The following is a 72,089-nucleotide window of genomic DNA, read 5'->3' as shown; positions in this document are numbered from 1 at the left end:
GGGCTATTTTTACTGTGCCCATGGTCTTTTTTTTTATCAATTATGCTATTGTTTGCACTGTTGTAACTATATGGTTTTGTGCAGGTCTTGTAGCTTTAGTTTTTGGTCTTGTTTTGTCTGGTGGATTCGGAGCTCCTTTCTGGGGAACGTGCTAAGATGGTAGCATGATATAATTACGCAGCAGCCTCTCTGGACTCTGGATTGGGGATTGCCAAACGCTATGTGGATTTTCTGGTGTAGTCTGTTTTGTCATGTACTTTTGTGATATCATTCTGGAGCAATGTTGTCTCATTTTTTAACTGCATTGCCTTTGTAGTTTCTAAATGACAATAAACTGAAACTGAACTTAACTGATTACTTTAGGATATCTAGTTACATTCAAAAAAATGGATAACTTTGCAATGAAGCAAATCTAAAAAAGGATTATATATCCTTATCCCCAACTTGTGATGATGGTGATCTATACAGTGGCTTGCACTACCAGTACAATACTGAAGGAGAGTTGCGCTGTGTGAGAAAACATTTTCAGAGGAAGCCTTCACATTAAAGCTCATTTCACCCTTTGATTTCTGCAAAATGTTCGTTCACACAATTTTGAAGGAGAGCAGGTTTTTTGACCATCATTTACCCCTCGATCAACCCAACTAGTGAACATTAAAAACCTGTCAGATCAACCCAACTAGTGAACATTAAAAACCTGTCAGAAATAAAAACAGGAAATGTTAAGAACACTCAACAAGTTGGTCAACATTTGTAGAAAGGGAAATATTTATTGTTTCAGGTCTGTGACCCTTTGTCAGAACTGGGAAAGAGGAAACAAATGATTTGGTAAATTGGTCTATTATTGTCATAAGTCCTGAGGTACAGAGAAGAACTTTGTATTGCAGGCCATCCATATAGATAGTTCATAACAACAGTTCATTGAATTAGTACAAGGGGAAGACAAAAACAGAGAACAATAGAGTATTACAGTGACAGAGTAAATGAGGGGCAGGTGGACAATATAATGGAAGACCATTTCAAGGTTGTGAGACTGTGAGGTCAAGAGTCTATCTTATTGGACTACTAAAACATCTTATAACAGTGTTTTTGAGCCTGGTGCCAAATGCATCTTCTGCCCAGTAAGAGGTGGGAGAAGAAGGGATGTGGATGGAGTCTTTGATTACGTTGGCTGTTTTACTGAGGAAGCGAGAAGTGTAGACGGAGTTCACAATAGGGAGCACATGTGGATCTGCAGATGCTGGAAATAAATAAAAACACAAAATGTTGGCAGAACTCAGCAGGCCAGACAGCATCTACGGGAGGAGGTAGTGACAACGTTTCGGGCTGAAACCCTTCATCAGGAGTGAAATAACATGGGATGGTCAAGGGGGGGGGATAAGAAGTGGGGGGAGGGATGAAGTAGAGAGCTGGGAAGTGATAGGCTGAAGGGAAATGGGCTAGGGGGAAGGTGGAGAATTATGGGAAATAAAAGAGAAAGAAAGGTAGGGCTGGGGGTGGAGATTATAGTGAGGGGGGAAAAAAGAGAGAAAGAGAACCAGACTGAAATTATAGATAGGGATGGGGTAAGGGGGAGACAGGGGTATCAACGGAGGTCTGTGAGTTGAATGTTCATGCTGGCAGGTAGGAGGCTACCTAGGCAGGAGATAAGGTATTGCTCCATCAATGCAGGACTTTACACCATTGGTACCAGGCAATGAAAGCCCACAACACTCTCAAACCACCCGAGGCACCAACTGTAGGCTGAAGTGAACTGTAGTAAACTCATGTCTAAATCACTCCATTAATTCCAGGTTGGAAGCTTGCAATTGTACATATAAGGTAAGAGCACAACTGCTCATAACTCATGTAACATATAAGCATTGAAGCTTGGTACTGCAAAAGGCTCACCTCACTCTATCTATACACAATACATTTGGTGTAGAGATAGTTGGGAGAAAATGGATAAAGAATGGGTCAAGGATAATGAAAAATGTGGATCAAGGAGCATTTGTTCCAGGAAAGTTTCCCTTTTCCCTTGTAATAAAGGTAGAGCCCAGACTCTATGTGAATTATTTCTGTCTACACCAGATAGTGGAGCTCTCCTACAGTACAGCACCAGGAGAAAGTAACTATTTTACAGATTACCTGGTGAATTGTCTCATACCAAGTTTTGGAACATACAGGCAAAATATAGTGTTTGTTTCACTGAAAATATCTCCTTGGCTGTAAAACTGCTGATCACACTGAGTAACTCATTACTTGAATGCCACATATAATCTAACGACAACAGCGCTTCTCCCTATAGATGCTGCCTGGCCTGCTGTGTTCCACCAGCATTTTGTGTGTGTTGTTATATAATTATGGACACTGTATTGCAGGAAGGATGTGTTTGTAGTGGAGAGGGAGAAGAATACTTTCCAGGACTGGAAAACTATAGCTACAAGGGAGGATTAGACAAGCTATGGATGCTTTCTCCAGAATCTAAGGTGCTTCACAAAAACTTAAAGTATCTAAAATCATGAGATACATAGATAAAATGGGAAAGAAAAGTATTGAAGATGCGGAATAAAATGCTGAAAGCACTCAGAAGGTCTGAAAATAGAAACAATACTGCAAGTTCAAGATGAAAACGCCTTGATCTGAAATACTCCTCTCAAAACTAATGACAGCTGTTGGCTTTTTTTTATTTGAGTAAGTAAGAATGCATCTTGATAGCTAATGTCTAACATGGTATGCACCAAACGTGGGCAAATGGGGCTCAGTGGGAATCTTGGTCAACACGGACATTCTCTGATGAATGTCTGTATCATTCCATGATTCTAACTTGTTTCACTTGAACGAAGGAGGATGTGAGGCAACTTGATAGAGATGTATAACATCAGAAGAGACAAAGATAAATTGGACCTTTCTCCTAGGGTAGCAATGGCTAATACCAGTGGACACCTATTCAAAGATTAGCCATGAAAAACTTAGGGGCAATGTTAGAGGTAGTTTTTTTTTACTTAAGGTGTGGTATACTTGCTTTACACCTATGACTGTGTGGCTAAGTACAGGTTCTAATACCAAGTTTGATGATGACACCACTGTTGTGGGCTGAATCAAAAGTGGTGATGAATCAGCATACAGGAGGGAGACTGAAAATTAGGCAGAGTGGTGCCATAACAACCACCTCTCACTCAGTGTCAGCAAGACCAAGGAACTGAGTGCAGACTCCAGGAGAGGGAAACCAGACGTCCATGAGCCAGTCCTCTTTGGAGGATTGGAAAGGAGAGAATTAGCAACTTTAAATTCCTGGGTGTTACTATTTCAGAGGACTTGTCCTGGACGCAGCACATAAGTGCAATTCCTTAAGAGTCTGAAGAAATTTGGCATGATACTTACAACTCTGACAAAATCGCAGCAAGAGGTGGAGAGGGAAGAGGTAAAAGTAGCTCGTAGAGAAGCTGGTTTTTTTTTTAACTGATCAGGGCAAAGAGGCTAGACTGTGCAGCAAAGGTTTAAAAAGAAGAGGAAGTTTTCAACGGTTATTTAAATCGCAGCAAGAGGCAGAGAGGGAAGAGGTAAAAGAAGCTTGGAGAGAAGCTGTTCTTTTTAACTGATCAGGGCAAAGAGGCTAGACTGTGCAGGCGCATGACGTAGCGCGCCAAAGGTTTAAAAAGAAAGACCACCATATATAGCGGCCATCGTCGTAGCGGCCATTGTTGGAGTGGACTGAGGCAGAGTGGGTCAGCTTTGGCTCAATCAGGCTTTAGCGAGAACAGGCAGAGTCGAGGTTGAATGGGGCACGACTGTGTAAGCGCGTGAAAGTCGGCCTCTGAGATCAGCGGGGGAATTTAAAAAGCGAGCAGAGGCTGAGTAAGAACTTCACTCCAGGTGAGGTAAGGCCAGGTAAGCTCCTTTAATTAATCTAATTAGTTTAGGAGTAGGTAATGGAGGCAGCAGTTAGGGCAGTTGAGTGTTCCGTTTGCAGTATGTGGGAAGTCAGGGCGAGCACTGCTGTCCCTGATGACTACACCTGCAAAAGGTGCATCCATCTGTAGCTCCTGACAAACTGTGTTGGGGAACTGGAGCTGGATGAACTTCGGATCATTCGGGAGGCAGAGGCAGAAATAGACAGGAGTTTCAGGGAGATAGTCACTCCTAGGAGTCAGGAGACATGTAGTTGGGTGACTGTCAGGAGAGAGAAGGGGAATAGACAGGAAGAGCAGAGCACCCCTGTGGCCGTTCCCATCAACATTCCCATCAACAGTATACCGTTTTGGATACTGTTGGTGGGGACGACCTACCAGGGACAAGTTGCAGTGGTTGCATCTCTGGCACCGAGACTGGACCCTCAGCTCAGAAGAGAAGGAGGGAAAAGAGGAGAGCAGTAGTGATAGGGGATTCGATAGTTAGGGGGACAGATAGGAGGTTCTGCGGAAAAGATCGAGAATCCCGGATGGTTTGTTGCCTCCCTGGTGCCAGTGTCCACAATATTTTGGATCGCGTTCTCAGTATTCTCAAGAGGGAGGGTGAGCAGCCGGATGGTGTGGTCCATGTAGGGTAGGAAGAGTAAGGAGGTCCTGAAAGGTGAGTTTAGGGAGCTAGGTGCCAAGTTAAAGGACAGGACCTCCAAGATAGCAATCTCAGGATTGCTACCAGTGCCACATGCAGGTGGGTTTAGAAATAGTAAGATAGTGCAAATCAACATGTGGCTGGAGACATGGTGCAGGATGGAGGGCTTCAGATTTATAGATAATTGGGCAGTTTTCCAGGGAAGGTGGGTCCTGTTCCGGTGGGATGGTTTACATCTGAACTGGAGGGGGACAAATATTCTTGCAGATAGGTTTGCTAGAGAGGCTCCAGTGGGTTTAAACTAGATACGAGGGGGGAGGGGAACCAGAGTGTAGGAACAGATGTATGGGAGAAGGAAGAAAAAGAAGACAGTAAAGTTCTCCTCTCTGTTAGAGATAAACAGAGAGAAAGAGGTGGAGAATTTCTTAAATGCATTTATTTTAATGCTAGGAGCATTGTAAGAAAGATGGATGAGCTTAGAGCATGGATTGATTCCTGGAAATATGATGTAGATATTTGTGAAACATGGTTGCAGGAGGATGTGATTGGCAATTAAATATTCCTGGATTTCGTTGCTTCAGGTGTGATAGAATCGGAGGGACAAGAGGGGGAGGTGTTGTGTTGCTTGTCAGAGAAAATATTACTGCAGTGCTCTGGTAGGATAGATTAGAGGGGTCATCTAGGAAGACTATTTGGGTGGAATTGAGGAATAGGAAAGGTGTAGTAACACTTATAGGGATGTATTATAGACCACCTAATGGGAAGCGAGATTTGGAGGAGCATATTTGCAAGGAGATAGCAGATATTTGTAGTAAACACAGGGTTGTGATTGTGGGAGATTTTAATTTTCCACACATAGACTGGGAAGCCCATACTGTAAAAGAGATGGATGGTTCGGAGTTTGTAAAATGTGTGCAGGATAATTTTTGCAGCAATATATAGAGGTACTGATTAGAGAAGGGGCAATGTTGGATCTTCTGTTAGGGAATGAAGTAGGTCAGGTGACGGAGGTATGTGTTGGGGAGCACTTCAGGTCCAGTGATGAAAATGCCATTAGTTTCAGTATAATAATGGAGAAAGATAGGACTGGACCCAGAGTTGAGATTTTTGATTGGAGAAAGGCTAACTTTGAGGAGTTGTGAAAGGATTTGGAAGGAGTGGATTGGGACAATTTATTTTATGGGAAAGATGTAATAGAGAAATGGAGGTCATTTAAAGGTGAAATTTTGAGGGTACAGAATCTTTATGTTCCTGTTAGGAACATAAGGAAAGGTTAAAATTTTGATGGTTTTCAAGGGATATTGGAAACTTGGTTAGGAAAAAGAGAGATATCTACAATTAATATAGGCAGCATGGAGTAAATGAGGTGCTCAAGGAATATTAAGAATGTAAGAAGAATCTTAAGAAAGAAATTAGAAAAGCTAAAAGAAGACACGAGGTTGCTTTGGCAAGTAAGGTGAAAATAAATCTGAAGGGTTTCTACTGTTATATTAATAGCAAAAGGATAGTGAGGGATAAAATTGGTCCCTTAGAGAATCAGAGTGGACAGCTATTTGTGGAGCCGAAAAAGATGAGGGAGATTTTGAACAATTTCTTTTCTTCAGTATTCACTAAGGAGAAGGATATTGAATTGTGTAAGGTAAGGGAAACAAGTAGGGAAGTTATGAAAACTATGGCGATTAAAGAGGAGGAAGTACTGGTGCTTTTAAGGAATATAAAAGTGGATAAATCTCCAGGTCCTGACAGGATATTCCCTAGGACCTTGAGGGAAGTTAGTGTAGAAATAGCGGGGACTCTGACAGAAATATTTCAAATGTCATTAGAAACGGGGATGGTGCTGGAGGATTGGCGTATTGCTCATGTGGTTCCATTGTTTAAAAAGGGTTCTAAGAGTAAACCTAGCAATTATAGGCCTGTCAGTTTGACGTCAGTGGTGGGTAAATTAATGGAAAGTATTCTTAGAGATAGTATATATAATTATCTGGATAGACAGGGTCTGATTAGGAACAGTCAACATGGATTTGTGCGTGGAAGGTCATGTTTGACAAATCTTATTGAATTTTTTGAAGAGGTTACTAGGAAAGTTGACGAGGGTAAAGCAGTGGACGTTGTCTATATGGACTTCAGTAAGGCCTTTGACAAGGTTCCGCATGGAAGGTTAGTTAGGAAGGTTCAATCATTAGGTATTAATATTGAAGTAGTAAAATGGATTCAACAGTGGCTGGATGGGAGATGCCAGAGAGTAGTGGTGGATAACTGTTTGTCAGGTTGGAGGTCGGTAACTAGTCGTGTGCCTCAGGGATCTGTACTGGGTCCAATGTTGTTTGTCATATACATTAATGATCTGGATGATGGCGTGGTAAATTGGATTAGTAAGTATGCAGCTGATACTAAGGTAGGTGGCGTTGTGGATAATGAAGTAGGTTTTCAAAGCTTGCAGAGAGAGATTTAGGCCAGTTAGAAGAGTGGGCTGAGTGATGGTAGATGGAGTTAAATGCTGGTAAATGTGAGGTGCTACATTTTGGTAGAACTAGTCAAAATAGGACATACATGGTAAATGGTAGGGCATTGAAGAATGCAGTAGAACAGAGTGATCTAGGAATAATGGTGCATAGTTCCCTGAAGGTGGAATCTCATGTGAATAGGGTGGTGAAGAAAGCTTTTGGTATGCTGGCCTTTATAAATCAGAGCATTGAGTATAGGAGTTGGGATGTAATGTTAAAATTTTACAAGGCATTGGAAGGCCGAATTTGGAGTATTGTGTACAGTTCTGGTCACCGAATTATAGGAAAGTTGTCAACAAAATAGAGAGAGTACAGAGAAGATTTACTAGAATGTTACCTGGGTTTCGGCACCTAAGTTACAGGGAAAGGTTGAACAAGTTAGGTCTTTATTCTTTGGAGCGTAGAAGGTTGATGGGGGACTTGATAGAGGTATTAAAATTATGAGGGGGATAGATAGAGTTGATGTGGATAGGCTTTTTCCATTGAGAGTAGGAGAGATTCAAACAAGAGGACCTGAGTTGAGAGTTAGGGGGCAAAAGTTTAAGGGTAACATGAGGGGAATTTCTTTACTCAGAGAGTGGTAGCTGTGTGGAACGAGCTTCTATGGTTTTTATTGCCATGTGCTCCTGTCCCCGCTCCTGCTCTACTCCGGCCCCTGTATTACTGAGTACTCCGTCTCTCATCTGTTTCTCTTTATTACCTGTATTGCTGCGTCCTGTGTCTCATTGTGCTCCACCTATCATCTGCCTCTCTGTTTATTGCTCAGTGTATTTCAGTCCTGAGTTTTCACTTGTTTGTTATCAGATTGTGCCAATGAATTTTCCTGAGCCTTTCCAACATTTGTATCTGTACCCTGTCTGTCTGAATATTGGCTCTGCCTGTTTCCCAAATCTGGTTTTTGGATTTCTCTGGATGTGTTGATCTCTGCCTGAACTTTGATGCCAACTTTGTCTGCACCTCAGGATCTGTTACTCAATTAATATCACTGTGTGCATGGTTCTGGGCCTGTGATTGGATCCCTGCTCCAGTGCCCTGACACCTGCAAAGCTTTAATATGGGTAAAGAAGACTAGGTTGGAGTGGAGAACTGTTCAGAAGGCCTCACAAATGGCCTCCTTCAGGGTTGGAGATTTTCCCTGCTGCGGTGAACTGTGGATGTTTGAAAGAGGATTACATTCTGCCCAGGAATATCAGTGCATCCCAGTGATCGCTCTGTTCTTTCATTGTCACTTTGGTTAGTGGTCAACTGCTGATCCCAGAGAGGTCACAGGAGTTTTAACAGAATGAAAATGTGTCATCTCGGACAGAAGCTGGATCGGGGGAGATGGCTGGGTAATGAATTGGGATGGGATTGGAGGTGAGATGTTGGTCTATGGTGGAAGATTGAATTGGAGATCAGAATCAGAATGAGAATAATGACAGGCCTGCACAGACAGGCTCCTCCTAGTCTCCACCCAGCTAATGGGAATCAACTCTATTCCAACTCATCACCTGTAGCCTATTTGAACCCTGCTCTCATCAGCCCCTATTCGCTTATCTGGACCAGCCAGAGTCAAACAGTTTCTTTCTTGCCTGTTGTTTTTAGTATATGTTTTCAGGCCCCTCGTGGCTTGTTATTTTGCACTTTGTGGTGACCCACTTTCTGCGCAGGCGAACTGGCTCACAAATAGCCAGCGCACGGGGGGAGACTTTGGTAATGCACCTCTGACGTCATTTCCGCCCGGAGAGGGTGGGCGCTAGGGATTAAATGCCAGTGCTGCGAAGTTTGAATAAACTAGTCTCGAAACAACTTACCGACTGCATGTTGTCTCTAGCTCTGTATGTAGTACATCGCTACATTGGTGACCCCGACGGTCCAAACGGGATTTGGACTAAAGATGACCGACTCTTCATCTGTTCACGCAGTTTCGCTAAAACTGCTGACTTTCTGGACGCTGCGACCACACGTGTGGTTTAGCCAAGCAGAAGCCCAGTTCCAGATTCGGCAGATATCTTCTGATTCCACGCGTTACTAACACGTGGTGAGCGCCCTTGACCAGGAGACAGCTGCCCAGGTTGCGGATTTCATACAGTCGCCCCCGGAAGAAGGCAAATATGAAGCATTCAAAGCGCTGCTCATTGGGACCTTTGGCATGAGCGGGGTGCCCACCTGCTTTTCCTGGCTGGTTTGGAAGACAGACTGCCGTCAGCGTTGATGCACGAGATGCTGGCCCTCGCTGACGGACACAAGCCCTGCCTCATGTTCGAGGAAGCGTTCCTAGAGTAACTGCTCGGGGACATACATCTGCTGCTGGCCGACGCAGATTTCAGCGACCCCCGGAAGGTGGAGGCCCGGGCAGACGTGCTGTGGAAAGCCAAGAGGTAGAACGTGGCGTCTGTCGGTCAGATTACCAGGCCTCGCACCCAACAGCAAACCAGACCAGGCCCAGCAGGGGGGCACACACAACACAGAGGCAGGAGTGAGGAGGCCACTGAACAGTGGTGTTTCTACCACCAGCGGTGGGGCACAGAAGCCCGCCATTGTCGCCCGCCCTGCAAGGGCCAGGGCCAGCTGCCGCTAATGACTATGGCGGCTGGCCACCAGGACAGCCTCTTGTACGTCTGGGACAAACAGTCAGGACGCCGCTTCTTGGCAACACCAGAGTGGAAATCAGCGTCTTGCCCCCGACGTGGTATGACATCCGCAACAGGAAGCCAGGACCCACCCTGAGGGCCACAAATGGCAGCATGATACGGACCTACGGCACCCACACAGTGCAGCTGCAGTTCGGTGCCAGCCGGTTCACGTGGGACTTCACACTGGCCACCGTGGCCCAACCACTCCTGGGGGCGGACTTCTGGCGAGCTCACAGCCTGCTGGTCGACTTGCAAGGGAAAAGACTGGTACATGCCGAGACTTTCCAGACGTTCTCCCTGGGTGAAGCCAAGTTGCCGGCCCCACACCTGGCCTCCATCACGCTATCGGACAACAAATTCACCAGAATCCTGACGGACTTTCCATCGATTCTGGCACCGCAGTTCATGGCAGCCATGCCCAGACACAGGGTTCAGCATCACATCCCGACCCAGGGCCCACCCCTCCACGCCCGCGCACGAAGGCTCCCCCCAGAAAAGCTCCGCCTGGTGAAGGAGGAGTTCAAGAGGATGGAGGAATTGGGGATCGTACGGAGGTCTGACAGTCCATGGGCCTCCCCCCTGTACATGGTGCCCAAAGCAGCTGGGGGTTGTAGACCATGCGGCGACTACCGCAGATTGAACGAGGCTACAACTCCAGACCGCTACCCCGTGCCGCACATACAGGACTTTGCAGCAAACCTGCACGGGGCAAGAATATTTTCCAAAGTAGACCTTGTCCGGGGATACCATCAAATCCCGGTGCACCCTGAAGACATCTCCAAAACAGCACTTATCACCCCGTTTGGCCTGTTCGAGTTCCTCCGAATGCCGTTCCGCCTGAAGAATGCCGCACAGACATTCCAGTGGCTAATGGATGCGGTGGGACGCAACCTGGACTTTGCGTTCATCTATTTGGACGTCATCCTTATAGCCAGCAGTAGTCGCAAGGAGCATCTGTCCCACCTCCGCCAGCTCTACGCCCGCCTGAGTGATTTCGGCCTCACGATCAACCCGGCCAAATGCCAGTTCCGTCTCGATACCATCGACTTCCTGGGCCACAGGATTACCAAAGATGGGGCAACACCTCTGCCCGTCAAGGTAGACGCGATCCGCCACTTTGCCCAGCCCAACACGGTCAAAGGCCTGCAGGAGTTTGTTGGTATGGTGAACTTCTACCACCGTTTCCTCCCCTCAGCAGCCCGTATCATGCGCCCTTTGTACACCCTGATGTCGGGTAAAGGCAAGGACATTACTTGGGACGAGAGGGGCCGCGGCTGTTTTCGTTAAAGCCAAGGAAGCCTTGGCAGATGCCGCGATGCTGGTGCACCCCAGAACAGACGTTCCGACCACCCTCATGGTGGAATCATCTGACACAGCAGTCGGTGGGGTGCTGGAGCAGCTCATCAAGGGGCGCTGGCAACCCCTGGCATTCTTCAGCAAGCACCTACGACCACCCGAACTCAAGTACAGTGCTTTCGACCGGGAGCTGTTGGCACTGTATCTGGCAATCCGGCATTTCAGGTACTTCTTAGAAGGCAGGCGTTCATGGACCACAAACCATTGACCTTCACGTTCACAAAGGTGTCTGATCCCTGGTCGGCTCACCAGCAGCGACATCTGACCTACATCTCCGAGTACACGACGGACATCCAGCATGTCTCGGGAAAGGACAACGTCGTGGCGGATGCACTCTCCAGACCAGCTGTCCAGGCCCTGTCCCTGGGGTTGGACTATGCAGCACTGGCGGAGGTGCAGCAGGCAGACGACGAGATGCCCAGCTACAGGACCGCAGTCTCGGGTTTGCAGCTGCAGGACTTTCTCGTAGGCCCAGCTGATAGGATCCTCCTGTGCGACGTGGCCAACCTCGCCCCATCGTCCTGGCAGCCTGGAGGCGGCAAGTTTTCGACTCCATACACGGATTGGTGCACCCATCTATCAGGACAACCGTCCGGCTGGTCTCCAGCAAGTTCGCGTGGCACGGACTTCGCAAACAGGTCAGTGAATGGGCCAGAACATGCGCACAGTGCCAAACAGCCAAGGTGCAGCGGCACACTAAAGCCCTGCCGCAGCAGTTTGAAACCACCCACCGGAGGTTCGACCACATTCATGTGGATATCGTGGGCCCCCTACCAGTGTCCCGAGGAGTGCAGTACCTCCTAACGATGGTAGACCGGTTCACGAGGTGGCCAGAGGCGGTCCCGCTCACCGACACATCTGCCGATTCCTGCACCCGAGCACTGATCTCAACCTGGGTAGCACGCTTCGGGGTACCGGTCCACATTACCTCCGACAGAGGCGCCCAGTTCACCTCCAGCCTGTGGCCGGCTGTGGCCAGCCTGTTGGGAATGCAGCTGCACCACACAACTGCCTACCACCCACAGTCGAAGGGACTAGTGGAACGCTTCCACCGTCACTTGAAGTCGGCTCTCATGGCCCACCTGAGAGGACCTAACTGGGTGGACGAGCTTCCCAGGTCCTGCTTGGAATTTGTACAGCGCCCAAAGAGGATCTGCACACCTTGTCGGCCGAGTTGGTGTACGGCGCACCCCTGGCCGTCCCAGGAGAGTTCATACCAGCCCCAAGGGGGCAAGAGGAAGAACCTGCAGCAGTCCTGGACAGACTACACGAAAGGCTCGGCAACCTGGCCCCCGTACCGACTTCACAGCATGGACAGACCCCGACTTACTTACCCAAAGACCTGCAGAGCTGTAAGTTTGTGTTTGTACGAAGGGGCGCACACCGGACACCGCTACAGCGGCCGTACGAGGGGCTGTTCAAGGTGATCAACAACAACGGGTCCACGTACGTTCTGTACATTGGGGGGAAAGAGAAGGTTTTCATGGTGGACCAACTCAAACCAGCCCATGTGGACTTGGTGCAGCCGGTCGAGGTTCAGGCACCGCAGCGCAGAGGCAGACCTCCCAAACAGAGGCTGATCCAGACTGTGGACATTGGGGGGTGTATCGCCGGTTCTGGGGGGGGGGGGGGGGGGTATGTGGCGACCCACTTTCTGCGCAGGTGAATCGGCTCACAAATAGCCAGCATGCGGGGGGAGACTTTGGTAATGCACCTCTGATGTCATTTCCACCCGGAGAGGGCGGGCACTAGGGATTAAATGCCAGCGCCGTAAAGTTTGAATAAACTAGTCTCGAAACGACTTACCGACTGCGTGTCGTCTCTAGCTCTGTATGTAGTACATTGCTACAACTTTATCATTAAAGTTATCATTCACTGCTGAATAGTCTCTACTGCTGTGGTTTTGGGTCAAGTCTCTTCTTACGTTTCCTGACAAATCAGGGTTTATTATTACTGACATATGTCATGAAATTCATTGCTTTGTGGCTGCAGTACAGTGCAATACAATAACAAATATATACTTTTAAAAAAAGAAAACAAAAAGTAGTGCAAAAATAGAGACCAAAAGTTGATCGATAGATTTTTTTGAAATCTTTAGACAACAGTGCTTAGTGAAATACCTATCAATGTGACTGTATAGCTCAGCTGTAGCAGTCCTGAATGGGAATATCTGATGATTTCCAGTAGAGATGCACACAGAATCACCACTCTCCGAAATCATCTTAGACTCCATTAGAGGGTTTGTGGATTGGAAATGAAGTTGGTTGGCAGTGTCAGGAGGGTTTGTCTCTCTGATATGGTTCAGACATTCAAAGGATGCCCCTCGATTTGCTCTCTATTCGCTAACATAATTATTCATTCTTGCACAGACTGTAGCTCTTAGGCTGGTCTGCTGATGTCTCCCAATCATTGCCACTTTCCAAATCACACATAATTCCGGCTTAGAAATATATCGCAGGTCCTTTCTCATTGCTGGGTGTAAATACTGGAAATCCCTCTTCAACAGTACTATTGGAGCACCTTCACTAGAAACTCTGCAAACTCAAACCCACCTTCATGAGGGTAATATGACCATAAGATACAGGAGCAGAATTAGACCATTTGGCCCATCAAGTCTGCTCCTCCATTTCATCATGGCTGATCCATTTTCGTTCTAATAAGAGAAACCTTTTCCTGGTGACCATTTTGCAAGCTCTAATCACTCACAAAGCTTGTAAAGTGATCTGGACCAGCTGGGAAAATGGGCTGAAAAATAGAAGTTGGAATTTAATGCAGACCATGGTGAGGTGTTACACTTTGGGAGAACAAACCAGGGTAGGACATACACAGTGACCAGTAGGGCAGTAAGAAGTGCAGTAAAAGAGAAGGGGCACAGATCGAAAAAATTCCTTGATAGTGGCATTAAAAGTAGGTAGGGTCATAAAGAGAGCTTTTGATACATTAGTCTTCATAAATCAGAGAATTTAGTACAGGAGTTGGGATGTTATGATTACCGGGTAAGTTGTATAAGATGTTGGTGAGGCCAAATTTGGAGTACTGTGTGACATTCTGGTCAACTACCTACAAGAAAGATATCTATGACTTTGAAAGAATGCAGAGAAAATGTTGTTGGTACTGAATAGATAATAAGGAGAGTGAGGGGAAATCTTATAGAGGTATACAAAATTATGCAAGGCTGAAACCATGCAGGCTTTTCCACTGAAGTTGGGTGGGACTGGGACAAGTGGTCATGCAGTACTGTGCAGAAGTCTTAGACACCCTAGATTTTTAATAAGGTTTTAGATGGTAAAGACTTCCTTAAGGTTGTTATAGCTGGAGTGGTAATAGGGACAAGCTCCAACTACCTATTGAATGCTCCTAATGGCAGGCACCTCAAATAGCCTCTGACAACCAAGTCCAGTTCCTCGCCTTCACGTGTGGCTTAGCTACTAAGCCCAATGGAACTGTTTCTACTGACAGGAAAAGGGGCAAAGCAGATTACTGGCACCTTAAAACCAGTTGCTTCAGTCAGACACGGCTCGTCAGCTATGGTCAGCAGTTCATCTAGGAGAAGGAAAACTCTGATCTCAAACCTCTACTGCCTTGTGGCTGTACCCACTCATGGGGAAGGCTTCAGGAGTAAACTCTTGGGGAAAATTTTGGAGCTGGTGTCCCTAATGCAGTCCTAAACTGGATTCAATGCTGACTGGCCACCCCTGTGACGCTCTTTCTTTGGGTTCATCAGATGTATGGAGAGGGGGAGCCTGTTACATGAGAAACAGCTGCTCTCCATATTGTACTGCTCTGGCTTGTGTATCTAGACAGCTAGGACACAACATCCATGGTTGACCCTGACCGACAGAGGCCTCATTCAGATGGTATAGCCTCTATATTTCCCTGACCTCAATAGCATCAGGGCTGTCTGGGATTATCTGGAAAGACAGAAGCAAAAGAAACAGCCAATGATAAAAAAACTGGTAAGTTCTCCAAGATGCATGAAATAACCTACCAGCCAATTTTCTTATAAAACTGTACGTTAGTGTAGTTTTAAAGGCAAAGGTTGATCACAACAAATGCTGATTTGATTTAGAGTTTTTTTGGTTTACTGTTTTTTGGAGTTTTTGAAACTTGTCATTTCATTACTTCTCTTTACAGAATTTTTTTCCATGTTCCTAAGGTTTTTGCACTGCACTGTAGATCTGGGGTGAATGGCAAAATATTTAAGGGGAATTTGAGGGGATCTTCTTCACTCAGCGAGTGGTGAGAATGTGGAATGAGCTGCCAGCAGAAGTAACAGATGCAAAGACAAGAAAGTCTGCAATTCCGATGAAGGGTCTTTGCCTGAAACGTTGACTGTTTACTCTTTTCCACAGATGCTGCCTGGCCTGCTGAGTTCCTCCAGTATTTTATGTGTGTTATGGAGGATGCAAGTTCAATTGTAACATTTATAGAGAAATTTGGATAGGTTCATGGTTGAGAGAGGTATGGAGGCCTGTGGTCTGGGTGTGGGTAGATAGGACTAGGCAGAAAACCAGGCTGCACAGACTAGATGGGCCAAAGGGCTGATTTCTGTGCTGTAGTGGTCTATGACTATATTCTGAAAAAAACAAATAAATTGGGACATCATATGTAGGATCTGCATTGGAGACCTTGTACCGTGAGTGCTCAGCAAGACATAACTGGCTAATTTCATTGCAAAGGGAATAGTGGCATTTGAAGCCCAGTCTAATGTGCAAATCACATTGACACGCATGTAAGGAAGTGCTTGAATAAGTTCCTGAGTGGCACGCAATACTTCTTATCATGTGAAGTACATCTTTAGTTCTATAGGGCTGCAATAAACAGTGTCTTGTGATTCAATTTCTTGTCTGTACCTTGTTCATTTCAGAGTAAGTGAGCACAAAGTGACAGCCTAGATCCCATCACATCCAAAGAATATTACCTTTGATTTCTTGAGAGTTGAATTGGGCTAAGCCATGTTCCCTATTGGTCATATGGGGCAGCAGGGTCATGTAGTGGTTAACGAAATGCGACTCAGGTTCAATTCTTACCACCCTCTTTATTACAAATTCAGTCTACAATATATCCAAACCATTGACTAACACAATTACTACACAACTACTAGACAAACATTAAAGTAAAATGTTTCCATCTCTATCATTGATGGTACTAATCCTCCGCAGCGCCCAACGGTCCCAGACAGCCTCTACGTACGTTCTCCCTGTGACTGCGTGCATTTTTTCGAAGTGCTCTGGTTTCCTCCCACATTACAAAGTCATATGGGTCAGTTGATTAATTGGTCACATGGGTGTAATGCCTGTCCCTGTGCTCTAGCTCATATAAATAAATAAGTCGCATCGAGACATTCAAAGTTCAAAGTAAATGTGTTATAAAAGTGCATATGTGTCACCATATACAACCCTGAGATTTATTTTCTTGTGGGCATTCACAGTAAATGAAATCAGTGGGAAAATAACCAATCTGGGGAGGATGGGATTTGTATTTTTAAAAAAATGTCTGTTCCATGTGCCTGGTTGAATTATCCTCCTCAGAGTGTTGCCATGTTTTCTGAGGGTGGTGGATGTAAACCGCAAAGGAGAAAAGCATTCAGGATCTCTCAGTGTGTTGAACACAGGGGTAATTCCCCTGCATTCCTAGAGTTCATTCTCCTCATCTTACTGATCACTATACCTGAAACCACTGGAATTATTACAATACATGCATAACTTCACCAACAGCATCTAGTGAGCATCATCTGTGCACTCTTCCAGTCACCCCTCCCCGACCCTGGCTATCACAGATTATCTTGATTTTGAAGAGGTTTATGGCACATAATTTTTAGTCTTGTAGACCCTGAATTCATCCTAATCACCCAGATCAAACACAATAACCTGCTGGAAGGTCATTAGGCCTGCTGATGAAGGGTCTCAGCCCGAAATATTGGCTCTTTATTCCCTTTCAAAAATGCTACCTGACCTGCTGAGTTCCTCCAGCATTTTGAGTGTGTTGTTCCAGATTTCCAGCATCTGCAGAATCTCTTGTGTTTGTGTTGCCCATGTTCACTGTCTGGTGAGTAGGAAACCCAAATAGGTTTTTGAGTCATAAAATTGTACAATACATCAACCAACTATGTCCATGCCACCTACTGCATCTATTTTACTAATCCTATTTACCCAAGTTTTACTATCCACCCTGTCTAAACCCGTCATACCAGATCATCACTCAGCTTCCTCCACTCCCGGATAAGCAAACCCAGTCTATCCAACCTCCTCTTATAACTCTAATCTAGGCAAAAAAAAAACATCAGCTAACTTTGGAGCGAGAAACAAAATTAACTCGTTGTTCACTGAAGATATTATGTCCATTTCTCTCTCTACAGATGCTGGCTGACCTACTGAGTGTTTGCTGTTCTTATGTCTGAATTCCTATATCTACATTGTTGGCTTGTCCTTTCACATCTCTTCCAAGATGGCGCCGTGTACAGCAGGTGTGTTGCAAGCTTCATCTCAACTTTACAGTATACGGCTAATTTCTGCAATTTCCTTCGCACTTCTGTTCAAATAGCTGATAGTCACACCAGATATGACAGATTGACTCTTCTGAACATCAGGAAGATGGCATTTACCCACTAGGTGCCGCCTATCCTACATGAGGAATTCCTACTTGCGCAATCAATGGGAGGTTCATCTACTACACCGCTGCTACCTTGAAAGCGGCACCAGAGGCGAGGGAGAAGGGCTGGCGTCCTGGCGAGATTGAGACAGCATGCTAATCGGCTGCCACTCCCCAGCGTAGTCCTGGCTAATGTTCAGTCCCTGGACAATAAGCTGTGTGAACTGAGAGTCACAATCTCTACCAGAGGAAAACAAAGGAATATAATGTTTTGTGCTTTGTGGAGACCTGGCTGATGGAAGACATACCGGATCATGCTATCGAGCCCTTTGGGTTCTCCCTGTTCCGGGCGGACAGGTCGAAATACCTCTCTGGGTAGAGTAAAGGAAGTCAGGTATGCTTCCTGGTCAATAATGCCTGGTGCGATCCCCAGAATGTGCATGCCTTCAACCCTTTTGTTCCCCGGATCTGGAGTGTCTTGTGCTGCTGTGTAGACCTTTCTGGCTGCCCAGGGAGTTCACGGCTGCTATCACAGCTGTGTATATTCCACCATAGGTTGATAATGACCTGACTCTCAAGGAACTGTACGGGACTGTCAGCAACCTGGAGACTGCACACCCGGAGGCTGCCTTCATCGTCACTGGAGACGTTAATAGGGCATCACTGTCTAACGTCTCTCTGAAGTTTCATCAACACATCCAGGTGAGCACACAGGGAGAAAACATGCTTGACCACTGCTATTCTTTCCACAAGATCCAGACTCAACTCTCTGCCAACAACGCACACAGCTTATGGCAAGCTCTGCATGCCTTCACAGACTTCAAAGCTAAATACACTGGAGTCTCCAACTCACCTCCTCTTTCCCAGATGAGCTAAATCTTTTTTACGCTCGATTTAATGTCGCCAAGACTGAGGCCCCTGAGAAGAGCCATTGATGCGACCTGCAGCTTGGTCATCTCTGAGGCTGAAATATGCAGGTTTCCAATGAGTACACCGTCGCAAGGCTGAGGGACCAAGTGGTGTCCCAAGGCGGGTACTCAGGTACATCCGGTGTGACTTCCTCAGTGTCAGTGAGACCCAACGTCGATTGAGAGACTGCTTTGGTGAGCACCTCCACTCTGCCTGCAACAAACAGGATATCCCAGTGGCAAACCCCATTCCAACATGTTGGTCCATGGCCTCCTCTACTGTTACCCTCAGGTAGCTCCAACCTGATGGCAGGGGCATCAATGTTTCTAACTTTTGTATTTCCTCCCCCTCTCCCTTCTCTCTTTTTTTCTCATTCCCAATTCTTACTTCCCTCACACCCCATCTTCCTGTCATGCTGCTTGATGCTCATTAGATATTCCTAATAAACCTGAACTGTTCTCTAAATTTATTCTGTTTCTCGGCCACTTGGGTGACTTCACATGTGTGATATTTTTTCAGATAATTTTTAACAAAAGTGGTCTAAAAGCTTCTGAAGACAGAGTTCCCAGGCACCCACAATTAATGTTGTGAAGCTGACTCTTTGTGCACACAAACCTTCCAACTTATTAATAGATCAGCTATTGTAAATGATAACATGCATCTGGTCTGCAAGCTTCCTTGAATTAATCAACTTAGCCAGCATTGTCTGGTTTGAAACAAGGGAATTAAATAACCCTTTGTCTTATACTGCATGTCTTGAGAAGTTAGACCTGGTGCTGTAGACAGTGTGTCTGTAAAGCTGTCTGTTTCAGTTGCTATTTACATTAGGAACTGAAGACTGGCTCTCATTTTTGACAAGCAGCTAAACAAAAATGTTATTTTGAAGTTTCATCATCATCATTGTGTGCCATGTTGAATGACAAATGCGATCATGATCTTTGACCATGATTGTTTTTGGCAAATTTTTCAACAGAATTGGTTTGCCATTGCCTTCCTCTGGGCAGTGCCTTTACAAGATGGGTGACCCCGACCATATCAATACTCATCGGAGTTTGAAGTTTAAATTATTCTAAAACACTGTTTTGATCTTTACTAACAGCAGCTACTCTATTTAGAAAGCTGTGTTTGATGAAATAAAATGCCCCTTTGCCAAAAGACTGAATATCCATCCCACCACCTGCAAGTTTGTCCTCCTTCCTCTCCTACCACATTGTATTCTGGCTTTTTCGCCCCCTTCCTCTCCAGTCTTGATAAGGGATCTCAGCCCAAAATGTTTATCCATCTCCAATTGAATCATGTTTAATTATCATTCAAACCATACATAGATACAGCTGAATGAGAGAATGTTCCTCTAGGCCCAAGGTGCAAAACATTCAAAATAGCAAGCAAACATTCAGAAATAGTGAGTGATGTTTCCATAGATGCTGCCTGATCTGCTGAGTTCCTCCAGCATTTCCTATGTGTTACTCAGGATTTCCAACATCTGATGATTCTTCTGTGTTTTACCTCTGTGTCTTACTTTTGCAATTATTTCTTAGTTTGCATTCTTTTCCCTTTACTGTCTTGGATAACACATGCACAATTTGTATTCTGTGTGTTGTCTGTGCCTACCTGCCTGTGATAATACAACAAGCAATTTTTACCCTCCCTCTCCGTTCTAGTGCATGTGACAGTTATCTCAATTTAATCATCCAACTTCCAACATTTCAAAGTCTTTCTCCACCATCCATCTAGAAAGCACCAGCCAGGAGTGTGGTGGAATAACTTCCACCAGTCTGGTTGACTGAAGATTCAACAGTCAGCCCTCGTTCTTCCCAAACCCACGGCTTTATAGTAAGATGGACAATGGAAGTGGATAAATGGGAGCACCAGCACCTTCAGCTTCACCTGTAAGTCATCACAGTCTAGGCTTGGAGATACATCACCTGTCCAATAACATAAGTAAGTCTAAGTTGTGGAACTGTCTTCCCTTAAACACCTTTACCTCATTGTTTGACTTGACTTATGAGGTGGGTCTTCATCACCTCCTCAAGGCTAACTAGGGATAGGCAATAAATGCTGCTATTCCCCATGCTGACAGTGTGTGAGAGTCTTAAACAAAGGACCAAAGGTGAGGCAGTCATCCCATCAAGGATCATTGATGAGGGGCTACGTCATAAACACAAGCAATTCTGTAGATGCTGGAAATCCAGAGCTGGAGGAACTCAGCAGGTCAGGCAGTGTCTATGGAGGGAAATAAACAGTCCATGTTTTGGACCCATGTCTCGCTGAGTGAAGATGGTGAGAGGCTGTTGGATTTCAAACAGTCCCCTGTTTCTGCCATGAAAGCACTACAGATCTGTTGGCTTGTCTTGACTTTCCTCAACATCCTGTAACAGCTCCCTTCTGCTTCTTTTGAAGTCCCATTATGATATTCATCACCTTGCATCGACATCCCACGTTAATCCTTCAGGGAAACACCAACAACCAGCAGCAGATGTTGCATTAGCTTAATTAGTTCAGTAAAAATACACCCAGTGATGTTGACAAGCCTCTCAGCCTCTGGTGCTCAAGTTGTGTCTGTTCATAGTTGTCATTCTTTTTGTGAAGTTGTCCTGAGATCACACATCAACAATAAGGAAGCTTTTTCCTCAGCCTGCACTTTTACAGAGTCAACTCATAGGAACTTTCATCCATTCAAATGCAAACTGAGCATTTGTTAGGGTGGCACAGTGGTGCAATGAGTAAAGCCCCTGCCACGAAGCATTGATCCTGCCCTTTAGTGCTGTCTGTGTGGAGTTTGCATATGCTTCCTGGACTATGTGGGCTTCCCCTGGGTGCTCCAGTTTCACCGACATTGGGCTTTGACTCCACAACATACTTGCAGACTCTGGATTCTAGGCATCGAGCCTCAACTTTTGGACTTTTTGATCCTCAGTCTTTGGTATTGACCCCGGGACTTGCTAATGATGATGAATGAGAACCCCAAACACCATGTCTCAAACTCTGGACTTCCCGATGATTGGACCCAAACACCAGGCCTTGATCTCTGGACTTGCCAATGATTGCACCCCAAACACCAGGCGACAAACTCTTGACTTACTGATGGCTGGACCCTGAACCCCAGGCCTCAGACTCTGGACTTGCTGATGATGGGACCACAAACGCTAAGTGTCAAACTCCCATCTCACTGACTCGCACACCTAGGGGGTCACCGGCCCTTATGGCATTTTGAAGTAGCAGCAGGGAGGTGGTCTGACCTTGACATAGGTAAAAGGTAAAAATCTATGATCTAGTCAATTGCAAGGGGAAAGGGACAAACACTCGTCAACATGACTTCCCTTGACGTACTTCAAGAAAAAAAAGATTGGGGCGAGGAGTTCATCGAGACTTTTGTTGAAGCCTTCTGCTGTATAGTGGCATTAATATAGGCAGGAGTGTGCAGGGGTTCAAAGTTTATGCAGATTCCAATCCCATGAAGTAATCTAAGTTTCACACACAGAATGTTGAAGCAATCTTGGTATGTTCCCCTCTTACTGACAGCTGGCTGGGTTTTACTTCAAGGATGCTGAATCTTTCCTGTCACTGGAGGCTGTCACAAATTGTCAGACTTCGGTGGGCACAGTGGCTCAGATCAGCCATGCTGCTGATGACCCAGGTTCGATGCTGAGCTCGGGTGCTGTGAGTGAGTGGTTTGGGTTTTCCCTCTGTGGGTTTGCCGGGGTGTTCCAGCTTTCTGCCACAGCCCACTGGAAAGGTGTAAATGTCAACAGCTGTGAGGGAACCCTTGCAAAATCAGAGAGAATAGGTCACAGGGACAATAAGTGAGGGAAAGTGATAGGTACGTGAGCTAGATATTTGATGGGCTGAATGGTCCTCTTCTATAAATATTGGGTAGAGAGTTTGTAGAATCCAAACTCAGCATCTATCAAAAGAATGATTGATTTCAAGTTTACCAGGAATTTCTTTGGAGACAGGACAGTGAGGAGAGGTTTGCTATAATTATACAAAATTACAGATAGTGTAAATGCAAGCTGGCTTTTTTCACTGAGGATGGGTGAGACAAGAACTAGAGGTCATATGTTAAGGGTAAAAGGTGAATTATGTAAGGGGCAGCTTCCTCACGCAGAAGGTGATGAGAGTGTGGAATGAGCTGTCAGTGGAAGTGGTCGATGTGGATTTGATTTCAGGAGAAGTTTAGGTAAGTACATGAATAGTGGGTATGGAGGACTACTGTCCACGTGTGGGTCAATGGGACAGTTCAATACAGACTAGATGGGCCAAAGGGCTTGTTTCTGTGCTGTAGCATTCTATGACTCTCATGACTCTGTCCCAAAGCTGTGCAGGTTGGTAAATTAATTGGCCTCTGTGAATTTCTTCAAGAACGTAGGTCAGGATTAGAATCTGTGGGAGTTGATGGAATTGTGGGATAAATGATTTGGAATTAGTGTTGGATTCATGCAAATGGGTGACTGGTGGTCGCCACTGACAGGATGGTGTGTGTTCATACTGTAGAACTTGTTTATATTATATTGTAACCTTGATATGGTTCACTAACAACTTTGGAATTGAAAACGGAATTAATTTATTACTGTCACATGGATAGATTACGATGAAAAACATATCATGCATACTATTCATACAGAGCAAGATATTTCACATTATATTGAGATAGATCAAGGGAAACAATAACTGAAAACAGAATGAAGTTTCACACACAAAATTCTGGAGGAACTCAGCAGGTGAAATCGATATTCATGCCATCAGGTTAGAGGCTACCCAGACAGAATAAAAGGTGTTGATCCTCCACCCTGTGGGTGGACTCACCTTGGCACAAAAGGAAACCAGGGAAGACATGTCAGAACAAGAATGGGAGTGGGAGTTAAAATGTTTGGCCAGTCGGAAGTTCCACCTGGCAGATGAGCGGAGGTGCTCGACAAAGTGGTCCCCTAGTTTACGATAGGTCTCACTGATGTAGAGGAGGCCACGTCACAAGCATTGGATATAATAGATGATCCCCACAGATCCACAGGTGAAGTGTTACCTCACACGTTTGGGGCTCTGAATGGAGGTCAGGGAGAAGGTGGATGGACAGTTATAGCACCTTGGCCACTTGCAGTGGGGAGCCTCCTTCCAGTAAAAAAATTCCCTCCCCCTCCTCTTTTTCTATTCCCTACTCTGATTCTTACCACTTTTCACCTGCCTATCTGGACACCCCTTGCACCCCACCTTCCTTTTCTCCTGTGATTCACTCTCCTCTGCTATCTGATTCCTTCCTCTCCAGCCATTTATCTTTCCTACCCCTCCCTGGCTTCACCTATCAGATTTTAATGTTCTGTCCCTTCCCACCACGTCCCACCCACCTTTTTATTTGAGCATCTTCTCCCTTCCTTTCCAGTCCCGATGACTGGTCTCGACCTGAAATGTCGACTGTTTATTCATTTCCACAGATGCTGCCTGATCTGCTGAGTTCCTCCAGTGTTTCGTGTGGGTTGCTTTGGATTTCCAGCATCGGCAGAATTTCTCCTGTTGCAGAGGAAAGCATAACAGCTGCAGAAGAAGAACAATGCAGGGTGAACGGTCAATATAAGGTAGGTTGTGAGGTCAAGAATCTTGGAAAACATTCAGTAGTCTTCTGTCAGTTGAATAGAAGCTGTTATGGCGCCTGAGTGTATGAGCTTTCTGGCTTTTGTATCTCAGGTAGTGGTCTATAATCACCAGTCTGCATTGCCCTCATCAAATGAACATTCTTTTTTTAAAAAATCCTGCAGGCATAGCACAAAGACAGAAATCAACATCATACTAAAAATGTTCTGAAATTTCTCAGCTCAAATTAAGTGTTCTAACCTCCGGCACATTAATTATATTTTCTTCCCTGTGATTAAGCTGTGAATTTTCATGCCTTTTGTTCAAGAAAATAACCTCTTGTTTGCCAAGTTGTCCCAATTTTTGTGCTATTTATTACAGATAACTTTCATTCACCAGAGATGGGTGAGCAAGTGGAAGGCAGTAAATGTAACGTGTGTAGGGCAGGGAAATCTGTAATAACAGAACAACGGTAAGGAAGGGGAAACTGCAGCTGTAGAGGTGAGACACTGAAGATTCTGCAGATGCTGAAAGTCCTGAGCAACATGAACAAAATGCAAAATACAGCAGGTCAGGCAACATTTATGGGGGGAATAAAGAGTAAAGGGTTCTGGCTGAGACCCTTGACCAGGACTGAAAAGGAAGGGGACAGAGGCCAGAATAAGAAGGTTGTGGGGGCAGGAAAGTACAAGTACAGGTGATAGGTGAAATCAGGTGAGAGGAAGGTAGGTGGGAATGAAAGAGAATGATGTGAGAAGTTGGGAGGTCAAAGGTGGAAGAGGTAAAAGGATGAAGAAGGAATCAATAATAAGGGGCAAGTAGACCATAGAAAAAGGGAAGGAAGTGAGATACTATGGGCAGCCTGGGAGGATGGAGGAGTAGAGGAGAAAGGCTGAGAGTACCACCAGAATGATAGAAAGCAAAGGGGAATAATCACTCTCCCAGAGGAAAGTGATTACACTGGACAACAAAGATTTTACTTCTGGAATACTTTTGGGTGTATCTTATGGACTTTGGAGTGTTGATCATGAAAATCACCATGACATTTCCCTGTCACGCACCATGTTTTTGAAAAACACCTTTATTTTTAATTTCAATTTATAATTGAAGTCAACTAAAATGCTGCCCACAATGTAAGCTGAAAATTTTTCTATCTTGTCAGGTATGCCTGGCTATGCTTAGGGAGGGCAAATGTCTTCCCTAGAGGAGGCAGACAAAATGAAAATGACACTGATACTAATGCAGATATTGAACCTTTTATGTCAAGTCAGCCTCAGCTGATAACTCAAACTGAGTTAAATGACCTGATCAGAGACTTGGGTTCATCAAAGGAAAAAACAGAATTACTGGGTTCAAGATTGCTGTCACCTAGCACAAAAATTTCTGTAAAAGTTTTGAATATTTGAAACAGATGCTTCCTGGAATAACTGATGCCAAAAGTAAGGAAGACATTTTTGTTGGTCCACAAATCAGCAGGTTACCAATGACAGACAACCTTCATGGAAGACATTCAAGGATGCTGTTGAAAATGTTCTTGGCAACTACAGAGCACCAAACTAGGTGCAGCTGGTTGACAACGTGGTTCAAGCACACAAAACCATGAAGAGCAGCATGTCACTAAAGATTCATTTTCTGCATTCCTATTTAAACTTCCTCCCTGCAACACTTGGCACTGTCAGTGATGAGCACGGTGAAAGGTTTCACCAGGACATTGTGGTCATGGAGAAACGGTATCAGGGCAACTGGAATCCATTAACATTGACAGATTATTGTTGGACAATTAAGTGAGAAGCCTCAGACACTGAGTACAAATGAAAATCACCCACAAAACAAAACAAAAGAGATGGTTGTTGACTTCAGGAGAGCATGTAGTGACCACTCTCCACAGAACATCGACGGCTCCTCTGTAGAGACCGCTAAGAGTACCAAATTTCTTGGTATTCACCTGGTGGAGAATTTCACCTGGTCCCTCAACACCAGCTCCATAGCTAAGAAAGCCCAGCAGCGTCTCTACTTTCTGCAAAGGCTGAGAAAAGTCCATTTCCCACCCCCATCCTCACCACATTCTACAGAGGATGAATCGAGAGTATCCTGAGCAGCTGCATTACTGCCTTTTTCAGAAATTGCACTGTCTCAGATCATAAGACCATGCAGCGGATAGTGAGGTCAGTTGAAGGGATCATTGGGGTCTCTCTTCCCGACATTACTGACATTTACACCACACGCTGCACCCGCAAAGCTAACAGCATTGTGAAGGACCCCATTTACCCCTCATACAAACTCTTCTCCCTCCTGCCATCTGGCAAAAAGTACTGAAGCATTCAGGCTCTCACGACCAGACTGTGTAACAGTTTCTTCCCCCAAGCCATTAGACTCCTCAATTCTCAGAGTCTAGTCTGACATCAAAACACACACACACACACACACACACACACACACACACACACACACACACACACACACACACACACACACACACACACACACACACACACACACACACACACACACACACACACACACACACACACACACACACACACACACACACACACACCACTTCCTTTGCAATTTTTGCTCATTTCTTTCTCAATTCCTGCTCAAACATTGTTTACATTTACATCATTTAATATTATACTGTAATTTGCCCTTTACTGTGCCTATTGTCTTGTTTATTAATTATTGTACTGCCCTGCACTGTTTTGAGCACTTTATGTAGTCCCGTGTAGGTCTGAAGTCTAGTGTAGTTTCATGTAGTCTAGTGTAGTTATGTGTTGTTTCATGTAGCACCATGGTCCTGAAGGAACGTTGTTTTGTTTTTACTGTGTACTGTACCAGCAGTTATGGTTGAAATGGCAATAAAGGTGACTTGACTTAACTTGAAAACATTTTTAGCTCAGTTGAACGATTACATAATGGTGTTAGCACCGTTATGTAATTAAGAGCATTATATTCAATAAAAGTTAACGTCTTGTTTCTCGAATCTCCTATGTGGTACAAGTACAGTAGTTTGAAATTATCTTTGTGCTCAGCTTCAAGTGGTCTATCATAAACAAAAATAATTCTGAGGAAGCAACACTTCTGGAAAAACGTGTTGTCTGTTACTGGAAGTGAAGTAAGTCACTGTTCCTGCTGCCAGGTTGGAAACTACCCAGAACGAAGGTGAAGTGTTGATCCCTCAACCTGCACTGGGCTTCATCGTGGCAGTAGATGAGGGTGTGGACAGACATGTCAGTGTGGGAATGGGAAGTGCAATTAAAGTGAGTAGTCACCGGGTGATCCTGGATGTTGTGATGCACAAACAGAAAGGAAATCTGCAAAAAAAGAGAGTAAAATTAGCAATGGTAGAATAGGAAATTTATTGTGATCATACAAGCAAATTAACAGTAAAAGGGAAGAAACTATTTCAACAAAGTCAGCAATGGTAGGGCAGTGAAAATTTGATTGGTAGAGTGAGGAATGTCAATACAGGTGTCGGAGAGAATTTTCCGACAACTGAAAAGACAACTTATATTTCTCTTTCAAATTCTGAAAGAGGAGTGCTTAATTCTCCCTCCTCTTTGCTTAAGGTGATAATAGTTTTAATAAACCTGGTTTCTTTCAACAGCCTGAAAAATGTGATGAAATTCTGAGTGTTATACAAACATAGTGAGTCACACCCTTTGGCCCAGCAAGTCTGGACTAACCATTTAGCAGCCATTTACACTAATCCTATTTAATTCTCCACACATTCCCCTCAGAGTTTTACATGCGCCTAATAATTACAGTGCACAATTAACAAAAAAAATGGCACATTTGTGGCAAGAGGAGGAAACCAGAGCAACTGGAGAAAACCACATGGTCAGAGGGAAAATGTGCAAGTTCTACACAGACAGCACCTGTGGGCAGGATTGAACGCACTTTACTGGAGTTGTCAGGCAGCAGTTACACTCCAGGACTGAACGTGGGTTACTGGAGTTGTCAGGCAGCAGTTACTCTCCAGGACTGAACGTGGGTTACTGGAGTTGTCAGGCAGCAGTTTCACTCCAGGATTGAGCACAGGTTACTGGAGTTGTCAGGCAGCATAGAAACATAGAAAACATACAGCACAATACAGGCCCTTCAGCCCACAAAACTGTGCCGAACATATCCCTACCTTAGAACTACCTAGGCTTTACCCATAGCCCTCTATTTTTCTAAGCTCCATGTAGCCATCCAGGAGTTTCTTAAAAGACCCTATCGTTTCCACCTTCATCACCGCTGGTGGCAGCCCATTCCACACACTCACCACTCTCTGCATAAAAAAACTTATCCCTGACATCTCCTCTGTACCTACTTCCAAGCACCTGAAAACTATGCCCTCTCGTGCTAGCCAATTCAGCCTTGGGAAAAGCCTCTGACTATCCACACGATCAATGCCTCTCATTATCTTGTACGCCTCTATCAAGTCACCTCTCATCCTCCGTCACTCCAAGGAGAAAAGGCTGAGTTCACTCAACCTATTCTCATAAGGTATGCTCCTTGATCCAGGCAACATTCTTGTACATCTCCTCTGCACCCTTTCTATAGTTTCCACATCGTTCTTATAGTGAGGTGACCAGAACTGAGCACAGTACTCCAAGTGGGGTCTGACCAGGGTCATACATATCTGGAACATTACCTCTCGGCTCTTAAACTCAATCTCATTATTGATGAAGGCCATTGCATCGTATGCCTTCTTAACCAGACAGTCAACCTGCATAGCAGCTTTGAGTGTCCTATGTACTTGGTCCCCAAGATCCCTCTGATCCTTCACACTGCCAAGAGTCTTACCATTAATACTATATTCTGCCATCATATTTGACCTACCAAAATGAACCACCTCAGGCTTATCTGTGTTGAACTCCATCTGCCACTTCTCAGCCCAGTTTTGCATCCTATCAATGTCCCATTGTAACCTCTGACAGCCTTCCACACTATCCACAACACACCCAACCTTTGTGTCATCAGCAAATTTACTAACCCAATCCTCCACTTCCTCATCCAGGTCATTTATAAAAATCACGAAGAATAAGGGTCCCAGAACAGAATCCTGAGGCACCCCACTGGTACCCAACCTCCATGCAGAATATGACCCACCTACAACCACTCTTTGCCTTCTGTGGGCAAGCAATTCTGGATCCACAAAGCAATGTCCGCTTGAATCCCATGCCTCCTTACTTTCTCAATAAATCTTGCATGGAGTACCTTATCAAATGCCTTGCTAAAATCCATATACACTACATCTACGGCTCTATCCATCAGGCTTGTAAGGCACGACCCGCCTTTCACAAAGCCATGCTGACTTTCATAATATGACTATTCCTAATCATATTATGCCTCTCCAAATGTTCAAAAATCCTGCCTCTCAGGATCTCCTCCATCAATTTACTAACCACTGAAGTAATACTCATTGGCCTATAATTTTCTGGGATATCTCTATTCCCTTTTTTGAATAAGGGAATAACATCTGCAACCCTCTGATCCTCTGGAACCTCTCCTGTCCTCATTGATGATGCAAAGATCATTGCCAGAGGCTCAGCAATCTCCTCCCTCACTTCCCACAGTAGCCTGGGGTACATCCTGTCCTGTCCCAGTGACTTATCCAACTTGATACTTTCCAAAAGCTCCAGCACATCCTCTTTCTTAATATCTACATTTTCAAGCTTTTCAGTCCACTACAAATCATCCCGACAATCGCCAAGATCCTTTTCCCTAGTGAATACCGAAGCAAAGTATTCATTAAGTACCCCTGCTATTTCCTCTGGTCCCATACAAACTCTTCTATTATCACACTCGATTGGTCCTATTTTCTCACGTCTTATCCTTTCTCGTACTTGTAGAATGCCTTGGGGTTTTCCTTAATCCTGTACGCCAAGGCCTTCTCATGGCCCCTTCTGGCTCTCCTAATTTCATTCTTAAACTCCTTCCTGCAAGCCCCATAATCTTCTAGATTCATATCATTACCTAGTTTTTTGAACCTTTTGTAAGCTCTTCTTTTCTTTTTGACTAGATTTACAATAGCCTTTGTGCGCCACGGATCTTGTACCGTACCATCCTTTCCCTCTCATTGGAACATACCTATGCAGAACTCCATGCAAATATCCCCTGAAAATTTGCCACATTTCTTCCGTACCTTTCGCTGAGAACATCTGTTTCCAATTGATGCTTCCAAGTTCCTGCCTGATGGCCTCATAGTTCCCCTTACTCCAGGATTGAACGTGGATTACAAGAGTTGAGAGGCAGCAGTTTCACTCCAGGACTGAACGTGGGTTACTGGAGTTGTCAGTCAGCTGTTACACTCCAGGATTGAGCACAGGTTACTGGAGTTGGGGGACAACAGCATCACTAGCTTTGTCACTGTGCCACCATTGCCACTGTCTGAAATCTGGCATGGATATTAGTCTGGATTTTATTTCTGAACTGAGTCCTTGACATTCTCAGGACTATTGGTTAACATGTCTGGGATTTGCAGGCACGTCAAGCCTTCACTTCTCATGAAGGTTCAACCCTGACCTTTGGTGCTGCCTCTGTAGAGTTTGAACATTTTCCCCGAGTTTGCATAGGTTTCCCCTGGTCGCTCCAGATCCCTTGGCAATGGTGAGCTCTGTTTCCTCCAGGATACCCTGTGGATCCTCACCTCTCCCATGTCAACATGGAAGGAAAACAAGAAATTAAATAAGAGGTTTAATTCACTCCTTGAATTGGGGTCTGCAGATTAGTCTAAATCACTGCAGCAGCACTACACCTATCATCGCTCCTAGGGCACAGTCTCAGAAGAAAGAGGGGACTGAGAGCATTGAATCTGTGGAATCCCTGATTTCTGCTGCTTTGATAAAGCATCCAGCATAATCAATGACAACCAATACTCTACTCCCCTCTCTCATCAGACAGAAGATACAAAAGCTTGATAGCATGTATCACCATCCTATTAAACAGACTTCTGAATGGATCTCTTATACAATAAAATGGGCTCTTGACCTCACAATTGACTTTGTTATGATCTTGCACTTTATTGTTTACCTGCAATGCACTTTTCAGTAACTTTAGTCTGTATTCTGTTATTGTTTTACCTGGTTCTAACTCAATACATCATGTAATTATTTAATCTCTATGAACAGTATACAAGACAAGCTTTTAACTGTGATCTTGCTACATGTGACAATAATAAACCAATATCAGTGGAGACCAAATTGTTACTTAAGGCAGAGATTGAAGGGTTCTTGATTGGCAAAGGGGTTAAGAGTTATGGGGAGAAGGTAACAGAATGGGTCAGCTCCATCATGGGCACAAACTTGCCCTCCATTAAGGACATCTCCAAGAAACAATACCTCAAGTAGATGGTATTCATCATCAATGAATCTCACTATCCAAGGCATGCCCTCTTCTCATCACTGTCACTGGGGAGGAGGTACAGCAGCCTGAAGACCTACACTCATCAATTCAGAAATAGCTTCTTCCTCTCTGTCATCAGATTCCAATGAACACCACCTCATTATTCCTACCTATCTACCCACCTATCTATTTACTTCTCTAGCGAGTTACTAGTAATTTGATGTCTCTGCATTATACTACTGCTGCAAAGCAACACATTTCAAGTCATCTTAAGTGACATTAAATTGGATTCTGATTCTGAGATAAAAATATTAGCTTTGTTTGGCAGAACAGACTTGATGGGCTGAATGGCCTAATTATGTTCCAATATCATCGTCTTATAGTTCCAATGAGTGCACTTTATTTCTTGTGAGTTCAACATGGTAACTTAGCCAGCAAGACTGCAGTTTGCAGGACCCAAGGAGGGGAAAGAAGCAAAAATTAAAAACTCATTGATGAAAAGTACTTGTGAAAAGTGAAGGACCAATCACTGAATAATTCCTGAGAAACAAGGATATTAAATCAGTTTGGATTTGTTATCAAAAGGATCAAACACTACAGTGTCACTTAGTGGTACATGTGGAAAAATGATTCTACAACAGAAAGGTATGAAGTCAGGATATTAAACATGCTGAGAAGAACAAAATGACAGTAGAGATGGATTATCATGACAGTGTTTGGCTGACCTTCAGCACAGGCTTGGCAAAAGGAATAGGTTGTTCCTTTATTTTAACCTTTTATATGGACTTTCCTATTGATAATAAAGAGGGAAGAGGGAGAACTAGAGAAATAAGGGCTTTTTGAAAGCAGAACATATTTTGGCCAACATTTTGAAAGTTGCAATTCTGATTTGAAAACATTTTGGACAAGGGAATGAGCTGAGGAATAGAAAAGGCAGTTCTGTTGTCCTTGGATAATTTCCTCATTCATAAGCACGATATTTCTCAGGGAAGATGGGTCAGTTGTACAATTCCATCTGGTCTACATGTGCTCCTAGGGGAAGGATGTTTACCACCTTCACTCAGCCCAGCCTGTGCGTGATTCCAGATCACCAGCAATGCTTTTAACCTTTACTCTCCCTCTGAAATAGCCCTGTCAGCAATTCAATTAAAGAGACAATTAACAATGTCAATAAATCACAGCCCTGCCTGTTAATTAATAAAATAAAAATAGTTGTACAGTATTTGAATTATTTTTTTACTGGTGATACAAGAGACAGATTGGGGAGTGATGGTTAAATGCAACAAGTTATTGTGGTATGTTTTGGGGTATGGGGTGTCTCATCATCATTACCATTGAGCCCCTTGGGAGTTACTTTCTTGCAGGCATTTTCAGAGAAAAAAAACAATAGAATTTTATGATAAACTATACATAGACAAAGACTGACAAACAGCAAAGAGAAATGTGCAAAAAGAAGTTGAACTACAAATAAAAATAGTACTGATAACAAGAGTAGTGCTTCTGTCCACGTTGGTCCACGTTTACAATAGATCGACCTGTCAAACTGTCTTTTAAATGTTCTAATTGTACCTGCCTCTTCCACTTCCTCTGGCAGCTTGTTCCATAAATGCTCAGCAACACACTCTGTGTGGAAAAATTTTCTCTTCGTTCTTCTCACCTTAAACATATACCCTCTAGAATTTGGCTCCCTTGCTCCAAGGACTGTGACCATTCAATCTACCTACATCCCTTCACAATTTTGTAAATCATGTACCCGCTCTTTCCCAATGGCCATTGATGCCTTTGGTGACAACAGGGTATCAAAATGGAATACAAGTTGCTTTCACCCTGCTCCAAATCCATTATTTTCCTTGAGAGAGAACTGGGGAGCTGACATGATCACAGAGAGATCGTGCAAACTCTATACAGACGGCAGCACAGCTCAAGGTTAAATCCAGGTCACTGACAGTACCAACTTCTGTAGTCCTGTGCCAATGTTGGTGATAAGTCATGTAGGTAAGAAATTAAAACATGGAACTCTGTCATATTTCTTGAGCAAGAACTAGGTATGAGTTTTCATTGAAAGCAAAATACTATATTCTTTCTGGTTGGCTTACATTGTTCAAAGTGCAAATGTTTAAAGTAAATTTATTATTAAGCTACATATACCTTGAGATTTATCTTCTTGTAGGCATTCACAGGAAAACAAAGAACTACAATGGAACCAATGAAAAATTACACTCAAAGACTAACGTACAACCGATGTACAAAAGAAGACAAGACGTGCAAATAAAAATAAGTAAGTTTTACTGTGACTGTGAGTTGGAGCGTCCTTGAAAGTGAGTCTATAGGTTGTGGAATAAGTTCAGAGAGAAGGTTAGTGAAGTTGCCTATGCTGGTTTGGGAGCCTGCTGGTTGAAAGGTCAGAGGGAGGCCTTCAGGACCACCTTAAAAGACTCAGAATGAGGTGGAAGATAGAGTGGATTTTGGAGAGAAATTCCTATGTTGAAACCAATCAGAATCACCAATTCCATCTTTGGGGGCATAGCAGACAGTGAGGAAAGCTATCAAAGCTTGCAAAGTGATCTGGACTAGCTAGGAAAACTGGGCAGAAAAAAAGGGAGAAGGAATTTAATGCAGCTGAGTGTGAGGTGTTGCACTTTGGGAGGGAAAACTAGGATAAGACTTACACAGTGAAGGCAATGTCTCCTGGAAGGGTAAATCAGCTCTGCTAGAAAGCTGACATTAGAAATAAGCCTCACAGTAATGCACACTTGAGGAGCTGTATGCCCTCTTACAATCTTGCAACATATGCAAGTGATCTCCAAGCTTGGCACAATGTGTAGCCCAAGGATTATAAAATGTTAGCATCAGAATGAAAAAAAAAGTCAGCCATTCACAAAGTCCTGAGACACACAGCAACAACTGTGTGAGTTAGTATTGGAATAATTTTAGTTTCTGTTTAAGAGCCAGTCTGTTTCACACCAGCCTCTGTACAAAATAGCAAGAGCATTATTTATAACCGTCTGGAAACACCAAGTACAAGAATTCAAAATCAAAATGAATATTTTCAGCTAAATAATGGAGTGGTGGTAGACTTGTTACTAAGCTTAGTGATTGTGGGATAGTAATTACAGTGTCTCGACAAGGAATTGAGAGATATAATGAGCAAATGGATTGTGTGATGGAACTGAGCCAAGGGATGATATTCCAACTGCACACAGTTCTTATTTTTTTTACAAAGCGACACATTCTTTGCTGCATCTGCAGAATCTCTTACGCTTATGACATGCTTTGCAAGGGTACACATGGCTTCATACAAAATATCTGTGTTCTGTTTTAACCACTTCAGAGTAATTACGTATGGCTTGGTCTGTGAATGTTGTGCAGAACAAAATTTTCATGGAATGCATGTGACAACGACGGACCAATAATAGCAGATGACTCGGTGACAGAAATGGCTGAAATTGAGCCTGCAGTCTCACCACACTTGTAGGACGTGCTGAGATAGATATTCACTTTCCAGGGCCCAAGGGGCTTACTGCTATGCTCAGTCTCAGTTTTCTAGCATCGCAGCATGACCTTCCCGGAGCAAAGAGTTATTTTTGACTACGTTAAACTTCTAACCAATAGTCCTTGCCCAGACTCTTGTCATAAACAAATGAACAACAAGTTTCTTGTCAGCCTATGCTTTAATCAAGAGAAACAATGGAGTCCACATTGTCCTAATTAATCATTGTATTCTCCTAGTCTGATGAACGTAACTGAAAAACATCACATAGAACCATAGAACACTGCAGCACAGAAACAGGCCTTTTGGCCCATCTTGGCTGTGCTGAACCATAGTTCTGCCATGTAAATGATGTCAAAATAGAACAGTTATATATTTATGTAGATTTTAACTCTTACAGTTTTGCAGTCCAGTTTCCCTGTGTTTTATGTAATGAATGAGAGGACATTCTGGGTAGATAACTTACAAGTCAAATAAACAGCAGCATGTTTGGTCAAGTGTTCACATGATATGTATTGTTTTTCTCCGTTTGACAAAAAAGTCCGTGTGCAACGCTGGGGTGCGCCACTGGGTAATGCGGGTGAACAGAGAGAAGATGCCACACGCCATAAGAAAACGGCCACAGGAAGTGGGGTGAGTGATCATTGGAGGGGAGAGAAAAAGACGGTTAAGTAAAGCAAAAAGGAGAAGGAGAGAGAAAGGCGGATGAGAGGTTAACATTCCTGGGATGTGATTGTATTTGAAAATGATGGCAAAGTTTGGAAATATGGGCCGTATGAAAAAATGACAGAACAATGAAATTCATATACTGAAAGATTTGAATATTTTGCACTAACAAATCAAATTTCAGATGATATTCATGATCCAACTTTTCTGACTGTGAAATGGTGCAAAAACGATGAATTTATTAGGCAGTCTAGTGCAACCTGCTGAGCCTGGCAATAAACCTTATGAGAACATAAGTCTTAAAGGATCACAAACCCTCGATTGTTGCTGAGAGGTTTAGATTTCATGAAAGGAGTCAAGAGGAAGGCAAGTCTAATTCAGAGTTTGTGGTGGTACTGAAGCAATTTGCCACAAGTGCGGGGCACAGGTGGACCCAAAAGCAGAACACAAACACGTTTTGTAACTTTAACAAAATACAGTTTATTAATAATTACAAGGAAAGTCAGGAAGCAAGGATTGTTCAGAGGGAAATCAAGGAGTAAACAAAGCAGAAGCGGGAATAAGCATAGCTGGATTCAGACTCAGGCCCAGGACTTAGTCTGGAACTCAGGGCCTGGGCTTGGACTTGGACTGGGGTCATGGACCAGGACTGGGACTCAGGACCCGGACCTGGGCTTGGGCTTGGGCTGGGAACTCGGGACTTGGACTTGGAACTCAGAACATCGGAACAGTCTCTTCCTTGGACACAGGACACAGAATACAGAAGAGACAGTTCCCCACTCAGGGTAGTGGTAAATGGCCAGACCTACCCAGCAGAGATGAGGACACGAAGAGATAAAACCACACAATGATAGACAGTTCTTTATCTTGGCACAGAGTATCTCCAAGTAGCAGTGAGCTCTCAACTTAGCCCCAGAACTACAGACAACGGCCCTTGACTCACTCTGGCAGGTTAACTTGATGGACCTGCTCTGCCGAGGTAACAAAGCAGGCTTGCTCAGGCGCTGTAACTTGACGGGATCACTCCGGCGAGGAGAGGCAACTTACTGGCACTCACTTTGGAGAGGAGACTTGACTTGCTTTGGTGACATCCGGTGATGATCTAGCCCCAAGTAGCGGTAAGCCAGACACTTATATACTGCTGGTTCAGCTGAGAATCAAGTGCCTTTAATTACAGAGCCCAAGAATCATGGGGAAACAATGAATTAAAAGAAAACAAGGAGTCAACGGTCCCAATCATGACACAAAGGAAATTTAAAGGGAACCAGGGAATAACCGATCAGGACCGTGACACAATTGTCACTCTGATTTTAGACAGTGGCTGAATGGCACTTTACATGATACAAGTATGCGGTCTGTGTAGTGAGACAATTCGGAAATGTTTGCTTACAGAGGACAGACTAATATTACAGAAAGCAATTGAGATTATTACATCAATAGAGATGACAGCTAAAGAAACACAGCTATTAAGCACATCTTCACAAGTTTATAACATTTCTACTGACATTAAGAATAAAACACCTATTGGCAATCAGTATTACTGTTGTGGCAAAGCTGGGCATTCAGCAAAAGAATGCTGGTATAAAGGTAAAAGTGTGGTGGTTCAGGCCGAAGTCCGTGGTCCGGTCCGCGGACTCCGGACTCTGGGTTTTCCGGCGGTCCCTTGCTGTGGTTGGATTTAACTAGAAACACTTGAGGCTCATATTGGCACTGGGAATATAAATGGCCCTGGCATTGAGTGTGGGTGGGGGGTCTTGGTGAGATACTTATGGCTGGTGGTAAAGCTAGAACAGACTCTTGCCATCCTTGGGGCTGTGTTGGAGAACCATGGCTTCTGGGAGCCTTGCTGGTAGTAGTCAGAGCAGTCATTGCAGTATGGATTCAGCTGTTTCCTGGGCCAGCTGGGTGGCCATCAGCCACTCTGAGCTAGGTAGGAATCTGATTGCTTCCACAGCCAGCCAAGGCTGCTGGCTGTAATGGCTACTCGGAGCTACCCTGATGCAGAGGTGGAACTGTCTGTCATTCCTTGGTGTTTGTCTCTTCCTGTCCTTGACCCTGTGGGGTAAGTCTGGCTGTTCTGCTGTTGCCCTGTGGGGGGAATCTGTCTTCTCTTTGTCTCTGTTGGGTAGGTCAGGCTGTTCTGCTGTTACCCGATGGATGGTCCTGCCCCACCTTGGTGTGGAGTGATAGATGAGTCCTGGCTTGTTGGTGGATAAGTCTTGGCTCTATGTTTGTGTTCTGCCCTCTCTCATATCAGTGTCCTGTTAAAGATGAGTCCTGGCTTGTTGGTGGATAAGTCCTGGCTCTATGTCTGTGTACTGTCCTGCCTCATGTCAGTGCCTTGTTAAAGATGAGCCCTGGCTTGTCGGTGGGTAAGCCCTGGCTCTGTTTGTGTTCTGTCCTGTCTCATGTCAGTATCCTGTTAAAGATGAGTCCCAGCTTGTCAGAGGATAAGTCCTGGCTCCATGTTGATGTACAGTTCCTAGTCTGCCCCTAGCTCCAACCTCCAAGTTCCCCAAGCTCCAAGCCTGCAGCCTCCAGCCTCAAGCCTCGACCCAAGCCTGAGGCCTCTAGCCAAGCCTCGTCACATCCTTGCCTGGGTTTGGGGGTCCGAGCCCGAGGCAAGACCCAGGTTCTGGGTCCTTGTCCAGTCTCAGGCTCGGAGTCCACCCCAGGCTCCTTGTTCCCAGTTCCTGGTCCTGCTTCCCCTGCCTAGACTGCATCCCGTCCCGTCCTTGGGTTCCGTCTCATCCTGTTTCCGGGACTACAGTGTCTGTGTCCTGCAGTTGGGTCCTGAATCAACACCCAACTTATGACAAAAAGGGACATGCTGATCAGCTCCATCTTGGGTACTAGGTACAAAGTACCCAAGACATCTTCAGAGAGCAGTGTCTCAGAAAGGCAGCGTCCATTGTTAAGGACCTCCAGCACCCAGGGCATGCCCTTTTCTCACTGTTGTCATTAGATAGGAGGTACAGAAGTCTGAAGGCACACACTCAGTGATTCAGGAACAGATTCTTCCCTTCTGCCATCCGATTCCTAAATGGACATTGAACACTTGGACACTACCTCACTTTTTTTTAATATACAGTATTTCTGTTTTTTTCATGTTTTTAATCTATTCAATATAAGTATACTGTTATTTATTTATTATTACTTTATTTCATTTTTTCCTCTTCTACATTATGTATTGCATTAAACTGCTGCTGCTAAGTTAACAAATTTCATGCGACATGCCAGTGATAATAAACCTGATTCTGATACAAATTCTATAAAAGTAGAATGATGCTATCAACCAATAGCACAGTAATAAAGAAAAATGACTTTTTAAAAATGAAAAGAAACACATGAACCAGATGGAACATACTGAGGATGGACTGAGTGACTCCCACTCTGTGGTCGAAGAAGTTTTGAGTATTTTATCCATTCCAGGACAAAAAGACAGTTAGTGAGTGACTCTTGTTGGATGGAGCCTCAGTAAGGATCTCGGTAGACGCAGGTCCTGCAGTATCACTGGTCTCAGAAGGAGAAATTGCAGCATCTCACCCCAGAAGGGGCAAGGTTGACTTTAAAGTTTCATACTGGTGAGTTGCTCCAGTGAGGGGAGCAGTACATGTTTCAGTGGAGATTAAAGAACTGAGATAGAAACTTCTACTGTACATTGTTAAAGGTAGTTATCCAACACGTCTGGGCTGCTCGTGATTGGAACAGCTCAAACTCAAATAGCATGCAGTGTACTTGATTGGTGGGAGCACTAGTCTACAAGAGCTATTGAAGAAACACTCAGAAGTATTCATTGGAGAACTGTGCAGTATGAAAGGAATCACTGTTAAGCACGAACAACACCCATGTACCTGAAGTCAAGACCAATTCCATATGCCCTAAAACCAAAGATAGAGGCTGAATTGGAAAGATGGATCCAGAGTAAGGTATTGGAACCAGTGTGAAAAGGAAAGGGCAACTCCAATGGTTCCTGTCCTAAAAACAGATAGGTCTTTAAGGCTTTGCAGAGGCTTCAAGGTAACCATTAACCTTACAGCTGAACAATAACCTCTTCTGCTCATTGATGACTTTTTTTTTTTAAAAACTGGATTGGTGGGAGACAGACACTTAGCAAAACTGACTTGTGACAGCGTACTTGCTGATGCCTGTGGAGACAGTGTCTCAGGAACTGTTAATCATAGTGACTCACGTAGGAATGCTCAGGTATCGAAGCTTTCATTTGGCATCAACTCAGCTCCTGCACTTTTTCAGTGAGCAGTAGACCAGGTCCTGAGCAGGTTGACAGGGGTACAATGCTATTTGAATAACTTACTACTTCATTACTGGGAAAAATGAACATGAGCACCTACAATACGTGGATGTGATACTCCAAAGACTTAAGGAATATGGGCTAAGGGTCTGGAAAGACGTGTGAGTTCTTTTGACCTTCAATTGAATATTTGGGCCATATGATCAATGACTTGGGGCTTCACAAGGCACCACCAAAGATGAAGGCAAGCATGGAGGCTCCATCACCACAGAATACGTCAGTTAGTTCCTAACCTAGCTAGTGTGCTGAAACTATTTCATGAGCTTTCATATAAATGGACAGATCGGTGTGAAAAGGCTTTTAAAATGGCCAAAACAGCTTTGTCACAGTCTGAAACACTCAACCCATCACTGCCCATACAGTTAGCCTGTGATGTATCACCTTATGGTATGTTGTTGTTTGAAAAGCATCCAATTGCTTTCAGATCAAGGACATTAGGCAAGGCAAAAAGCCATGGTGCCCAGATTGATCAGGAAGCATACACAATTGTCTTTGGAGCTAAGAAATTCCATCAATTCCTCTTTGGTTGATGATTTATTTAACTGACAGATCACCACCCCTTGATGTCAATCTTTGTATTCCATCCCTGGCTGCTAGTTGAATTCAAGGTTAGGCTCTGTTGCTATCTGTACATCAATACTCTATAAAGCACAGGATGGCTAACAACCATTTGAATGATGATGGACTATCCAGATATCCCTCAGCTGTAACAGCTCTACAGCCATTCCCAAAAGAGATCTTTTACTTCAAGGAAGTGCCTACAGCTCCGATAATTGTAGAATAAGTCCAAAAGCATGCATGTACTGACCCTGTTCAAAATAATGTGAAGGACATGGTATCTCAAGAATAGAAGGGAGAGCCAACCTTATAACTGAAATGTACCAGGAATTCCATTCTCAATGGAAGGAGCTCACAGTCTATGCTGGATGTTTGCGATGGTCTACGGGGTTGACACTTCTCCACCATCAAAAGACCAAGTGCTTGAACTTCTTCATTAGCTGGAAGTATCTCCTGCTTGCTAGGGAGGGGTTCCCACTTCTCAAATAGTGGGTACTCATTGTGGAGACTAAACAAGGAAATCAAAATGACATCAAATAATAATAATAATAATAATTACTTTATTGATCCTGTGGGAAATTATTTTGTTACAGTAGCAACATTTAAAAACACACTTAGCAGTGTGCAGACTTAACTAATAATAAAGTACAGAATAATAATATACACAAAAATAATGTGCCAATGTGTGATAATCTGCAATTCTGTGCAATAATAATGTACAAAATAATAAAGCAGAGACTATCATACAATGATGTGTGTCCTCCTGTCGCACAGAGTTGAACTGTCTTCTATAGCCTCCTGTTATTGGGTAAATTTGTACCTCTACACCAGGGTGTGCTGTCACCAGTCAGGATGCTCTCCACTGTACATCTGTATATGCTTATTGCATTTGGTAGGAAAGATTCTCTGTAACGATCCTTGTGACAGTGGAGCTGAATGAGTCTGTTCGAAAGGGTGCTCTGCTGCTTATTCAGTAGGTCATGGAGTGGATGTGTCTGATTGTGCATAACAGAAAGCAGTTTGTTTAGTGACCTCCTCTCCACCACTAACTCAAAGAGTCTGGGTTGTAGCCAAGGACGGATCCAGCCTTTGTGATGAGTTTATTTAGTCTTTTTGCATCACCAGCACTGATGCTGCTACCCCCGACATAAAGCAGCAAAGAAGACTGCACTCGCTACAACAGACTGGTAAAAGATCTCCAACATCCTACTCCACACATTGAAGGATCTCAGCGTCCTTAGAAAATCAAGTTTAATTATCATGGATACAGCCGAATGAAACAGTTTTCCTTGAGAACTATGCTTCAAGTACCAGTTAATTAGTTAGCTTGATCAAATATAGTTTGATACAGTATAATCTCCCAAAAGTGAGGGTACTTGAAAATACTTACATTAAATAAGGTTTAAAATTTTCTCTTAAGTTTAGAGTTTGTGGACAGTGAACTCAAAATCATCGTAATTCTAGGTACTCTCACTTGAAACAAGTTAAGCCAATGGCAATGAACTCAGTAATGTCCTTTTAATATTATTTACACAATGTTTCCTCTTCCTTTTCAGTCCTAATGCTGGGGCTTGACCCAAGATGTTGTCTAGACTTCACAGACGCTGCATGGTTTGCTGAGTTCTTCCACCATCCTGTTCAGAGATAAGGAATGAGATTGATGGTACTGCTCCCCGGGGAGCAGGCATGGACTGATCAAAAAACAGAAGTAGAATCAAATTTATTGTCACCGACTTAGATGACATGAAATGTGTTGTTTTGCAGCAGCAGTACAATGTTAACACATAAATTGACTAAAGCGAATAAATAGTGCCGAAAAGAATAATGACAAAGTATTGATGGAACATCCAGATATCTGATGGCAGAGGGGAAGAATCTGGTCCTGGATTACTAAGTGTGGGTCTTCAGTCTTCTATAACTCCTCACCAATGATGCTAATGAGGAAAAAGCAGGTCCCTAATAGTGAGGGTCCTTAGTGATGGACACCACCTTCATGTGGTATCAACTCCTGAAGATGGCCTCACTGGTAGGAAGGGTTATGCCTGTGTTGGAGTCGGCTGAGTCTGCAGTCTTCTATAGCCTCCTGTTATTCGGTAAATTTGTACCTCTACACCAGGGTGTGCTGTCACCAGTCAGGATGCTCTCCACTGTACATCTGTACAAATTTGTAAGAGTCTTTGGAGATATACCAGGTCTTCTCAAACTCCTTACACAGTATAATGGCTTCTTCATGATTGCATCAATGTGGAACTCAGGAAGAATCCTCTGAGATGTTGATGCTGAGGAATATGAACCTCACCCTTATAGAAAAATGAGACAGCGTTTCTACGGGATCAAGGTGGAAAGGCACATTACCAACAGTCACGCATAGTAAGCATATACAAGATCACAACCACGTAATAAGAGGTCCCCCTCCCGCCCTGTGATACTGCTGCTTGATGCCCAGTCCTTCAACATACAACAAACCCATATAGAACATCAGCAAAATGCGATGTAGAATATGCACGTATATAGTCCAGACACCCCAGCCACTGATATCATCTGTCAACCACGTCCAACATCCATCCCGACGCCAGCGAGGCAACACTGCAGCTTTGAGGCCCTGTCCTCGCCCAGTGCCCAACTCTGGCTAGGCAATACCATGGCTTTGAGGCCCAGTCCTCGCCCCAATGCCCAACTCTGGCTAGGCGATACCATGGCTTTGAGGCCCTGTCCTCGCCCAATGCCCAACTCTGGCTAGGCAATACCATGGCTTTGAGGCCCAGTCCTCGCCCCAATGCCCAACTCTGGCTAGTCGATACCATGGCTTTGAGGCCCAGTCCTCGCCCCAATGCCCAACTCTGGCTAGGCGATACCATGGCTTTGAGGCCCTGTCCTCGCCCAGTGCCCAACTCTGGCTAGGCAATACCATGGCTTTGAGGCCCTGTCCTCGCCCAGTGCCCAACTCTGGCTAGGCGATACCATGGCTTTGAGGCCCTGTCCTCGCCCAGTGCCCAACTCTGGCTAGGCGATACCATGGCTTTGAGGCCCTGTCCTCGCCCAGTGCCCAACTCTGGCTAGGCAATACCATGGCTTTGAGGCCCAGTCCTCGCCCCAATGCCCAACTCTGGCTAGTCGATACTATGGCTTTGAGGCCCTGTCCTCGCCCAGTGCCCAACTCTGGCTAGGCGATACCATGGCTTTGAGGCCCTGTCCTCGCCCAGTGCCCAACTCTGGCTAGGCGATACCATGGCTTTGAGGCCCTGTCCTCGCCCAGTGCCCAACTCTGGCTAGGCGATACCATGGCTTTGAGGCCCTGTCCTCGCCCAGTGCCCAACTCTGGCTAGGCGATACCATGGCTTTGAGGCCCTGTCCTCGCCCAGTGCTCAACTCTGGCTCGGTGATACCGTGGCTTTTGAGGCCCTGTCCTCGCCCAGTGCCCAACTCTGGCTAGGCAATACCGTGGCTTTGAGGCCCTGTCCTCGCCCAGTGCCCAACTCTGGCTAGGCGATACCATGGCTTTGAGGCCCAGTCCTCGCCCAGTGCCCAACTCTGGCTAGGCAATACCATGGCTTTGAGTCCCAGTCCTCGCCCCAATGCCCAACTCTGGCTAGGCAATACCATGGCTTTGAGGCCCAGTCCTCGCCCAGTGCCCAACTCTGGCTAGGCGATACCATGGCTTTGAGGCCCAGTCCTCGCCCAGTGCCCAACTCTGGCTAGGCAATACCATGGCTTTGAGTCCCAGTCCTCGCCCCAATGCCCAACTCTGGCTAGGCAATACCATGGCTTTGAGGCCCAGTCCTCGCCCAGTGCCCAACTCTGGCTAGGCGATACCATGGCTTTGAGGCCCAGTCCTCGCCCAGTGCCCAACTCTGGCTAGGCAATACCATGGCTTTGAGTCCCAGTCCTCGCCCCAATGCCCAACTCTGGCTAGGCAATACCATGGCTTTGAGGCCCTGTCCTCGCCCAGTGCCCAACTCTGGCTAGTCGATACCATGGCTTTGAGGCCCTGTCCTCGCCCAGTGCTCAACTCTGGCTCAGTGATACCGTGGCTTTGAGGCCCAGTCTTCACCCCAATGCCTAACTCCAGCTAGGCGACACTGTGCTTTGAGGCCCAGTATTTGCATATACAAGCACATATACTGTAGAATATTAGTAAAAACACAACCTGATTGATACGTATGTACATATCAGTCCTTTTGAAATTTTAAGTCGGCACGACTGCGCTATGCTGCCCCCAGTAGAGTGCACCGTCTCGGATGCCCCTTCCCGTGGCAGCTGAAAAGCAAGCTACTCCGCAGTTTGAGGCACAAGTCCATTGAGTGCAGCCAAAAAAAGAATCTGGAGTTGGCCACTACAGCACTTGTCTTCTGCAGAGTGAAACCCTGGGAGGGCAGCAATGTCGCATTACACCACCACTGGTGAAGAGCCAATGACTTTATCCTCTCACTCTGGTTGGCTGTATGAGGTCTCATGTCTAATTCTCGCCATGACCAAGGCCCCTGCTCCGCTTCTGCTCACATCCAATAAATCAGTGAATTGAACCTGCAGCATATCAGATTAACAATGTCCAAAGTGTCTTGTGATCTCAATGGAAGCAACCATGATGGCCACATGATATTTGACTGTAAGCTTCCATCGACTCAGGCAGCAGCATGCTGCGTAGTTCCTCATTAACTCCACCAGTGAGCAACTTACTGATGGGGTGGACCAGCATTACTTTGAGTTCTTAACGTATAGCAGGATCTTGCTGTCATTAGACATACATTTAAGTAGAATGGTAGCACCTTTCATTGACCCGTAGAAGCCGCTGTGACCAGTCGTGCCACCGTCTTGCCAGAAGTGGACCCATTTTGCCAGAAGTTTCCACAGTTGACCCCTTAATAAGGAATGATGTGTCCAAAGTTCAAACTACATTTATTATCGATGTCTCATTTTTTAACTGCACTGCATTTGTGGTTTTTAAATGACAATAAACTGAATTTGAATGTATACCATACACATCCTTGAGATCAATCTTCTTGCAGGCAACCACAAAACGAAGAAAGAAACACAATGGAATCCATGATCCATTTCAAACTCTACACCACAAAGACTATCAAAACATCCAATATGCAAAAAAAAAGAACAACTTGTGCAATCAATAAAAGTAAACAAATAATACAAAGAACATGAACTGCAGAGTCCCTAGAAGTGAGTCCACAGTCACAGAGGCAGTTCAGCATTGCAGTTGGGTCAGGAAGCCATGGCCAGCTCAGAGATGAGGCAAACGTCAGTGGCTGCCGGTTACAGCCGCAGAGTCACTTCAGCACCTAGGAGAGTAAAGCCTCACAGAGTAGTGAGCTGAACACCGGTTCACCCTTTGACCTGGCTCCGATGCCTTAACTTTTTAATCTGTCTCGGTGCTTAAATTAGAAAAAAAAACATTGATTTGTTTATCAATCCTGGGCCTGGGCTCTGCCGTTTCAATCCTGCCCAAAGTTTCAGACCAGCCCCAAGTTTGCTCCAGTGATGGCCGCCGGGCCGTACCCGAATTATTGAGAGTCCAGTTCGCCAAATTCTTCAGAATATCACAGAAACACCAAGTCATACAAACTGTTCAAAAGCATGACCCTAAGGTTGATCATAATCAAGAAAAAGTGTAATAGTTAGTAGTTTTGGTTGCCGTGCTTCGCCAGGACCATCTTGCATCATGTGTTCTTCCAAAGTCCCCTTCCTGAAGTCCACAATGTATTCTATTCCTTGGCCCTGCTGATGCTGAGTGTGAAGATGTTGTTGCAAGACCACTCAGCCAGCGGCCCTATCTCACTCTTGAGCACCTGCTTGTCTCCTGTGAGATCTTAGCAACAGCAGTAATGTCATTGGTGAATTTCTCAATGGCGTTCGAGCTGAGCTGAGGCATACAGTCCTGATGAATCAAATGGTCTCTTTCAGTGTTATTATAAGGTATATTACTGGAATACACTCAACAGGACTGTTGCAGCTCTTTTTAATCTACTTACTTGTGGCCCTGGATTTCAAGTTTCATGCTCCGCTGTTTGAAAGAAGCACTAATTATGAAACAAATCTTTAATGGACTGTCAACAGAGCAAAAAAGCTGTGCAGACTATAAAATCTCTCCTCATACATGAAGCAACTTGAGGAATGAGTCAGCAAGGTGCCAGTTTTCTTTGACCACTTGTCCTCTGCCCATGTATCCCATTGTCACTTCAGCACAAGTCCCAGAGTAAAAATCCAGCCAACCTTCAAGTTGCGTGTTCTTTACTTCCACTGTTTATGCTCATTAGAGTTGTAGAGATGGAAAGTGCAGGGACAGGCCATGCTATCCATTGTATCCATGCTAGTAATACCTACACTGATTTGTAATCTTCTGCACCTTGCCTTTCCAAGTTCTTGCCTAAGCATCTCTTAAATGAAGTAACTATATCTGATGCCATCAACTCCTCATGCAGCACGTTCCACATATCAATCACTCCCCTGTAAAAATGATTTTCCCCTAGAGTCTCCATTAAAACTCCTTTTCATTGGAAACCTCAACCCTCTTGCTTTTGAGACCCTTATCATGGGGAGAAAAGTTTCTGACTATCTACCTTATCTATGCCCCTTGAGCCCATATAGACCTCTATCACATCAGCCTCCTTCACTGCAAGAAAAACAAGCCCAGCCTATCTAATCCAACTCTATCAGTATAGTCTGGTGATATAAACTCTTTCCAAGACAACTCTATTCTTCCCACAATGTGGTGACCAGAACTGTCAGGCAGCATCTGTGGAAAAGAATAAACAGTTGACATTTCAGGCTATGACATTTCTTCAAGACTGGAAAGGAAGATGCCAAAATATAAAGGTTGTGGGAGGGGAAAGAGTCTAACTCGTGATTTGTAAAGTCTGAACTTCTTTATTTTATGCCCAAACAATGAAGGCAGCATGCTGCATGCCTTCTTCACCAACCTATGTTCACGTGTTGTCCTTTTCAGAGAACTTTGTATTTAGACATTTAATCATCAATATTTCTTAATGTCCCCTCATTCCCACTCCCAGTTAACCTCCCAAAGTTTACCACCTTGTGCTTGTTGCCATTGTTCTATCTGCCAAGTAATGCACAAGAATTTGATGTCTTAGTCACAGCTTTAGCTAATCTCAAGGATTTCACCCTTTTGAGCATCGGAATGTCTCAGCTCACGAAATGTATCTGAATATTGTCTCTACAACTGAACTCACCTCTGTCTGCGGTGTCGAGGCAATTCATTAATGGGATAGTCCAGGTGCACAACATCAGAGTCCTCTTTTAACTTGATTTAGTTAAATATGAAGTATTTATTAAATTTAATGTATTTGTAATAAAGATATTTTAGTACAGAATTAGTTTATATTATTCATATCTTTTTGAATTATTTAATTGTTTCTCCCCTGAGACACTTCAAAACTGTTAAAATGCTTCTGATGGGCAGCTATTTGACAGAGCATTCATGGGGTTAGTGACCCGAAGTCCAATACCTCCTTTCTACTTGAAGCTCCCTCTGCCTCACCCATCAGGTACAGAAGGGCCCAGCTCTCTATGGTGAGGGAAGGAATGTCTGGAGCAACAATTCAGGTGTCGAAGACTATTCTCAGTGAAAATATACCGATGTGGACGTTATATAAAGGTAGAGAATGGTCCAGCTTACTGATGTGCATCACATTGGATCAAATGTGAGGAAACACAAAAAATAGTAGAAAAGGGCCCCTCATGCCACTACTTCTATTTCATGGTCCATTTGCTCACTCAACCAAACTTCTCACTCAGCACCAATGTTCTTGGTGACTGATTCTTCACGGCTCCCTATGTAAAACATTCGTAAGATTCACTACCCAGTGGTTGAAGAAGTTCCTCCTCATTGCTGCTCTGAATGGCCAATCCCCCACTCACATAGAAGGCAAGAAGGGGGACTGGAATGACCAGTTGTAAATCTACCTGTGCTAAAAACTTGAACGTTTTCCATGGCTTCTATCCAATGGTAACACTTGGTGGTGTGTTGACAAAATCACACCAAGCAATGACCTTCAACCAACAACCAGGAGCTTCATACAGTAAAAGACAAGAAAAGCTGCTATAAATTCTGGAGAGACAGGACAGGGTCCTGAGGGGTATTGTAGAACAGAGCAACCTAGGGCTATAGTCTATAGTTGCCTGAAAGTATTGATACAAGGTAGGCAGGGTGGTGAAACTTGCCTTCAGTGTTTGAGACCATTAAGCACAAGAGTTGGGATGTCATGTTACAGATGTGCAAATTGTTGCTGAGAATGCGTTTAGAGTATTGTGCACAATACCGGCCAACTTGCTACAGGAAGGATGTCATTAAACTGGAAAGGCTGCAGAAAAGATTTGCCCGATTCGGCTGGGAATTCATAGCATGGGTTACAAAGGGAAAATATGAAGGCTGGGCTTTCTCTGGAGAGTGGTGACCTTACTGATATGTGTAACATCATGAAGGGTATAGATAAGGTGAATAGTCATAGTCATTCTCCTCAACGTAGATGATCTAAAGCTAGAAAGCATCGGCTGAAGAAAAAAGGAGAAAGATTTAAAAGGGACTTGAGGTGGAAGTTTCTTTTCACACAGAGAATGATAGGTATGGAATGAGCTGCCACAAGAAGTGATAGAGATAGGTATAATCACCACATTTAAAAGACATTTGGACAGGTTCAAGGAAATGCATCTTTAATTTCTTATGTTGAAAGTATCCCGACTGGATAAATCATGGTCTGACACAACAAACCTGAACGTACAAAGCTGCAGAGAATAGTGGGCTCTGCCCAATACATCACCGACACGTACCTCCCACCATCAGTAGTATCTGCATGAAGTGCTGCCTCAAGAAGGTAACACCCATCATCAAAAATTCCAACCTTGCCAATCTTCTTGCATTTATCATCAGGCAAGAGGTACAGAAACCTGAAGACCCATGTCAAAAGGTTCAAGAACAGCTATTTCTCTTCAACTATTCAGTATTTGAAACAGCTGACACAACCCTAATAACTACCTCTACAGAGCAACACTAGGGCATTACAATGGCTTTTGTTTTTTGTTCTAATTGTATTCCTTCTAATAAAAATTGTGGATAATTTGTTATTTTGCTCTTGTGAATGTTATAAATCTGATGCTATGTGGACCTGTGATGCTGTAACTAAGTTTATCATTGTTGCTGTGCGAAATGTTCTTGCGTATACAACAATAAGCTTGATGTTTTTAGAGGGATCTGAGCCCAAGACTGGCTCTGGTACTTGCTCAGCATCAGCAAGTTGGGCTGACGGGCCTGGTTCCGTGCAGTATAATTCTTCAACTTTAAAGCATCAGGGGGATAATGAACAGTGACTAAAGAACTGGAGAGGTCAGCAAGACTTGGCAAAGCCTGTTAGATATAGTACATCATTGTCTCAGAGCCCACTGTTGATGAGGACATGAACCTATTGTGTGTATAAAGGACCTCCAACCTGACAACGTCCATGCTTTCATGTTGTGATTTACAGTTATTGTGTTATGTATTGACTGCCCAGTGGAATTTCCCATGCAATGTGGTTGTGCATTTTAACAATTACATTTCAAGGTGTGTGCTTCAGTAAGAGCAGTTCGATGGTTGAATCTTCACCAGAATTGTCCCAACACAGCCACACTCAAACACAATCACGTTGATCACAACCTTACTGAGATGCACACAAGTTGTTATTCTCCAAGTATAGAGGACCTACACAATAATAAGATCATAACTTGGATGAATTATTGAGCTGGACTGGCTGCCCTCACCCACCTTCACTAGACTCAACACACAGCTGTGGTTCTAGTTAATTTTTGGAAAGATTACCGTTTACATTTAACACTTGCTGTTGTCCGTGTCACAGACCTTATTCAATCTCTTGCAAATACTAGGCACAAATTCCCCTCCCTTCACCTCCCCTTTCATCATCCCCAAAGAACCACTCTTTCTCTGACATCCTGGTTTGTTCTTCCTACTCCACCAGTGCCCAGTCCTCTTCCCATTCCTCCTCCCATTCAACTCCAGAAGAGGCAACACATACTCAAAACAAAGCTCAGATTGTGACTAATGTGGACACATAGGAAGGGATAGCTGGATATTGGAGGAGGAGACAAAAGATGGATTAATTTGAGAGGGCAAGTTGAAGATTGGTAGGAAAAAGCTGGTGAAGGTCAAAGACACCAGCAGGAATTAGATAGGACAAATAGCTTGCCTCTTACTCCACTCTCTGAGCAAACAAGAGACTTTTCAAATCTATCCTCAGCTTTTTTTCTCCAATCCTGCCAAAGGGTTTCAGACCAAAATGTTGACTGTATTTTTTTCCATAGATGCTGCTTGGCCTGCTGAGTTCCTCCAGCATTTTATGTGTGTCACTCTCTGAGCAACTAGCTTTTTGGGTATCAAACCTGAGGTGTAACTTTTGAATGAACAAATAAATAATTTCATTGTCTATGAGTCTTTATCTCACCTCTTTCTCAAAGTTTAATTTCTTTCTCTTTATAGCTCATTGATTTAAAACCTATTGCCTGCCTGCTTTCCATTAATAATGCTTTTATATTAAAGAAAATTACTGACGTTAAGCATGGTTCTATAAGTTTATCCATCAATATTTCGTATTGATTAATATCCCTTGCCTTAAACACAATAGATCCAATTATATTATTCAAGGTTACCATAGCAATTGCTTTTGTCCATTATGGCAACAGCAAGTAAACTAGAATAGCTTTAGGCAAAGAAATCTTTCATCATTTGGAAGGAGGCATTATGGAAATGATAGGCAGGTCTATTTATTCAGTGACGTTCCATCACACAAGGCACAAGGCTTGATATGGCACTCAACAGGTTCTGAACATTAGAATCAGAATCAGGTTTATTATCATTGACATGCACTGTGAAATGTGATGTTTTGCAGCAGTAGTTCAGTGCAGTTTGTAAAACCACTATGTTACAAGAAAGATATATAAAATTGGTGCAAAAAGGAGAGCAAAATAGTGAGGTAGTGCTCAAAGGTTCATGGACCATTCAAAATTCTGATGGTAGAGGAGAAGAGGCAGTTCCTGATACATCGAATTTGCACCTTCTGGTTCCTGTACATCCTCCCTGATGGAATAATGAGGGCAGACTGGGACGGCGAGAGTCCTAATTGAAGGATGTCACCTTCTTGAGGCATTGCCTTTTGTAGATGTCCTCAATAGTGGGGATGCTTGTGCCCATCAAGGAGCTGGCTGAGTCTACAACCCTCTGCAGGTTTCTCCAGTCCTGTGCAATGGCCCCTCCATACCAGAAGGTGATGCAACCAGTCAGCATTCTGTGTAGATTTTTGCTGGCAATTTTAGTGACAAACCAAATCTCCTCAAACTCCAAATGAAATATAGCCATTGGCGTGCCTTGTTCATAATTGCACCAATATTTTGGGCCCAGGACAGATCTGCTGAGATGAGGCCCGATGGTCAAAGCCCTTGGATCGGCACGTCTGGAAGTTGGAGGCCCAATGACTGTGAGTCTGGGCCAGGGACTGAAGGTTAGCGGTCTGGAGTAGTTCTGTTTGGGGGTTAAAGGCTTATCTGTGTGTGTGAGTTGGGGGACGTAGGGAGGAAAGGAACTTAGTTTGCTGTGGTTTTATTTAATGCTGCATGGTTCTTATTGTTGTTGTCTGTGTGGTTCCGTTGAACATTGTGGTCAATGTATGTTGTCTCCCTAATGTGGGACAACACTTGTGGGCTGCCCCAACATACCCTTAGTTTGTGTTGGTTGCTAACACAGAAAGCACATTTCACTCCATGTCTGAGGTACCTGTGATAAATGAATAAGTTAATCTGAATCTGAAACTGAGATCCTGACACCCAGGAGCTTTAAGCTGCTCTCTCTTTCCACTGTTGAGGACTGCTGTATGTTCTCTCGAATTCCCCTCCCTGAGATGCATAATCATGTGAATATGTGAATGACCTGCTTTCTTTCCTTGACGGTGCTGGTGAAGGGAAGCCACAGATCAAGAGCTGGGATTGATGCATGGCTTCGTCACAGGTAGAGCTCTAGTGAAGGGCTGATGATGATATGATGGGCCACTGCACAGGATTGGAAAAACCTGCAGAAAGTTGTAAAGTCTCCTAACTTCAAAATGGGTACTAGCCTCCCCAGCATTGAGGACATCTTCAAAAGTTGATGCCTCAAAATGGCAGCATCCATCATTGAGAACCCCCATCAGCCAGACGCGCCCTCTTTCATCGTTACCATCAAGGAGGACATGCAGGAGCCTGAAGGCACACACTCAATGTTTCAGGAACAGCTTCTTCCCTTCTGCCACCAGATCTCTGAGGGACAATGAACCCATGAATACTTCTCTTTTTGCACTATTTATTTAATTTAGTTTTTAAAAATATACTTATTGTAATGTATTTCTTTTAATATTATATATTGCATTGTACTACTGCCATAAAACAACAAATTTCACAACATATGCTGGTGATATTAAGCCTGATTTTGATTCTGAAAAGAAAGAGGAACCATGAAAGGCGGGAGATGGAAGGGAGAAGGAAGGGAGCAAGAGGTGGCACTGATGAAGATTGGGTTGTTGGGTTCATTAGGGTTAATGAAAGAAGGGGCAGTTGACTTTGTGGGGTGGATTTATGAGCAAATGGCAGAGTGGGTGGATTCACAAGAAAAGACATTGGAAATACATCTGACACTCAGGCTGCCAACTTAGATTCTGCAACAGCCATGGGATAACACACAAGGCACTAGAGGAAGATAACAGGTCAGGCAGCATCCATGGAGGGAAATGAACAGTTAGAATTACCCTTTACCTAGACTGAAAGAATTCAGTATGAAGAGGTGAAGGAAAGGTGTAGAACAGGAGCTGGGAGGGCCAATAGACAGATAGGAGGAGGGTGGGCAAGTGGGAATGGTGGCAGAGGCTGGGAGGTGAGAGATGGAAGTGACAAATCACTGCAGATGATGAAATCTGATAGGAAAGAAAGGTGGAGCGTGGAATGGAGAGACGAAACAGTGAAAACATTATGACTTGATAATGATACATTTGTTGACCAAAAATTGGCAGTGGTTGAATGTTTATTTACTTAATTTTTGAGATTCAGCACGGTATAGGCCCTTCTCGGTCCTTCAACTGACATCACCCAGCAATTCCCCGAGTTAACCTCAGCCTAACCATGGGACAATTTACAATGACCAATTAACCTACCAACCAGTATGTCTTTGGACAGTGGAAGGAAACCAAAGCATCCAGAGGAAACCCACGTGGTCATGAGGAGAACGTACAAACTCCTTACAGACAGAGGTGGGAATTGAACCTGTGTCATCTGTACATAAAGCATTGTGCTAACCACCATGCTACCACTGCTGTTGTGGGCATATCTGAACTACAGTCTATTGTGCTTCCAACCTGAAAAACCTGTATATTTCTGGGATAGGGACGAAGCCAGAGTACCTCGAGGAAAGACTCGAGGTCACAAGGAGAATATGCAATGTCCACGCGGACAGCACCAGCAGCGGGATTGAGCCCAGGTCACTGGAAATGTGAGAAAACAAGGCTACAGTGCTTTTCAACACATGACAAAGGTCTGAAAAGATGAAGGAAGGTGCTAAGGGAACATAAATCTTTGTTTTGGTAGCATTTTCTTTGCAGTAAGTGGTTGTTTTCACCATGATGTATTAATGGCCACTAGTATGAATAAATCCTGGCACTAATTTCATTTGGAATGCAAACAATGTGATAACAGGAAGCATTATTGTGGAAAAATATGTCTATTGTCTGGGGGGTGTCAAGACTTTCCCTTATGCATATGAAATAAAGTTAAATTAATCAAAATGCTAATCCTGACAAGATGTTGCTGCAGTTTGTCAAACCTTCTCAATCTCACTGGAGTGCAGTTCCTTTGATCTGTTAATGCACAAACATGCTAGTCTACAGGGAGAGTGGAATCTTATAATAACATTAAAAACAAAAGAAATATGAATGAGGTGAGACCATTGAGTCTCAGCGGAAACAATAATACTCACTGTTTCAGCGAGGCACAAGCTCAGCAGTCAAGGAGGCTGCAGGTGTCACAGAAGCAAGAGCATTTAGCATTGTGAATAAAACAAGCTGCATTGCCCCATTAACTCCTTCCTCACCTTACCGGTAATTTCCTCACCCCACTCCTTCTCCACCATTATACGATCCTTCAATCTCTCATCAGACCCAACGTAGAAAGGGGGACTGCTTCAGCTGGCACCTTTGCTCTATCTGTTACAACAGGCAAGACTTCCCAATGGCCACCCATTTTAATTCTTCTTCCCATTACCATCCTGATTTGAGGCTCAATCGCCTCTTCTACTACCTTGATGATACAACACTCAGGTTGGAGGAGTCTTCAACAAGACAACATTAAAATCTATTTCTTCAATTTCTGATGATTTCTCACCCCCTCACCCTTTCCTTATTCTGGCTTCAGTCTTACCTCTTCCTGTCTCCTCACCTGCCCCTCACGTACCCCTGATGCCCCACCTTCTTCCCTTTCTCCCTTGGTTCAGTGCCATCAGATTCCTCCTTCTTCAGCCCTTTAATCTTCTCCATAGATGCTGCCTAACCTGCTGATTCCTATGAGGGGGTTGAGCCTCTCACCATATTTTACCTCTACACAATCACCAGTTTAGTGTAGCAAGTTCTATCCTGCTGCAAAGTATGTAATCACTGGACCACAGTGAGAATCCCACACACTCACATTTGGGTGCACTGTTCAAACCCCTTCAACGTGAGTGGTGCATTGTCAGAGGATGTGATATAATCATAGAGACGATCAACATGGAAGCAGGTCCTTTGGCTCAGACAGTGTGTATCAGTTATCAGCCCCTCATTTACACCAGTCCTACATAAATCCTACACAACCTCCTGCAGGAACTCAAACACAAAAGATTCTGCCGAAGCTGGAAATCCAAAGTAATACACACACAAAATGCTGGAGGAACTGAGTAGGTCAGGCAGCATCTGTGGAGGGGAATGAGCAACTAACGTTTCGGGCCAAGACCAAAAACAGAATACAGAGATGTGGGAAGACAAGCTGTCAAGTGGTAGGTGAGACCAGGTGAGGGGGAAGGTAGGTAGGTAGGGAGAAGCTTGGGGGTAGTATATGAAAGAGGTATCTATCACCTGCTAGCTTGTGCTCCTTCAACTTCTTATTCTGGATTCTGCCCTCCTCTCTTCCAGTCCTGATGAAAGATCATGACCCAAAATAATTGACTGTTTATTCCTGTCCATAGATGATGCCTGACCTTCTGAGTTCCTCCAGCATTTTGTGTGTGTTGCTCTGGATTCCCTATGTGTCTCTCTATCAGTCCAATGTTGTGTTTTTGGTGCTCTCCACATTCCCATCACTCTCCTGAGACTCTAACAATCATCTTACAATTCCCAGGCAATTTATAGTGGCCATGAACCTGTCAACCTGCACACCTTTGGGATGTGTGAAAAAACAGAGCACTCAGATGAAACCGCAGCTTCATAAAGATAATGTGCAAACTCCGTGCTAACAGCACTCAAAGTCAGGATCAAAACCAAATTTCCGTAGCTGTGAGACAGCTGCACCACTGTGCCAAGCTCATGATGCACACCATGATCGTGGACTTGAAGACCCTGCTCCAGGGCCTTAGTGGCTCTCAATGACAATAGACAATTTACTGTCTTCTCCCACTCTCTGTCAGTATTTCCACTCTCCCCTCCTCCATCTGTATAACACCCTCCTCACCTGGATCCGCCTAAGATTTGTCAACGCTTGCTCTGTCCCTTCCCTTTTTCTCTTTTATACTGGCTATCTCCCCGTTAGTCTCAATAGACCATGGATTTGCACCTTGGAAAGTTTCCAGGGAGCAAGCCTGGGCAAGGTTTTTTTTTATGGAAGACCGGCAGTTGCCCAAGCTGCAAGTCTCCCCTCTCCATGCCACTGATGTTGTCCAAGGGAAGGGCATTAGGAACCATACAGCTTGGCACCGGTGCTGTCACAGAGCAATGTGTGGCTAAGTGTCTTGCTTAAGGACAAACACACAGCCTCAGCCAAGGCTCAAACTAGTGACCTTCAGATCACTAGGCGAACACCTTAACCACATCCTCACTATCCTTAGTCCAGATGTACAGTCACTATGGCCATCTGGATCAGGTGTTCAGTCCAGGTCCCACATAACTCTCTTTAAAGACTTCTGCAATCTCCTGTTTTATGCCCATTATTCAGTTCACCAATTGCTCCTGTGATATTTTTAGCCATATACTATCTGTCTTTATCGCTAGTTAGAAACCTTGGAATTTCATCTCCAACTTGTACTGTGCGAGGACCATCAACAGGCAGTCAAAGGGCAACTGGGGACGTGCAATAAATGCTGGTCTTGCCAGTGACATTCACACCCTGTTAGTGAAATGAAATGACTTTTTCAAGCAATGTACACATCCTGAAATTCCCATCCATCTATTAAACATCTCACACTAATTGTGAGATCCCATAGACTTCCTGCAAGCCAATGAGATTTTAGTGTTCCTCCGAATGAAACTTATGTACAATCACTACTGTGCCTAGCGTCACTATCTTGTGTATTTATATATTTTTTATTATTGTGTTCTTTATCTTTTGTTTTTATTGTGCTACATCAGATATAGAGTAACAAATATTTTTACATTTGTGTACTGAAAATGCCATCATCCTGAATCTTGAATCTCATATTTCAGTAACTGTGTTCTCCACTTGCCTGTTTCCTAATTTCAGCAAACCCAATTTAAACCTCTTTTTAACCTATGTTTCCTCCGGCAAACACGAGGAAATCTGCAGATGCTGGAAATTCAAGCAACACACGCAAAATGCTGGTGGAACGCAACAGGCCTGGCAGCATCTATAGGGAGAAGCACTGTCGACGTTTTGGGCCGAGACCTTTCGTCAGGACTAACTGAAAGGAAAGATAGTAAGAGATTTGAAAGTAGGATGGGGAGGGGAAAATGCAAAATGATAGGAGAAGACCGGAGGGGGTGGTGTGAAGCTGAGAGCCAGACAGGTGATTGGCAAAAGGGATACAGAGCTGGAGAAGAGAAAGGATCATCGGACGGGAGACCTACAGAGAAAGAAAGGGGGAGGGGAGCACCAGAGGGAGATGGAGAACAGGCAGAGTGATGGGTGGAGAGAGAGAAAAAAAGGTGGGGGGAAACTAAATATATCAGGGATGGGGTAAGAAGGGGAGGGGGGCATTAACAGAAGTTAGAGAAGTCAATGTTCATGCCATCAGGTTGGAGGCTACCCAGCCGGTATATAAGGTGTTGTTCCTCCAACCTGAGAGTGGCTTCATCTTGACAGTAGAGGAGGCCATGGATAGACATATCAGAATGGGAATGGGATGTGGAATTAAAATGTGTGGCCACTGGGAGATCCTGCTTTCTCTGGCGGACAGAGCGTAGGTGTTCAGTGAAACAGTCTCTCAGTCTGTGTCAGATCTCACCAATATATAAAAGGCCACACCGGGAGCACCAGACACAGTATACCACACCAGCCGACTCACAGGTGAAGTGTCGCCTCACCTGGAAGGACTGTCTGGGGCCCTGAATGGTGGTGAGGGAGGAAGTGTAAGGGCAGGTGTAGCACTTGTTCCGCTTGCAAGGATAAGTGCCAGGAAGGAGTCCCTCCTGGCACCTGTGAGTCGGCTAGATAGCAGTGATAGGATTGGGCCGAGCCAGCATGGATTTACCAAGGGTAAATCATGCTTGACTAATCTGTTGGAGTTTTTCGAGGATGTAACCAGGAAGTTAGACGGGGGTGATCCAGTGGATGTAGTGTACCTCGATTTCCAGAAGGCATTTGATAAGGTCCCACATAGGAGATTGGTGGGTAAAATCAAAGCTCAGGGCATCGGGGGGAAGGCATTGACGTGGATAGAAAACTGGTTGGCAGATAGAAAGCAAAGGGTAGCGGTGAATGGGTGTTTCTCGGAATGGCAGGTGGTGACTAGTGGGGTACCACAGGGCTTGGTATTGGGACCACAGCTGTTTACCATTTACGTTAACGATTTGGATGAAGGCATAGAAAATAATATCAGCAAATTTGCTGATGATACTAAGTTGGGTGGCAGTGTGACATGTGATGAGGATGTTAGGAGAATTCAGGGTGACTTGGATAGGCTGGGTGAGTGGGCAGATACTTGGCAGATGGCGTTTAATGTGAATAAGTGTGAGGTTATCCACTTTGGGAGTAAGAACAGGAAGGCAGATTATTATCTTAACGGTGTAGAGTTGGGTAAGGGAGAAATACAAAGAGATCTCGGAGTCCTTGTTCATCAGTCACTGAAGGTGAATAAGCAAGTGCAGCAGGCAGTGAAGAAGGCTAATGGAATGTTGGCCTTTATTACGAAGGGAATTGAGTACAAGAGCAAGGAAATCCTCTTGCATTTGTACAGAGCCCTGGTGAGACCACACCTGGAGTATTGTGTACAGTTTTGGTCTCCAGGGTTAAGGAAGGACATCCTGGCTGTAGAGGAAGTGCAGCGTAGATTCACGAGGTTAATTCCTGGGATGTCTGGACTGTCTTACGCAGAGAGGTTAGAGAGACTGGGCTTGTATGCGCTGGAATTAAGGAGATTGAGAGGGGATCTGATTGAAACATATAAGATTATTAAGGGATTGGACAAGATAGAGGCAGGAAATATGTTCCAGATGCTGGGAGAGTCCAGTACCAGAGGGCATGGTTTGAGAATAAGGGGTAGGTCATTTAGGAGGAAAAACTTCTTCTCCCAGAGAGTTGTGGGGACTGGAATGCACTGCCTCGGAAGGTAGTGGAGGCCAATTCTCTGGATGCTTTCAAGAAGCAGCTAGATAGGTATCTTATGGATAAGGGAATCAAGGGATATGGGGACAAGGCAGGAACCGGGTATTGATAGTAATTGATCAGCCATGATCTCAAAATAGCGGTGCAGGCTCGAAGGGCCGAATAGTCTACTTCTGCACCTATTGTCTATTGTCTATTGTCTATTGTCCAATGATCCTTTCTCTTCTCCAGCTCTGTATCCCTTTTGCCAATCACCTGTCTGGCTCTCAGCTTCACCCCACCCCCTCCGGTCTTCTCCTATCATTTTGCATTTTCCCCTCCCCCTTCTACTTTGAAATCTCTTACTATCTTTCCTTTCAGTTAGTCCTGACGAAGGGTCTCGGCCCAAAACGTCAACAGCGCTTCTCCCTGTAGATGCTGCCTGGCCTGCTGCGTTCCACCAGTATTTTGTGTGTGTTGCTATGTTTCCTCCTTTAGGTCTCTGCTTGGAAGTATTCCTGCTTGACCAAGTATTTAATTAACTATCCTTGTCATACATGGATCTCGGTGTCAGTTGCTCTACTGTACTCTGGGAAGTTTTATTGCATTAAAGATGCTGTTACAGAGCAAGTTGTGGTGGAATAATCTTTCTCTTTCCCCTCTTCCACCCTCACACCTGCCCATCACCCTGATATTCCTCCCTCTGGTACACCACGTCCTTCCCTTTATTTCAGGGGCTACTGTCCTCTCCTATTAGATTCCATTTTATTCAGCTGTTTGCCTTTTCCATCAATCTCTTCACAACTTCTAGTTCCATTTCCATTTCCCCCTCCTCACCTCCCTATCTTTCTCTCGTTATCTGGACTCATCTAATGCCTACTAGCTCAAGCTCCTCCCCTTCCCCCCATCTCTCCCCTCCATCCCACACGTCATTTTCTCTGGCTCTGCCCCCTTTCTTTCCAGTCCTGATGTAGTGCTTCGGCCTAAAATGCTGATTGCTCATTCCCCTCCATAGATGATGTCTGACCTGCTAAGTTTCTCCAGAAGTTCGTGTATGTTGCTACAGAAGGAGATTACTTAGCTTCTGCAGTTCCAGCAGTCAGTTAGTTTATGACTATACTGAGGCCCAACTTTATATCCCTTTGTATGACTCCTGATCTCACAATCTACCTGGTTATGATCTTGCACTTTATTGTCTAACTGTGGCTTTTACGTTTTATTCTGTATTGTTATTGTTTTACAATGTTCTACCTCAATGTACTATGATTTGATTTGTATGAAACAGAAAATATCTAAAATTAAAAATTGGCCTATCCTTTTGCCACTTCGGTTGGAAGTAGTTCTGCACTTCACTCCTGAAGTTTCTGGCTCAAATTGTTAGACTTTCTCCAACTCCAGACACTGAAGGATCTAAACAGTCCTTACAGATGAGGCTGCCCTGACTTTGTGTACTGCATTCGGTGCTCCTGGTGTGGCCTGCTCTTCATCAGCACGACAAGCTGCAGGCTGGGTAATTGGTGCACTCAGACCCTGCTTAACGCTGTTCCTCGGAGGTGGACCACTGTATAAATAAGCGTCTTGTGGGGTCATGATAGCATTACATAAATGAACATGTGTGCCTGATAAAAGAAATCAAACTGAAGATGTATTGTAACACTCTGGGAAAGGCTTCACTGTTCAGCTTTCTGTAGAAGCCGTGTTTGGGTTATGGTTAACGATAACAGGTGCTTTGGGATGTGAGCTGTCCAATGAGGGGAGTGTGTTGTTCGTGTTGTGTGCTGGACACCGGTGTGAGCTGGGACCCTTGTTCGGCAGATGATGAAGAGAGAAGATGCTGGAGAGAACCACTCATAGGTTTCAACCTGGTGGCGGGCCGTGATTCGATGGAGCCAGGAGCTGGGTTCTACTGAAGATCAGTGAATATGACTTTTGGAAGAGCTGAGCTCCAACTCGTGCGTATTTGACTCTTTAATTATAATGGGCCTTTTTTTGTTATTTTCTTTCTTTTCCTTACTAACCCTTTAATTAAGTTAAGATTCATAAATATAATTCCTTTAATCATATGCAACGAGCTGTTTGTTGTTTCTTGGCACTGGGTTGTAACAGGGTAGCAAATTACACAGCATCCACACAAACCGGGGTTTGGGGTGGGATAGTCTGACGGAGAATCTCACCTGGTCCCTCAACACCAGCTCCTCAGCAAAGAAAGCCTAGCAGCGTCTCTACTTTTTGCGAAGGCTGAGGAAAGTCCATCTCCCACCCCCCAACCTCATCACATTCTACAGGGGTTGTATTGAGAGCATCCTGAGCAGCTGCATCACTGCCTGGTTTGGAAATTGTACCATCTCAGATCGCAAGACCCTGCCGCGGATAGTGAGGTCAGCTGAGAAGATCATCGGGGTCTCTCTTCCTGCCATCACGGACATTTACACTACACGCTGCATCCGCAAAGGAAACAGCATTATGAAGGACCCCACGCACCCCTCATACAAACTCTTCTCCCTCCTGCCGTCTGGGAAAAGGCTCCGAAGCATTTGGGCTCTCATGACCAGACAATCTAAAAGTTTCTTCCCCCAAACTATCAGACTCCTCAATACCCAAAGCCTGGACTGACACCTTGCCCTACTGTCCTGTTTATTATTTATTGTAATGCCTGCACTGTTTTTGTGCACTTTATGCAGTCCTGGGTAGGTCTGTAGTCTAGTGGAGCTTTCTCTGTGTTTTTTTTAATTACGTAGTTCAGTCTAGTTTTTTGTACTGTGTCATGTAACGTTGTCTCATTTTTACTATGCACTGTACCAGCAGTTATGGTCAAAATGACAATAAAAGTTGACTTGACTTGACTTGACTTGAATCTGTCTCACGGGTTTGGCGGGACCAGAGTGTGTCTTCCGTAGACTTATGCAGCCAAGGAAACCAGGTGGTTTCAATATGATATCTTATTTTATGTACTGTATACTAGGTATTTCATAGAGTAACAAACACATAAAGAGGCCTAACCTGTACGTCAGTGGAGCAGCAGCAGTGGACGGACACAGGTGGTGATCACATCTTAGAGGAGGGACCAGGCTGGCTTCTTCTTGAAGTAGGTGTCAAAATTTGACTGCCTGTTCTTAAGTTTCCTCTCATGAAACATTTCTCAGTAGCAGGAAATCATGTCAAGAACACCTCTCTTCACTCCCAGTCAGGGTCATTACCGATGAACTTGTTCATAATTTTTATGATTGTGGTGATGCTAGTGCTGAGGAATTTTGTAGTGAGGTTTCTTGCTGGTACTTCTTCAGATTTGCCCAGGATGCATTGTCCTGCCAATTCTCAAAGCTCTTTGTTATGAAAGCTGTCACCATGAGAATGCAGTAACTCTTCAACATCACCATCATTAACATCCTCAAACTGTATCACTTGTATTTCACATCCATGCTAATGCTTTTCTTAGACATTTTCGATGTCCTACCCTCACTGGATGTTGCAGGCTGTTTTCCTGACATTGTGGGTGAGAAAAAATGGAATAAATTGGCGAGGGAGCAAGAACGTTTGTACACATGGGGAGGCAGAGCGTGAACTAATATGTGATTGGCTGTGAGTGGCTCAGAGCAAATGTAAAACACTCTCATTGGTTGATTGAATGTTTACTGTAATGGTGGCTGTTCTTGAGAAGTTTTAAGTGTTCTTCAGAATGAATTTTTATCATTTTTAAAAATTGCAATGAAGAATAGAACAACTGCATTGTAACGACTCAGCACTATGCAAGGCAGCGTTATGCAGGGCCTGGGTGTATATAGATCTCCTCTGTTCCATCCACAGTGGTCATGCTGATCTCCCGAATGCATGTATTCAGCTCTCCTTCCCATTCTCACACTGACCTGTCTACCTTTGGCCTTCTGTACTGACAGACCGAGGCCTAACACAAATCCGAGGGGAAATACATAATATTGCACCTGCATTGTCTGGAACCCAATAATTTGAACACTGAATATTCAAATTTATGTCCCATCAACCCTCCCCCCATCCATTTTTGCAGTTATCTTGTTCCTTTTTCCATCCCCCATTTCAACAACCCCATCACCCATTTTTGTCTTTCTCCCCTTAATTTTTCAATGCCCCTCCTACCCAAACAAAATCACTGACTAAATCCTCTCCACCCTGTCACTCTCCTCTTACTCCTAGATTTCTCCCTTAATGGTTCCCATTATCATCTTCCTCACTAATCAGATCTCAGCTCTGGTAAGCCATGTTCTTATTTGTCATTCCCTAGTCTCTTCCTCCAATTTCACCCTCTCCTCCCTGCACCTCATTCCATCTACTTACTTTTTTCTTCTTTCAATTATGAGCCTCATGCCTCTCCCACTCTTCTGAACTCCACTTGTCCATCATCCATCACACTTTCTTGGTCCATCTATCACTTACTGACCCTTGTTTCATTCCTTCCCCTTTCCTCATAACACTGCCTATCTTCCATCTCTAATTTCATTCTTAATGCAGTTCTCAACTGAAATGTTGACAATTCCTTCTCCCCTCCTCAGATGCTGCTTGACAAGTGATGCGCTATCAATAACTCTAGGAGACCGGAAGTAGAGTACAAAATGATAGGCTTTTATTAACAGCGAAAACGGGCACGATCATGTTGAAGACCGTGGGAGGAGCAGTGCCCCAATCACCTTTATACAGGGGCCTGTAGGAGGAGCCACAGGAGCAGTCAGCAGAGGGGCATGTCCAGACAGGTATACATGGTTTACCATAACGAGTCACATTCCTTCAGCTGATTATGGAATAAACTTACCTCAATGTATTCAATTAGTTCTCTTAGTATCTTGAAAACTTCAGTCAAATATTCCTTTAATCTCCTAAATTCCAGAGAGATTGGGTAGGGGCCAGAACAAATCTGGCCACAAAAGAATTTTTTGTTTTGCCATCCAAGTCATAATCCTGGCTTAGCTGACAGTCAAATCATTCAATACTATGAATGTTTCAATGTTCTCTACCATTTAGATATTTCTGAAAGCGGTTTCAAAAACCTGTTTATTCTCCTCACTGATTTCAAAAAAGTGTTAAAACCTGAAGTTCCTTGAACTATTAATCTAAAACCCATGACCTCTGTATTATCTATTTACTTCTTAATTATTTGCACAATTTGTATTCTTTTGCGCATTGGTTATTTGTCAGGCTTTGCTATTTATAGCTATTCAAACATTCTATTGTAATGCTTTATATTCCTGTGAATGCCTGCAAGAAAATGCATCTCGAGGTGACATACATACTTTGATAATAAATTTTCATTGAACTTTGAACTATTAAATCATTTCATAAAAATTAAGACATAGAAATATCACATTTAAGTCCGTAATTTAGAAACTGTAAATACTAATATTTTAATTGCTTTTCATAACTGCTTTCTAAGCAAATTGGTAGAAAAATCCTCCCATTACCTCTGCATCTTTGCACTTCCTGATTGGGGCCTGGATAAAGAAATATTCTAAACCAACCTCAGCAAATTTCGGTCTTCTATATCTACTTATGTAGAAATCAGAAACTCGCCAGCACACATTGGCTTGGATCATAGAGCAGGGTAGATGTTGTTTCACAAAAGTAATCTGGGATTTAAGCAATGATTGACCTTTTCTTACTGTACTGGCACAGAGCTGGAATATCATCGGTACTGACAGAAGGTTTGATTGGCATCAGTTAGTCATCATTTCACTGCAGATTGCTGAGTGTGGCCATTGTAATGGGAAGAAGGCAGCATCAGCTGGGAGACAGGAAGGTAATGGAAAATAGCAAGCAATCACATATAGGGCGAAGGTCTACATCTGAGGCCAGAGGTCAAGTAGGAGATTGACAGAGAAGGAATTCCATCAGCTGATAAACATAGTGAGGCTCTTGAAGGGCAATGATTAGAAGATAAGTGAGTGGCCAAATTTAGCAGGCATTGAGAGGACACTGAAAAGCAGAAATTAAGCAAGGTAATAGATCGATAAAGACAGTTTGATGGACAGGACAGTGAAAGGCTGCTATTTAAACACAAAAGATGAGGAATAAAGATGATCACTTTGAGATGGGACAGTGCAGATTCCTATTCAATGCAGAACACATTTAGATGGTAAATTTAAAAGCCATTGAGCCTGTAATAAAATAACTAGCAGCTTGATCTTCCTAATAATATGCATTCTGGTGTGTTTTCAATTATAGTTAGAAAACGTTACATTAAACTTTTCAACATTGGCTTGACATTTTTTCACCTTTGACCTATTACATTTTGTTACAAGAATATAAGTAATAGAAGCAAGAATGGTCCAGATGCCCCTAGAGCCTATTTCATCATTCAGTGTTTGAGGTGACAGGGCTCTGAATCACATTCTCCTGCTCAGTTTCCTTAACCCTCCAATACCCTGTAGTCTGAGAATATTTATTGGATGGGCTCATGACTCCATCTGTGCACAACCATGGGGATTGCCCAATGAGGAGTGATAAAGCAGGCAGAGTCTACACACTCTTGAGTTTAGAATACTGAAGGGTGACTCAATTGAAGGACACAAAATTTGCAGAATTGATGACGCTTCCTGCAGCTGCAGTGTGTAGAATCAGTGGCCATAGACTCAGAATATTGGAGTCACTGATCCAGGCAAGAGATGAGAAGAAACTTCCATTACAAAAGGCAAGGAATCTTTCGAATTCTCTGCCTGTGGATGCATATTGGCTGAGTAGAGTCAAGGTAGAGACTGATAGATTTTTAGACTTCAAGGGATTTATAGGGAAAGAGCAAGAAGTATTGCCGAGGTGAAAGATTGAATGTTGAACATGGAACAGTACAGCAGAGGATCAGCCCATTATATCATATGCCTGCACATGATCCATATCACCCCATCTCTCAAAATTCTTTTAAAAATCATTGGACTCTGGCATGGTACCAGAGGACTGGAAAATTGAAAATGTTACTCCACTCTTTAAGAAAGGAGGAAGGCAGCAGGAAGGAAATTTTTGACCAGTTAGCCTGACCTCAGTGGTTGGGAAGATGTTAGACTCAATTGTTAAGGATGAGGTTATGGAGTACTTGGTGACACAGGACAAGATAGGACTAAGTCAGCATGGTTTCCTTCAGGGAAAATCCTGCCTGACAAACCTGTTGGAACTCTTTGAGGAGATTACAAGTAGGATAGATAAAGGGGATGTAGTAGATGTTGTATATTTGGACTTTCAGAAGTCGTTTTACGAGGACCCACACATGAGGCTGCTTACCAAGTTAAGAGCCCATGGTATTACTGGAAAGTAACTACCATGGTTAGAGCATTGGCTGACTGGTAGTTGGCAGCGAGTGGGAATAAAAGGATCCTTTTCTGACTAGTGGTGTTCCGCAGTGGTCAGTGCTATATATAAATGATTTAGATGTTTGGATACATGGCTTTATTGCCAAGTTTGCAGATGATACAAAGATTGGTGGAGAGACAGGTAGTGTTGAGGAAGCAGGTAGGATGCAGAAGGACTTGGACAGATTAGGAAAACGGGCAAGAAAGTGGCAAATGAAATACAATATTGGAAAATGCATGATCATGCACCTTGGTAGTAGAAATGAACGTGCGGACTATTTTCTAAACGGGGAGAAAATCCAGGAATCTGAGATGCAGAGGAACTTGGGAATCCTTGTGCAGAACACCCTGAAGGTTAACTTGCAGATTGAGCTGGTGGTGAGGAAGGCAAATGCCGTGTTAGCATTCATTTCAAGAGGTCTAGAATACAAGAGCAAGGATGTGATGCTGAGGCTTTATAAGGCACTGGTGAGGCCTCACCTTGAGTATTGTGAACAATTTTGGGCACCTCATCTTAGAAAAGGTGTGCTGGCATTGGAGAGGATCCAGAGGAGGTTCACAATGATGATTCCAGGAGTGAAAGGGTTATCAATCGAGGAATGTTTGATGGCTTTGGGTCTATATTTGCTGGAATTCAGAAGGATGAGGAGGGATCTCATTGAAACCTTGTGAATGTTGAAAGGCCTAGACAGAGTAGATGTGGAAAGGGTGCTTCTCATGGTGTGAGCGTCCAGGACAAAAGGGCACAGCCTCAGGATAGAGGGGCGGCCTTTCAAAACAGAGATGCAGAAAAATTTCTTTAGCTAAAGGGTGGTGAATTTGTGGAATTTGTTGCCACATGCAGCTGTGGAGGCCAGGTCATTGGGTGTATTTAAGACAGAGATTGATAGGTTCTTGGTTGGGCATGGCATCAAAGGGAGAAGGTGGGGAACTAGGGTTGAGGAGGAGATAGTAAAAAGAATTAGCCATGATTGAATGGTGGAGCAGACTCGATGGGCCAGATGGCCTAATTCTGATCCTATGTCTTATGGTCCTATGGTCTTACTTCCTGCCCACTCCTGTGCCTATCTACACGTCTCAATCTCTATCATATCTGCTTCCAGGGCCAGATTGAAAAGGTCAGGATGTCAGGGCCAGAGGTTAGGGATGGGTCAGTCAAATGGCTGCTCTGTGAGGTTTACTCTTCCTGCTCTGAAATGAGGCTATGGCGTGCTCCTGAATCGGCTGCAGTACTGCGTGGCTTTGTGTCTGCGGATTCACTTTTGTGAACTTCAGTTCTGTATGTGATTTGCTTACTGTCATTGTTTGCATGTTTTTTCTCTCTGCACGTTAGGTGTTTGATGGTCTTTTTTAATGGGTTGATTTGGGTTTCTTTGTGTTGTGGCTGCCTGGAAGGAGGCAAATCTCAAGGTTGTATAAGGAATAAGTACTTTGATAATAAATATACCTCGAACTTCGAACTTTGAAACTTACTGATCAGCCCACTTAGATTTTCATACAAATTATATATATCAATATGTATATCAGTATATATTATTACATATGATTTATAGATCAATGTGACAATAACAAAGCACTTTACTAACTTACAATACTGTGCAAAACTGTTAACCACATATATATAGCTAGGGTGCTTAAGACTTTTGCACAGTACTGTATATTATGTCTTTAAACCATTGAGCACATCTAGATGAAATTGTTGCAGGAAAGCAGCATCCATCATGAGGGTTCCCCCCACCCCTCATCACCCAGGCCGTGCTCTCTTCTCACTGCTCCCATCAGGTGGAGGGTACAAGAGCCTCAGGACTCACACTGCTAGTTACTACCCCTCAACCATCAGGCTTTTGAATAAAAGGGATAACAACACTCACTTGCTCCATCATTGAAATGTTCACTTTAAGGACTCTTTATCTCATTATCGCATGTTTTCATTATTTATTGCTATTTATTTATATTTGCCTTCACACAGTTTGTTGTCTTCTGCACTCTGGTTGATCTTTCATTGATCCTGTTTTAGTTACTATTCTATAGATTTGTTGAGTATGCCTGCTGGGAATGAAAATCAGGGTAGTACATAGTGGCATCAATGTACTTTGATAATAAACTTTACCTTGAACTTTGTTCTCATTCCTCTGGAATTTTTTCTCTTTCAAAAACTTATCTAGTTTCCCTTTGAAGGCTACAATTGGATCTGCCTCACCATTTCCCATTTGTATTCCAGATGCTAGACACGTGGTTTGTGGAAGAAAGTTCAGTTTTTGCTCTTTCCAATCACTTTCATTCTGTGTTCTTTGGCTCTTATCAATGGGAGTAGATTTTTTTTTTTCTTTTTTACCACTTTGGAATATCTCTTGGAGATCCCACATCGACCTTCTCTGATCAAAAGAGAAAATCCTCAGCATTTTCAGTCTATCCATTCATTCACCTTAAATCCCTTAAATTCATCATTAGTGTCCCTTCTAAACTCAAGAGAAGCTGAAATCCAGATTACCACATGCAAAATGCTGGAGGAACTCAGCAAGTTAGGCAGCATCTATGGAAGAGAGTAAACAGTCAACGTTTCAGACTGAGACCCTTTGTCAGGACTGGACATGAAGTGGGAAGAAGACAGAATAAGAAGGTGGGGGAGGGGAAGGAGTACTGGCTACCAGGTGATTGATAAATTCAGGTGATGGTAATATAGGTGGGTGGGGGAGGGGGATGAAGTGAGAAGCTGCATGGTGATAGGTGGAGAAGGTAAAGGGCTGAAGAAGGAATCTATAGGAAAAGGCAATTAACCATGGGAGAAAGGGAAGGAGGAGGAACACTTGAGGGAAGTGTTGGGCAGATGAGGAGAAGAGAAGGGGTAAGAGGGCATTCAGAATGGGAAATGAAAAGAGATGGGGGGAGGGGGGTCAGAAATGAACAGAAGTTGGAGAAATTGATATTCATTATATCAGTCGGAGCCTGCCAGTGTACAAGGTGTTGCTCCTTCAACCTGAGAGTGATCTCATTGTGACAGTGGAGGAGGCCATGGATTGACATGTCAGAATGGGAATTGGGAGTGGAATTGAAATGATTGGCCACTGGGAAATCCTGCCTGTTGTGGATGAAGCGAAGATGCTCATGATAATTCACCAAATGGGAGGTATTTCTAAAAAAGCTTTTTCTATACCATCCTGAATGGCTTCACATTACTCTGAGGTATGTGCATGACCTGCAGGACAGTCTCCATCTAAACTGTGCAGAGGAAGCTGCAATCCCTGTTTTGGACCAACCTCTAGTTAAATCTTTGTTTTTAGGTGATAAGCCAAACTATCATTATTGCCAGGGGTTATTAAGAACAGATTCACAGAGTTGAATCAATGTGTACAATTATCGTTATCTCACTTGGAATAGTTCTATGTATGGCACAACATCAAATAGAATTATGGAAGCTAATAATTCTCTTGGCAATATGTAATTAATTTTTTTGCAAAAATGTGTAATAAATGACTAAAAGGCACTAGCACTGGGAGACTTATTGTGAAAAAAAAACTCTGGAACATTTCCCTGAATTTAAAGTATTTATATTAAATGTTAAATCGCTATATAAAGTCCTTTCATTGTTTTTAATAACTGTGGATCAAAATCAGAATCAGGTTTAATATCACTGGCATATGTCATGAAATTTGTAATGCAGCAGCAGTCCAATAATATAGCAGTATAATAATAATAAACTGTAAATTATAGTGTGTGTATATATATATATATATAAAATAATTAAAATTAAGTAGTGCAAAGAAGTAGTGAGTTAATTAGTATGCAAGGGTTCAATGTCCATTCAGAAATCTGATGGCAGAGGGGGAAGAAGCTATTCCTCAGTTGATGAGTGTGTGCTATTAGGCTCCTGTACCTCCTTCCTGATAGTATCAATGAGAACAGGGTATGTCCTGGGACCTGGGTGATGGGGGTCTTTAATGATGGATCACTCCTTAAAGATGTCTTGGACACTATGAAGGCTAGTGCCGATGGTGGAGATGACTAAGTCTGCAACTCTCAGCAAGGACTCGTGATTGTAGAATGAATATAAAACTTGAGTATACACTCAGTGGCCATTTTATTAGTTACCTCCAGTACCTAAAAGTGTATGTTCATGGTCTTCTGCAGTAGTCCATCTACTTCAAGATTCGACATGTTGTGCATTCAGAGATGCTCTTCTGCAAACCACTGTTGTATCACATGGTTATTTAAGTTAGTATCACCTTCCTGTCAGTTTGAACCAATCTGGCCATTCTCCTCTGACCTCTCTCATTAATAAAGTGTTTTCACCAACAGAACTGCTTTTCACTGGAATTTTTCTGTTTGTTTCTTGTACCATTCTCTGTAAACTCTAAAGTGTTATGCATGAAAACCCGAGGAGATCAGCAGTTTCTGATATAACCTACCCTGTCTGGTACCAGCAATCATTCCATGGTGAAAGTCACTTAGATCACACTTCTTCCCCATTCTGATATTTGATCTGAACAACAACTGAACCTTTTGATCATGTCTGCATGTTTTTATGTTTGAGTTGCAGCCACGTTATTGGTTAATTTGATATTTGCCTTAATGAGCAGGTGTGCAGATATACCTAATAAAATGGCCACTGGGTGTAGACTTCACTAAAAGCAAAGGACTTTATAGATAGCTTCAAATGCTCAAGTCCAAGAGGTATTGAAAAGGATAATAATTAATGACTAGTGATAGTTGTGAGCATGTTATTTTGGCACCGGAAGCATGTTGACATTTGCAGGCTGCCCAATACCATAAGACAAAGGAGCAGAAGTCGGCCATTCGGCCCATCGAGTCTGCTCCGTCATTTTATCATGAGCCGATCCATTCTCCCATTTAGTCCCACTTCCCCACCTTCTCACCATAATCTTTGATGCCCTGGCTACTCAGATACCTATCAACCTCTGCCTTAAATACACCCAATGACTTGGCCTCCACTGCTGCCTGTGGCAGCAAATTCCACAGATTCACCACTCTCTGGCTAAAAAAAACTTCGCATCTCTGTTCTGAATGGGCGCCCTTCAATCCTTAAATCTTGCCCTCTCATACTAGACTCCCCCACCATGGGAAATAACTTTGCCACATCCACTCTGTCCATGCCTTTTAATATTCGAAATCTTTCTATGAGGTCCCCCCTCATTCTTCTAAACTCCAAGGAGTACAGTCCAAGAGCCGTCAAATGTTCCTCATATGTTAACCCTCTCATTCCCAGAATCATTCTAATGAATCTTCTCTGAATCCTCTCCAACGTCAGCACATCCTTTCTTAAATAAGGAGCCCAAAACTGCACACAGTACTCCAAGTGAGGTCTTACCAGTGCCTTATAGAGCCTCAACATCACATCCCTGCTCTTATACTCTATTCCTCTAGAAATGAATGTCGACATTGCATTCGCCTTCTTCACCACCGATTCAGCCTGGAGGTTAACCTTAAGGGCATCCTACACGACAACTCCCAAGTCCCATTGCATCTCAGAACTTCGAATTCTCTCTCCATTTAAATAATAGTCTGCCCATTTCTTCTACCAAAGTGCATGACCATACACTTTCCAACACTGTATTTCATTTGCCACTTCTTTGCTCATTCCCC

General features: G+C 44.0%; 1 long non-coding RNA gene across 1 annotated transcript; it reads left to right on the top strand.

Annotated features, from left to right (window-relative positions):
• Positions 1-23,946: 23,946 nt before the first annotated feature.
• On the top strand, positions 23,947-43,622 carry LOC140740421 (uncharacterized). Its single transcript, XR_012101850.1, has 4 exons — positions 23,947-24,081; positions 33,579-33,686; positions 35,440-35,531; positions 41,991-43,622. It is a non-coding gene; the product is annotated as an uncharacterized lncRNA (long non-coding RNA).
• The last annotated feature ends 28,467 nt before the right edge of the window (positions 43,623-72,089 follow it).

Source organism: Hemitrygon akajei, chromosome 16, assembly GCF_048418815.1.
Source record: "Hemitrygon akajei chromosome 16, sHemAka1.3, whole genome shotgun sequence".
NCBI lineage: Eukaryota > Metazoa > Chordata > Chondrichthyes > Myliobatiformes > Dasyatidae > Hemitrygon > Hemitrygon akajei.
The sequence above is the reverse complement of the archived record's forward strand: the minus strand, read 5'-3'. Positions and strand labels throughout refer to the sequence as shown.